The sequence below is a fragment of the Gobio gobio genome (assembly GCF_949357685.1).
Source record: "Gobio gobio genome assembly, chromosome: 22".
Classification (NCBI taxonomy): domain Eukaryota; kingdom Metazoa; phylum Chordata; class Actinopteri; order Cypriniformes; family Gobionidae; genus Gobio; species Gobio gobio.
In genome coordinates, this window is record NC_137118.1 from 39,963,735 (window position 1) to 40,035,823 (window position 72,089).

A 72,089-nucleotide genomic window follows, 5' to 3' on the forward strand; every position below is an offset into this window, starting at 1 on the left:
TATATATATATATAGCATTTATAAATGTTAGTTAATTTAAGTAAATTGATATAATAAGATATATATTATTATTAATATTATTGAAATATTAATATATATTTAATATATATAAAATATATATTTAATATATATAAAATATATATTATTAAAATAGTTTACATTTTATATTTAAATAAAATAAATACACTATATATATATATATATATATATATATATATATATATATATATATATATATATATATATATATATATATATATATATATATATATATATATATATATATATATATAGCATTTAGAAATGTAAGTTAATTAACTTAATATATCTTGATGCAAAATGTAGAGTGTAATAAAGTGGCGCCCTTATGAATGATAGACAGTCACTATTCTTAAAAGAAAAACACATCATCAGACACCTTATCTCAGAAACTTGGTTTCAAAGTCTGCAATGCCTTTATAAGGCCAACTCAACTGAAACTAGCTTCTGCTGCTGCCGCTGCTGCATGTGTGGGAACAGTCTCCGGTTACGTATGTAACCTAGGTTCCCCGGAGAACAGGGAACGAGACGCTGCGTCAGCTTGACGCTACAGGGGAACGCCTCCAGCGTGACAGGTGTCTGAACTACTATCGAATCACGGCAATCCTATTGATGTCATCAAGGTGCGACCAGGAAGTATATAAGGGCGCCTCACAAACATGACACCGCTTCTTCGTCTGAAGGGACTGTTTGTCAGGCAGGCCCTGAGGCATGGCAAAGCGACGCAGCGTCTCGTTCCCTGTTCTCAGGGAACCTAGGTTACATACGTAACCGGAGACATTCCCTTGCGAAAGGGAACTCGCGCTGCGTCAGCTTGACGCTACGGGGAACGAAATACCAACGCCGCCATGCCGAGGGGAGTGCATGCCCACTGGCAGTGACAACTGTCAGGACACGCAAATTCAAAAGAAATGCCTGAACCACTCCCCCTCTGGTCACACAAGGCTGTCAGTGACAGCATTCTCTACGGTCATAGCCCAAGCTATAAGCCTTGTCAGGAACCTTAGTGCGGCTGCACGAGGTCCTATTCAGGCTGCTCAAAGGCCTGGATCCAACCCATTCAAAGGAAGGGGGCTCCTTTAAGGGAATGTGGCTAGGGGGCCCTAGGGCGCCCCAGCCAGCCACTAACGCCGCCAAGGAGGCCTAGCTTGGTGCCTTTTTCAACGGGCACTTCGGCCGGGCCATCCTTGTCTGTTCGAGAACAGAGCCTCTGGATACTTGCCTTCTGAAGAGGCATCCAGTCCAAGGGACTGCAGAATGGCAGTGTCCTCCTCAGACCGGATCTCAGAGACGGGAATCCCGGAGAGCAGCACTCAGCATAGCGCTTTCTACCCTTGCCAGCGAGGGGAGTTAATCTGCTCGATCCTAGGATCTACTGAGCTATTATCAAGTAGAAACACTCAGGAGGCCAGACTGGCCTATAAGCTGATCTAATTGGGAGGCCTCGCGAGGGGCCTACGACCATCTGATCAGGCCCAGGCAGCTTCGGGCTCACAGATGACCCTCGAAGAGAGGGGAGCTTAAAAAGGGGCTGCCCGGTAGGTAAGCCAGGTTGTAGGCCAAATTCCCTCCCATGGGAACCAAGTAGCAGAAGCGACCTCATTTGCGCTAGGGTAAGACCATCCTCAGATGCTGCCAAATAAGGGGCAGATCCCACTAGCTGTCAGCATATGCCAGTAAACAGTTCTTGAACTGAGAACCCAACCCCTCAGGGAGGCCTAGTGAGGCCTATTACATCATAGCAGTACATGCCAAATGCTCGAGAAACCAAACTCGGAAACTCGGCTGAAGGGAGGCCTCGTGAGGCCTACTACCTGATAGCAGTCGAAGCCCACTGTCAAAGTAGCTGGAAAACAGAAGCTCGTCTCCTCAGGGAGGCCTGGAGAGGCCTACTACCTAATAGCAGGCCATGCTAGCTGCCCGAGCATCCTGACTCGGGAACTCCCCCTCAGGGAGACCTAGTGAGGCCTATCGCCCGGTAACGAGCTCACAGTGAGGCTGAGTGAGGCCTACCACCTGCCAACAGTCCATGCTAGTCCACATGACTGAAACCTTGGGACGTGCCATCAGGGGAGGCCCGGCTTGAGGCCTGCTACCCATGGCAAACCTTCAGGGAGGCCTGGTGAGGCCTACTACCTGGCACTCCCACATGCCTGCTGCCAGAGGCATCCTGGTCCCGGGGCTCACCCCTAGGGACGGTCAGGAACTCACATCCAGGGGAGGCCTGGTGAGGCCTACTACCTGGTAATCCCACATGTCTGCTGCCAGAGGCATCCTGGTCCCGGGGCTCACCCCTAGGGACCGTCAGGAACTCACATCCAGGGGAGGCCTGGTGAGGCCTACTACCCGGTGACGAGCCACAGGGAGGCCTGGAAGGGGCCTGCTGCCTGCTCGCAATCCACGCTGACTGTCACGGTCGACTGGCGACTGGCGACTGGCGACCGCGGAGCCCATCTTCAGGGAGGCCTGTCGGGGCCTACTACCTTACAGCAGACCAGCGGGGACGGCTTCCTGTTGTGGCAGGCATGAAAAACTGGCTGCTATAACTCCTGGACTGACAGCGGCTTCTCTGCTGGCTGACAAAATAACAAAGAAAGGTTATTAGTTGGTAATTCTGCTACTTGAGGCTACTCTGCACAATCGAGGCAGTGTCGCATTGTCGCTAAAGTTTATCATTTGCATTTATTTTTAAGTCTTGCCAGTGTTCAAACCGCTCAGCACTCGCGCGCACGGTCTGGAGAGACACACACACACAGGCCATCTCACAAAAACCTTGCGAGTACAAATTGCGGAATTATCGTAAATACGAGTTTCCGAGGTAAAAATTGCACATGAACGCCCCCACATTCTGAAACTTGAATGCAATGAGCTTGTAATCACGACTTCAGAAGTCGGAATTATCCAATTTCCGATAGCACGTGAAGGCAGCATAAATTACCATCTTGACGAGTATGCACGTAAACCCTGTCGAGACTCGCGAGTGAACGTTTGTGCAACTGCATGTAACCTATCCGTGTTCGCTCTTAAAGTGACAGCTGTCGAATAAACTGCTGCTGTCTCTGAGTTTCTCTTTGTCTTGTGTTGTTTGATGAACCTTTATGACACTCACTGCTCTTGAATGACTAACTTTTGCAACCTTAAGTGTAAGGATTAAACTAATTTAATTTATTCAGCGAAAACCAATATTAATTTACATTTGATTTCTTATTAAATGTCTTTAGTATTTCTTACCTCAATACTAATGTTAGACCTACCTGAAAAATTGTTTCTAAAAACAAAAATGCACTGCATGATCAAATATTTAGGTGAGATAATTATATACATTTATTATATACATTTATTTGGGAAAGATGGCCTAGAGTAGTCTTAAGTTATCTCATTTTCTAAAATAAACACTTGGTGGTTCTTCAAGATCTTGACTCCGTTAATTTAGAGTTAGTTTCATTTCTAAAAATGGTGCAAACTCTGCAAGATTATAGATAAAAGATTGCCATTCCCCTGCCATTCTGTGATCGGCAGTGATCGGCAATCGGCAGATCATGATCTTGGTGATCGGTAATCGGTGATCGGCCCCAAAAATGCTGATCGGAGCATCTCTAGTTATTTGTACTGGTTCTACCAAGTTAAATACTTTCTGGTAATACTGAAGTCTTTTGTGGTGTGTGGTTAAGGTGCCACTACTTGCATGTAGTGTGGCCTGCATAGGACTTTGCTCATACACACGTTTCCCTAGATTTTGTAATGCCTCATCAGGCACACCATATTCCTGGAGACCCACTGAAAACCTATCCATAGTAAACTCATGCTGCATATCCTGAATTACTCTCATTTCACTTGCAATCTCTGAGACTGTAGATGCAGGGACAAGATACTTTGCCTGTAAGCCAAGGAAAAAAAGAGTTTTCATCTGTTAACTGTTGGCACTAGTAGTTCTTTTCACACACAAAAAAATCTATTTAATAGAAGTACCAAAAAAAAAAGAAAAGAAAAAAAAAAGAGGTACCAGTATAAAGGAGGTGCACAGGTTGGTAAGCAAGGCTCTGGGGCTTTTAGGGAGTCATCTGTCAGCACTGGTAGTAATTAATCTGAAAAAGAAAAGTGCATACACAATGTAAGTTTAACGTGCGTTAGTTTGACGTTTCCATTCACATAATGTTACTCTACAACAGCGGCGCAACGCTGACACACAGACACCGTCCTCGTCTCATACACAACTGTCTGTCTGTTGTTGCTGTTGTAAAGATTTGCGGTTGGTCTTTTTTAAAATAAGACACGTGGCAAATTATTGCTGAAGTGGAATAAATTTATAGAATTAGCCTAAATTATGTAAAAGTTATTGAAGTTTAAGTTTATTGTTATGAAAATATAATAAAATATTTTTCTTTTATTAAAAAATATATAGATTAATATAGGTTTCAGACAAAAAATTACAGAAAGTCAAAGCCGTAACGTACTTCTATGACATTTCAAACTTACCTTTTACACGCAAAGTGGAGCTGGAGATGAAGCTTTTGCTCGTTCACAGCCAGCTTGTTCACATACAGAGGAGACGCAGTGTTTTTTTTGTTTTTTTTAAAACCGCAGTCATCTCGCGCTCCAAATAAAAATACTGACAATTGTTCCTTAAATTAACCGACCAACTGTCACAAAGAATAGAGATGCGGGACATGACCAAATAAGTGATGATAATTTGCTCTGACCTATTAACGTTACTAACAACTCGCACAAACCTGATCATCTTCTGAGAAAAAAAACCTCTTAAATCTCCCTAATCAAGCGCTGGTTAATAACAGCAGCTCACAAACGTTAATAAGTTAGCTAACGTTAAAGTTAGCAATAGCCAACGGAAATTCAAAATGGTAGGCTTTTGTTGTATATGGGGAATGTTATCTCTGTCATACTAGAATTGTCCCCTAGGTGGCAATAGGGGTTCAACAGTTAAAACGGGATGTGTAGAGCTATCTGAAGAAGAGTCTGTCGGCCTGTTATGCTCTGTGTTGTCTCATGCATGGAAGTAAATCTATCTGATGCACGCTACCTTGCTGTCCGTCTTCTTTGTATAAGTATTCAGGATACTACATTTGGCGACGAGGATGCTGGTGAGCCCGGAAGAGAACAAAGAGAGAGAACAGTAAGAAGCTTGAGAGTGCAAGTACGCGGAAACTCGGTGGGTGTCGGAGGACGAGGAAGCTAACGCTAACCAAGACGTCGAGATGGCTACGGCAATGGTAAGAACACTTACTGCTTTTGACAGTCAGTCCCAAACATGGGAGGAATACGTCGAAGTGTTGGGACATTTTTTCGTTGCCAATGGGATCGTGGATGAGGAGAAAAAGAGGGCAATATTGTTAAGTTCTGTGGGTAGTCGGACATACAGTTTAATGAGAAACTTATTGAGCCCGAACAAGCCTGGTGAACAATCATATAAGGATTTGACTGACCTGCTGCAGTCACATTATAACCCGATGCCCAGTGAAATAGTCCAAAGATTTAAATTCAATTCAAGGACTAGAGCAGCGAATTAAACTGATTGCAAATAGGGATGTGCGTGATCTGCAACTGAAAACATTGGAGGGTACTGTGAGTACAACTACACCACAAATGTTAGTGCATAATGTGGAGTCAAACCAGAGAGGGCCTGGGAAGGCAACAACATTAACCTGTTGTAGGTGCGGGGGTGAACATATGGCAAGAGACTGTCGGTTTGTCAATGAAAAGTGCCATGGCTGTGGTAAAAGGGGACATTTGAAGAGAGTGTGCCAATCCTCGCCTTTCCTAGACCAGCGTCTTAAGGGGGGAGGAAGAAACAAGAAGTCTGTAGGAAGTTTCAGAAACGATAAAAAGCAGTGGCCGCATCACATAAGGGAATGTCCGGAGAATGTCACTAGTGATGAAGAGGTATTTACAATATACAATTTAACAGAGCCAAAGATAACGAAATTAGACCCCATTACTGCACAGCTTACCATAAATAAGAACATGGTTGAGTTCGAAGTGGATACTGGTTGTAGTGTGACAATTCTGTCAAAGGCTGAATATGCTAAGTTATGGGCCGCAGGGGGTGCACGAGAGTTGCAGGACTGCTCAATGACGTTGAAAACCTATACAGGCGAAAAAGTACCAACATTAGGAGCGGCAGATGTTACAGTAAAATATAAAGGCCAAGTCAAACAGCTACCAGTAGTGGTCGTAGCGGGGCTAGGGCCAAATCTGTTAGGCCGGGCATGGATAAAGGAGCTGGGCATGAGCTGTGTTCGTATCAATAAGAAGAGGTAGGAGCAGCAAGAATTGACATTGCAGTATGTGCTAAGGCAGCATGAAGAGGTTTTCAAGGAGGAACTGGGCACATGGAGAGGGCCACCAGCGAAAATTTACGTTAAAGAAGGTGTAGCTCCCAAGTTTTATAAACCCAGGCCAGTGCCCTATGCGATGAGGAAGAAGGTGGAGATGGAGTAAGGAAGACTCATGAACCAGGGAATTATAGAGCCAGTGAAATTCTCTGAGTGGGCAGCACCGATTGTGCCGGTGTTAAAAGCTGATAATTCTGTGTGCATTTGTGGAGACTACAAGCTTACTGTCAACCAGGTGTCGAAGCTCGAGCAGTATCCAATACCGAAACTGGATGACTTGTTTGAGAAGTTGTCAAGTGGTGAAAAGTTCAGTAAACTAGACCTGAGCCATGCGTATCAGCAAGTAATACTTGATGAGACATCCAAGCAATACGTCACTATTAATACGCACCAGGGTCTGTTCCAGGTGAATCATCTGCCATTTGGGGTTTCCTCCAGTCCAGCCATATTCCAACGGTTGATGGAGAGTCTGGTGGGCGGCATCCCGAACGTGGCTGTTTATTTGGATGACATTTTGCTGACGGGCCAGAGTGACCAAGCTCACCTTACAACGCTGAACCAGGTGTTAACGCAGCTGCAGGAAGCTGGTCTTCGCTTAAAGCGTAGCAAATTTGTGTTCCTGGAGCAGGAAGCAGAGTTCCTAGGTTATAAGGTGGATGCTTCTAAACTTCATCCTTTGCCACACAAGGTCCGGGCCATACAAGACGCACCAGCACCGACCAATGTCACAGAACTGAGAGCGTACCTAGGTCTGCTGAACCATTACAATAGGTTCCTGCCACACCTGTCAACGTTGGTAGCCCCTTTGCATGAATTGTTAAGGAAGGAAACCACCTGGAAATGGGAGGTAGAGCAGGAGAAAGCTTTTAAGTAGTCTAAGCGACTCATGCAGTCATCGGATGTGTTAGTGCATTATGACAGCCAAAAAGATCTGATCCTGTCCTGTGATGCTTCTCCTTATGGAGTGGGTGTGGTGTTGTCGCATCGCATGCCAAATGGACAGGAGAGACCGATCAGCTTCATGTCGAGAACATTAACGTCACCTGAATCGAACTACTCACAATTGGACAAAGAAGGTCTGGCGGTGATATTTGGCATTTAGCGTTTTCATAAATATTTATATGGACGAAGATTTGTCATTTGCACTGATCATAAACCGTTACTGTCTCTCTTCAGTGAGATGAAGGCTGTGCCTCAAATGGCTTCCCCTCGTATACAGCGGTGGGCCGTAACCCTGAGAGCGTATGAGTACGAGATGGTTTACAAGCCGGGGAAATATCATAGCAATGCTGATGCGTTGAGTCCTCCCTCAGCAGGCTGTCCAGAGAGGACAGGAGGACCGAGTGCTGATGAGGGAGAATGTGACCCTCGTCTCGGCAGCTGAAATGAATAGATGGACCAGCCGAGATCCTGTGTTGTCCAGAGTGACGCAGTTAGTCCAACATGATTGGCCGGCCCAAGACCGGAACCCAGCTTTTCAACCATATGCTGTTAGGAAAACAGAGTTAAGTGTGCAAGATGGGTGTCTACTGTGGGGCTCACACATAGTGGTGCCGCCACCAGGGCGGGATGCTTTGATACAGCAACTACATCATGGTCACATCGGCATCACTAGAATGAAGGCATTAGCACAAAGCTATTTCTGGTGGTCAAAGTTAGATGCCGACATCGAAGCTGTTGTTAAAAGATGTATCGTATGCCAAGAACACCGTAATTCACCAGCTCCAGCACCACTTCATCCCTGGGAGTGGCCGAGCAGACCATGGCAAAGGTTACACATTGACTATGCGGGGCCTTTTATGGGACACCTGTTTTTGGTCCTGATGGACGCTCATTCTAAATGGATGGATGTGTACCCTGTGTCAACCTCAACTTCAGCCATTACGATTGAATGTCTAAGGAAGAGTTTTAGCAATCAAGGAATTCCAGAAACACTTGTGTCCGATAATGGCTCATGTTTTGTGAGTGCAGAATTTAAAGATTTCATGCAGAAAAATGGAATCGAACACATTACTTCTGCTCCTTATCATGCCTCCTCCAATGGTTGTGCTGAGCGCGCAGTCCAGACATTCAAGTCAATGATGAAGAAGGCGAGTGATGGAAGCCTGAGCACTAAAGTGTCACGAGTGCTGTTTAGTTACCGCATTACACCCCAGTCCACCACTGGGCTGTCGCCTGCTGAAATGTTACAAGGCAGGAAGTTAAGATCGACCTTAGACCTAATTCATCCGGACCGTAGAAGGGAGGTGGAACGGAAACAGAGCATTCAAAAGAAACATCATGACAAGCAAGGTTCAGGGAGAAGTTTCCAGGAGGGAGACGCCGTGATTACAAGGAATTTCAGTCATGGACCTAAGTGGATCCCTGGGTTCATTACCAAGATAACAGGTCCTGTCTCCTACAAGGTCATGCTGGGAGATGGAAACATTGTGCGCAGGCACGTCGACCAAATCTTGTCAAGTTCGGAGGACAAGGACTTAGGGGAACCAGAGATCATGGAACTTATGGCACCATGGAACCAGCCGTTGCCTGAATCGCCAGCTACAGCTTTTGTAGCGTCAGAGAGTTCCATGCCGGAGGAAGGCTGTGTTGTTCCAGAAGCAGACATTGAGGGGGTGGCAAGGCCTGTTGCAGAACAGGCCAATCCATCAGTGCTGAACATTCAACCTCCAGGTACTCAAATGCAGTCACAATCTTCGACTGCAGTGGTACGAAGGTCATCGAGACCTGTGTCAAAGCCACATTATTTAAAGGACTATGAGTGTTAAAAAAAAAGAAGAAAAAAAAAGTATATTTTTCACAAGAAATGTATGTTGTTGAGAGAGTTGTTCCAGGATGAAGGCAAGAGCTTAAGGGGGGAAGAATGTTGTATATGGGGAATGTTATCTCTGTCATACTAGAATTGTCCCCTAGGTGGCAATAGGGGTTCAACAGTTAAAACGGGATGTGTAGAGCTAGCTGAAGAAGAGTCTGTCGGCCTGTTAAGGCCAATTTATACTTCTGTGTCGAGTGTACGCCGTAGTGTACGCCGTAGGCTACGTGCGTAGCCGACGCTGTCGTGAGCATTTATACTTCTGCACTGTTGTCTGCGTCAATGTGCAATTACACATGCAGACGCTAGTAGGCAGTGTCCTCGGGCATGTTGGTGTAATCAAGAGAACAGCCGAAGAAGAAGCAGCTTGTTGTGTAGAATCTTGTACATTCATGTCGGAATATCAGCAGCAGTGAGAGAGCGGCTTTTCTTGCAGCTTGAGTTGTTGCATCTAATACAAATTAAGCATCTCTAGTTGATTAGTAAAGTTAAATAAGGCGATCTGGCGCTGGAATGTGTTTGTGAAATCATGCGGAGCTCGTGGCCGCTGTTTTCAGCAGCGGTGGCTCGAGCAATCGATTGCTGTTGCGGAGACTTCATTCACGAAATATACCCTAATGTGTCCCTGTTCTTGATATAAAATTACTGATTAAAATCTTTGGTTTTAATGAGAAAATAAATAAATTATACTCAGCGGATCTATGTATTTATTTACTACCATAAAGAATCGCTGGACTGCAAAATATTGTGTTATTGCAGACGTAAGGAACTATCATCCAATTTCTGGACACACACTCCTATCGCAGATTTTTTATTTATTTATTGACCTGAGGGAAGGGTTCTGGCAGACCAATCACAGCGCTTGCGGTCCGCGTAGAATTGACGCGTTGTTACATTTTTGGAGAGGTGCGCGTCAGGGTACGGCGTATCCAACGCGTCTATGCATAGGGTACGCCGTACCCTCTGTGTGCACTCGACGCAGAAGTATAAATTGGCCTTTATGCTCTGTGTTGTCTCATGCATGGAAGTAAATCTATCTGATGCACGCTACCTTACCACGCTATAGCTGTAGTATCCTGAATACTCATACAAAGAAGACGGACATTCTTTGTATGAGTATTCAGGATACTACAGCTATACACACCATGAACCCAGACAATATAACATTTAAAACTACTGCAAATAAAACAGTCACTTGAATAGCGTACATTTTTCCAAAAATAAATTACTTACTGCTGAAAAGGCAGACCATTGTTGAAAATTCTTTTTTGACGTTCTGCTTAAAACGTCTGTCACTGGCCGCAGCAGTTGGCAGTTGCAGCAGAGATCAAGTCCCATAATGCAATTCGAAACGTAAACAAACAGAAATACACCCGTAAATGACGTTCTATGGACAATTTCTGTAAAAATATACAGTAATACAACTTTTAATAAACAGATATTTCTTAGAGTGTAGGCAAGGTGTTGCAGGGAAAATATATATTTTTAAACAAATATAATATGTGTGTGTATCTACAGTGTATATATATAATGTAATTTCAATTTACTTAAATGTGATTTATATATATACAGTATATATTGTGTATTTATTTTATTTAAATATAAAATGTAAATATTAAATATTTTAATAATATATATTTTATATATATATTAAATATATATTAATAGTTTAATAATATTAATAATCATATATATCTTATTATATTTACTTAAATTAACAGCTTATACACTCTAAAAAAAAATTCAACTATGGACAAACCCAGCCGTTGGGTTACATTTTTTTATTACATTTTTAACCCAACGGTTGGGTTTGTCCATATTTTACCCAAACAACCCAGCATTTTTAGTGTATAAGCATTTTAAATATTGTGTGTATTTATATTAAATATAAAATGTAAAATACTTTATATATATATTAGGGATGCCACAATTCTCAATATAATATTGAACCGTTAGGTACGGCATTCACGGTTCAATACGCGCTTGTGAATTGCGTTTTTTCCGGTTTCGCATTTAATTAATTATTTTTCTACAAATTCTATCATTTGCCTCCTTCCCAATATACTGAACAACGCGACATACATTCACATCACACGTTAGTGGTGGAGTTATACTCACGGAACACTATAGTTATTCACAATCACGAAAGTTCATTGCATGTGTTTTAAAGCCTTGCCGGTTTCATCCGCGTGCGCGGTTTTAAACATGCGCTTTTCAGAGCGCATGCACTAAAAGCCTGTCAAACACGTGATTACTGGACTAAGTAGTCTTACTGCGCTAATACTGTCAAATACACACAAGGTTAACATAAACACAGTCGGTTATGTCTAAAGTGAAAGTAAAATCGCAATCGTGTCTGTATATCAGATGCACGCAGGTCTTAAAGCAGCACTAGGTAACTTTTCAACCTTTATAATATATTTTCAAACCTCTTGTGATGATACATCGACTTACAATAGGTTGAATGACACGTCTGCCATAGCCTGACGGTGTCTGTATCGTTTTTAATCGTACTTTTAAACTTCGGGTTTCGGGTAGTAACCCGAGAAAAAAAAGAACTACAAAATTCGACTGCTTTACGGCATTACGTCACTTCCACCACCTTTCACTTCCTTAAATTCGGACGTGCGAGCCAAACTATCATTTGTTTGCCGAATGTTATAGACATGGCCGAAGCAGCACAGAAAAATAAAAAAGCAAAGGTTTTGTCAGAGGAAAGCAAAAAGAGGAAACGAGAAAGTGATCGGATTAAAGGCAGGACGAGGATCAACATTGGGCCAGCGTTTGCTCGTTGGCGTGAGCTGGAGGAGGAGGGGCTACATTCTTGCAAGTAAATACATATGATAAGACGTACAAAATCATATTTTAGGATACCTAACATGTCTGTGATATTGGTTTATTTGTCTTGCCTCAAGCTATAATGCAAATCGATTTTTCAAATTTGCAGATTCATCTAGGGTAGCTTGATATTATAATATTGACGATATATGGTTATTACCTACCACTCAAACATTGAACTGAAGTATCATATAGATTTTGTAAAACGGTAACCAATAGACTAGGCTACTATAATGACGCTGGCTTGTAAACGTGAGCATCGCGATCATTTGGCGTTTGAAAAAAATAAAACCCATGAAATAATATTCATATGACATGCTGAAACATATGCCACTGTACCTGAGATGAAGACATTTCACACGCGACGCAAGCAGAACACCTGCATGTGAATTCCTGCAGCGTTCAGGGCTATCATGGTTGTCATGTCAACAAATGCACGTGCGATGCATCCCCTGATGTAGGATGACCGAGTTTACGACAGTAGTAGAGGACAATACTGTTTCCCAACTGTAGGGGGACCCCGAGAGCAAACACTACCTAGTGCTGCTTTAAATTGACAACAGGGCAGTGAACACGCGGTCCTTAAAGGGACAGTTCACCTATAAAATGATGTCATTATTTACTCACTCTAATATTGTTTCAAACCTGTATTCATTTCTCGATGACAGAATTTTCATTTTTGAGTGAAATATCCCTTTAATGTTAATACAACAACAAAATACAGAGAAAATCACTCACTGCTCTTGACTGAAAACTAATACAGTAGCTAAGAATCAGTGTATATTTTAAAGTGAAGTCTATGTAGTGTTTTATTTTTACATTCATTCGTTTAATTTCATTCTTAAATGCTACAGCTGAGTTGCCAGTGTAAATCTTTATATATATTTATTTTATATTATCCAATACACTAGGAATGTGCACAAGGGTTTTTTTTAAGTAAAGTTTTAAGTTTAAGTAAGGTTTTTCAATTCTTTTAAGTAAAATAAAGAAAGAGTATTGCAATAAAAAAATAGTCTTTTTTCTCTTTAACCTCTTGCTGTTCCTGTCACCTAAGAATAGAATAACAAAAAATGTATGTGACAAGCCATCAGAACCGAACCGAACCAAAAACCGTGGTTAAAAACCGAGGTATGTATTGAACTGTGGACTAACTGTATTGTTGCATCCCTAATATATATATATATATATATATATATATATATATATATATATATATATATATATATATATATATATATATATATATATATATATATATATATATATATAATATATTACACACACATGCAATATGAATTATAAATTTAACTAAATTGAACTGGAAAAACTGTAAATATTGATAGTCCCACATATAGATTATGGCACTCTGGATTATGACATTTGATGGTTCCAAGAAATCTAGTAGACAACAATAAGAATGTAAATCAAAGATAAAACTTACTAACATCACTGGCTGTCACAGTCCAATCCAGCCACACAATAGACAGCCAGCAAAACTTCCCACACAGCTGTCATGAATTTTTGAAAACAATCTGCAAAGATACATTAGCAACTTGCACACCAGTCGCCAGAAATTATATGTAGATGACTCAAATGTAAATTTATTTTCACAAATACATACACCACAGCTCATTTCAGCAGGGGGCTTAATGGAACCAAATGTAGAGAAGCAGTTTTATTGTCAAAGACGTGCTCGTACATGCCTAGCTCCACTTCTCTGCACTCACATGGTCACACACACACTCACTGATATCATTTAGAAGCGAAATTAAAGCGCACAAGCCTTCTAATGACAGCACAAAAATAATAAAAAATCTTATCAGGAGGCATTAATCAGTGCACAAGTAATTTACATAATTGCCCATTCTCTTCTTTACACACACACAAAAAAAAACACTGGGAGAGGTTCTGATAGCCCAGAGCATCAGACTGCAGACACAACGGCCATTACTTTCAATCAGAATCCATCAAATTAAGCAATAACAGAGACCTTATCCAGGAAATCCATGTCATTCATTAGTCAAAATCTGAAAACAACCAAAAACAGACAAGTCAAGACCATGCTTTTAATGTAAACAGAGGGTGTTCGGATTCAATTTTAAAGCTAGATAAAGCCATACATCTTGCTGTGCATTTCCTCTCACCCCAGAGAATGAAGCCTCTCTTGGGTTTTAAGTGCTCTGGTGCTTTCCCAGAGGTGAAGCTCTCTGAAACACAGCTCTGCGATCTCACGATGCAGCGGAGCCAGAGGTGTCTCCAAGAAAGAGCCACATTGTCTTTGAAAGTACACTGGAAAGGTCACATCCAACACCCTGGAGGCCAGCGAGTTTCCAGAAAGAGACACAATCGCGAGAGTTCCTCATGTTTGATGCGGCACCTCTGCTGATAAAGCGCAAAAACCAATGGAATGCGTGCCGATGCTGATATAAAAGTCATATTTCACCCCAAAATAAAAAGAAACTGGAAGTTATGCGTTCGCTTAAACACAAAATCATTCTTAACGGTCCTGCATTTTTGCATCGTGACATTTTGACAACTAAAACGACAAATTAATAATATTCCATATGCTCTCTTTCCAAAACCCTTCCATCCAAAGACATTTATAAAGGCAATTATGAACATGCAAATTGATTTACACAAAAAAAGGATTTCTGATATGCTAGTTTATCTGACCAGAAAACAAGAGGATTGCTGTTTGCAGAAGCTAGATCTATTACAGATTTAATGAAATGCAGAAAGTAATTTCATTACAGCTTCTTAAATTTAAATGTGTCTGTGTGGTATAATAAGACTTGCACATAAGAAATACAATAATTTCTTATTTAAAAAAAAAAAAGTTCTTGTTGAAAAAAAAAAGTAATTAGGAAAAAAAGTAAAACTTTCAGTAAACACAGGATTTGGCCAGATTTTTTTTTATGTCACATTGCTAGAAATCTATAGGCGAAATAGTTGGGGTGAAATATGACCTGGACTATTTTTGTGTCTTCACCTTTAGAGGAAACATCAAATAACACTTCACTTGATAAAACTGCTTTTCAGGGGTGTTCGCTTTCAGAAAGAACAGTCCTTACACTTTTTACACAGAATCTTTTTGAAGGCTTTACGGAAGTCCCTGTTAAAGATGGTGTAGATGAGCGGGTTCAGGGCACTGTTGCAGTAGCCGATCCAGAAGAAAAACTTAAAAAGTGCATCCGGGAGTTTACAAGCTATTGGACAAATGGCCTGCAAGCTGTAGGAAAAGAAGAACGGGAACCAGCAGATGACAAAAACCCCAATGACGACCGCGAGGACGAAGGTGAACCGCTTCTCGCGGACGATCATGGCTTTCCTCCTGGTGTTCGGAGTTCCTGCTGGTTTCACGTTGGAACAGGCCAGCTGGCTACCCTTAGACGTAGCGACGACGTTCTGGTACGCCTGGGTTGGTGAGGAAGTCTGGTGGCCGGGCTCCAGCGCCCCCGCATTGGAGGTCGTCCCGTTGGCATTATGTCCTCCTAGTACCTCGACGTCCGAGCCAGAGCTTGAGCTGTCCTCGTTTTTGTCCTTGCGCTTCCTCGAGCGTTTCATCTGCTGCCGACTTTCTATTGGAGGCTGAGGGTGGTTTACGGCAGCCAGATTGGGAACATTCGCAGGGTCAACACATCCCTGGCCTTTGCCGCTCTGCACCGCCCCTCCCGACGGGACGCCGCATGCGCCGTCTTTTCTTGGCTCTCCTGGAGGACATCGAGTGTGCTTCTTGGCAATCTGATAGATGCGTACGTACACCAGGATCATGATGAGGCACGGGGCAAAGAATGACCCGATGGAGGAGTACAGGATGTACCAAACATCGTCGTTGAGTTTGCACTGTGGGCCGTCCCCATCCTTCAGATCCTGGGTCTTATTCATGGAGACCAGTGGGGGGAAAGAGATGACGGCGGAAAAGAGCCACACCACCAAAATGGCGCCCTTGATCTTGCCAGGGGTGCGCTGGGTGGCGTACTGCACCGGCCGGGAGATGGACAGGTAGCGGTCCAGGCTGATGGCGCACAGGTGCATGATGGAAGACGTGCAGAAGAGCACATCCAGCGCCAAGATGATCTCGCACCAAAACGATTCGAAGTACCAGTAGCCCATCAGCTCATTGGCCAGGGAGAACGGGATGATCAAGGTGGCCACCAGGATGTCTGCCGCGGCCAGGGACACCAGGAAAAGGTTCTGAGGTCCACGCAAAGAGCGGCTCGTCAGGACAGCGATGATCACCAGGATGTTCCCAAAGATGGTGAAGAGCATGATGAGCGTCATTGCGGTGGCAAACACGACTGTGGCTTCAGGGGAATAAGTGGAATTGGAATTTGCGCTGAGATTTTGAGATGTCATATTTAAGTTCCAGTCTAGACAGAGAAGTGCAAAGTAGTCTTTGATGTAGACTTGTCTCTTAGCGTAATCCTTCCAAAAACGTTCTTTCTTTTAGAAAATTGTCGAAGGTGAAATGTATCTTTATATCAAAGAACGACATCCTCCAGGTACTTCCTTTGGCAAATCTCAAGAGAAAAAAAACTATTCAAAATACCGCATTTGCACTCAAAGGGGGGCGTGCAGTCTGTCTGCTTAAAAAATAAATAAGCAAATTTACTCTTTTTGCAGAGGCAAAAATTATTAAAGTAAAGCAAATATGAATAACTACAAAAAATAGTCATTGTTCATACAAAAAGCGGCTTTAACTTACCACAGAATAAGCCAAACAGCTTTTAGACACGGTAAGTCACCCAAACTATACAAAAGTCTCGTGTAGTGATATGATTTTAGTCCAAAAATGAGGCAGCGCGCGCTTGGAGATGCGCTCGGGCACTAGCGCGTCAACACAAAACACATTTTTTCCAGGCAGTAAAAGCTAGGCAACTGAATTTGCAAAATGCAGAAACATAAAACGGATTCAAACATGGTAGTTCCGTGGGGTTATATTTGTCCGAACAGCTCTGAAAGTCTCCCGATGCGTGAAAAGGCTCACCATCTCCAAACGCGCGCACCAGGCAAGGCACAACTACAGTTCCTCAAATACCAAACATTATTAAGAGGATCTTTGGATAAACATTTCCATGTCAGAGACAAATTCATGAAGGAACGCCCGTCATTAAGGTTTTAATTAATTGTTTTTAATGTTTTAAAAACAGACGGTCTCGGTATCAGCGAAATAAAAAAGGAAACCATTCCATTAATTTCTCTATTTTCCTAGACGTGTCATAGAACTTTGCGCATCGGTCACCGGAATGAACTGACCTGAGTCTGACTGAGCGCGCGCCTCTCTGTGTCCCCCGCCATGACGCCAGGCAGATAACCTCGTCGTGACGTCACGTCAGAGAATTACTCCTCCTCAGAACTAACGTACAGCTTTACAATTTATAATCCAATCATATTTCTCACATTGATAAGATAAAGTGTCTCCAAATGAAACCGCTTTTACATAAGAAACACAATGTCGGGGGGAACGTGTTTATCAGTTCAACTTATTTCTTGACAACGCGTGAAAAGCGCGAGCGCAACGTCCAAACACATCATCGAGCAAATTAACATAGGAAAAAAACAATGGAAAAGAAGCAGAGAACATGTGTTCTGTGAGAACGTCCCCTAAAGAGTCATTTGTGACTTGTGCCAGGCTTTTCTGGAACTTTATTCCCCCTGCTTTTACTTACAGTTTACTTTATAGGGCTAAATCACCCAAAAATGGAAATAATATCATTTATTACTCACCCTCATGCCGTTCCACATATCTTAATTTGTGTTCCGAAGATGAACGGAGGTCTTACAGGTGTGGAACGGCATGAGGGTGAGTAATAAATGACATTTCCATTTTTGGGTGAACTAACCCTTTATATTTATGCAAATTAAACAAATAAGATTTGTGGATTAGGCCTATTTCATGTCACCATAATAGGGCATCAACTCGCTCGGGAGCACTTGCTTTTTGAAAACTTGCTTTCTTTACAAGGCCTTAATCAAAGATTAGGAAGAATGCAATTTACTAGAATCACCACGGCTGATTTTACCAAATAAGACGAGATCACATGAACTATATTCATCTCTCCAGACACGGAAGGGGATTGTGATTAGTATGATGGTGAAATTAACTCATTTAAGAACACAAAGAAAAACACCACAGTGCAATGTGCTATAGAATTGGGGTTAATTAAATGGTCTGTACAATTGTGCCTCATATTTTTTGGGCAACATTCACCTGATTCTTCTACTAAAAAGAGACAGAGCAAAGATAAAAAAAGTGAACAGTGACTACCACCTACTGGACAAAACTTAAATGACATTAAAGAGATAGTTCACTCTAAAATTAAAATTCTGTCATTATTTACCCTCAAATTGCTTCAACCCTGTATGAATTTCCTCTGTTGAACACAAGATATTTTGAAGAATGTTGGTAAGCAGACAGATGACAGTAGCCATTGGCTTCTGTTATGCTCAGTTTACTCACTCTTATTTCTTAGGGTGACCAAACGTCCTGTTTTCCCAGGACATGTCCTGTTTTCAAGTCCTGTCTCAAGATGCATGTTGACTAAATTCAAGCATTAATGAGAACACAGTGTCTTCACTTTTATCTTTTTACACATTCATTTCCCACAAATAAGTTAATGAGGAAATGAAAAACAAAATAAAACAGCAACAACAGACTAGCATGTTGACTATTTGAACATACATTTTGCTCTCCTTTCTTTCTGGCCAGCAAATTTCTCAATGACTCTGATTAAAGTCAGTCATCTCAGTAGTGTCATGACGTTTGCATTGTTCAGTTAGATATTTGAGGTCTCTTACCCCCGTTGTTGTCCACAAAACTTCAGTACCAACACTTTGAAATAAAAGACAGGGAAAGCAATAAAGGGCATTGCTAACAACACATCCAGCCAGCCACCTACGTTTCTCATAACAAGCGTGTGAAGCTCCGAGTGCAGCTGCCCAGTCACTGGCCTGCTGCTGGATTTTTAAATCGCGTTGGTTCGGTTCGGGATCTTCCAACAAACGCCTTGTGAAAGAATTTGGTTTAACTGCTGCCATCTCTACGAAACTGATCATCCTAGCAAGGTTTTGGCGGAGTCGGAGTGACTGTGTCGCCCACGCACTTTCGTTTTAGTGGCCAAGAGCGGAAAGTTGAATGACAGGTGACGAGAACCAATCAGATTGGATAAAATAACACACATCCAATTCTGATTCGCCAGGGACGCAGCGACCTGCGTCTGGAGGAGGATCTTTAAGAATCAATTAGAGACCAGCTTCAGGTCACATGCTGCCCGTAGATTTTTAGACTCAGATAGACATCCATTTGTCCAGCGTCACTCGCCCATGAAACATATTGAAGAACATATAAAATAGTTAACCCATCAAAGCCAGTTTTTATTAAATGCTGAGGCTCTTACTAACAGCCAGCACATCTTATGAGTAAACTATTTTATTTTTATTTCACTTTTATATCATTTTTGTATACATGTACATTTCTGGAATTTTGATGGGGGCGGCGCCCCAGCGCCCTCTATTGATCAGCTGCCAATGCTTGAAGGAGAGTAAATTATGATTTTCATTTTTGGGTGAACTATCCCTTTAAATACATGACTGTTTCCCCAAACATTCTTACATATTCGGGTCTTTAGCGACCCGGATCTATATCTAACATGGATAGATCTATACCTGCCGCAATAATATAAAACTCTCCTGATATTAGAGTAACAATTACAGAAGAATAAAATAAAGTATATTTTGTTACCTTTTGGAGCTTGGAAGGGTTCAGTCTGAGCAGATGTTTTATACCATCATCACTGTCCTCGTCAGAACTCATTTCCCAGTACAATCTGCATCTGGATCATATCTCACGCATATTCTCAAAACTCATTTTCAACGTCTTCAAAATCAATATTTTGATCACTGACAGCTTCCTTCACCAGATCCATCATCAAGTGACAGTGACTAATATTTGATGTTTTCAGTACAGCAGAAAATCGCTGAATCATTTCAAGTTTTGCAGATTATATTGTTTCGTTTTCAGTCGGACGTAACTTTGAGTGAAACTTCAACATGGTGTATCAGACATTGCCACCTTGTGGAATAAAGGTGAAATGCACTCATTTCTTCATTATAGATCCATTTATTATTGTACAGAAAAAAAAGAAAAAAAAAGTACAATCTTACACACCTCGGGTCGTTAGCGACCCTATACAACTTCGACAAAAAAACTAGTGGAAAAACAGGCATCCAATTATAATTGTATTATTATTTTCTTGTCATATTGTTTAAAATGGATTGATTGAGGTATACTAAGAAGGTTGATGTCTAAATTTTAAAAAAAAATGAATGAGGAGGAGGGTTGTGAATGACGTCTCAGGTCGCTAAAGTCCCGAGGTATGCATTTAAGGGTTAAGAACTAGCATTGTGGGCTGGAGGACCAGTTTTAAATCAGACAACAGATTGTTTTTCAAAACTTTATTTGTCCTCTTAAACTCAGAATTCTTCTGTGCTCAACAAATGACCATTCAAGACAGTCAAACAGAGCAGTTGGAAGCATCATGGTTGTTTCGCTTGGAACTTTTCTCTCTTGTCTGAAATGGAGAAAGGTGATTAATTCATGAAGAGCAGCACCAGCTCTCAATGTCAAAACCACAGTACAAAAAAAAAAAAACTAAAATCAAATCAATAACCACATCATGCTTTTAGAGTTACAGCTATCAATCCAGTTCACTTCCTCTCCTTAGCAAATCAGTGATTGAAAAGTCACAATTTCTAGGTCTACATTCATGTTTCCTCATTCATAATGCATATCCTGCATTATTATCCATATATTTCTGGGCGTATGGTAAATGCACAAACTAAGACGGACCACAGTGGTACAGCTTCCGGAGTCTTTGCACATCCAGGTCACTCAGGTGAGTCCTCTGGCCGATCTTTACCCCACTGGCTTTGGACTGAATTGTAGGTTTTCCATTGTGAGAGAAATAATTGCTGCAAAACAGAATACTTATGAAATGTTTCATCATACATATGACTTCACACACCCACATAGCATTCAACCGATTTCAGGGTTACGTGTCGACTGGAACACCTACTTTCCATAATGCAAGATTGATTCCAGGTCATACTTGAGGCCGAGGGTGTCCCCGTCTTGCTTCACAAAATTGTGCCTCTTTACTGTAAAATAAAACAGTCAGTACAACTAATAACCGATGCATCAATTACATATGAATACTAACAACTTAAATACATTTAAAAAAAATAAAATAATTTACAATTTATTTAAAAAAAAAAAAAAAAAAAATATATATATATATATAAATATATATATATATATATATCTTATCGTGAAATTAATCATACTCCACTTCTCATTAAACATTCATTTTGTCATAATTTGCTGTATCCAAAGTAAACAATCAGATTGAAGGGTGATTCTCACTAAACTGTATTTTCTGCAAGCTTCAAGGATCATTGAAGACTCCTAAATTACATCAAATAACCAAATATAAGGAGTCCATATACTTCAATTATATAATACATTTAAAAAAAAAAAAAAATACAGAATTCAGTGTATAGTTTGTGTACAGAGCAACAACGAGATTGCTTTCATTTTTAGACGTCAAGCTGCAATACCGAACAGGACCACACAGAGACGCCAAAAAACCCTCCCAAATCAACCGCATTGACTGAATAAACCTATGATTACTAATCACAACAACGTACATGTGACAAATCCAACATTATCCTTCCTGAGTGTGCGTGGAAACAACGCGAATGTCTACTGTGTGTCTGTACATGAATGCAGCGTGAGATCAGTGATCGAGAGCGCGCACACGGTTTGTTGCATCAGACACTCACGCGCTTGAACACAAACAAGCTGCTTCTTCTTCGGCTTTGCCTTGATACTGTGGGTTACACCAGAGCCATAGAAAAAGAGAGTTGTGACACTTTGATCTCGCCGCCACATGGTTCATGGAGCTCTCAATAGTTACAAACAACTCCGCGCTGTCAATCTGTTTGAATAGGATTAAGCAGGACAGACAGCAGTTTCACTATATTTGCAGCAATTTCTGGCAAATATTAACACAATATGTGCATCAACTTCGACTAGGCTTTACAGTAGCATTTTATTCTGGAGATAAAGAAGAGATAACGTAATGTTTTTTTTGAGTGATCTGGTTATTTTATTTGGGTCATGCGAGTGCATGATTTTACAGCGTTGAGTGTTGTAGCCTATCACGGGCATTTCTGTTGAAAATAATGGACGGTCATATGTTTAATTTACCAGGAATGAGAATCCATAATCAATTAAAACAAGTTTTATACAGTTTCTAAACGCTGAATGAATTTTGGTGCAAGTTTACGTTTTACACGAATCTTCCCATTATCTACAAATCCTCTCATCATAAACAAAGCACAGAGACGATTTAAATAAAGATTTATTGTAAAGTTTAGTCAGAAGTATTTGTTTTTCATGAGTGTGATTTTCCCAACAATTGCCTATATATTTAACACTTCGGTACAAATAAAGTAACAAAAATAGATATTTTAATGTTATAGTGATTTGATGATCTATAAAAATTCATAAAAAATAAAAAAAAAAGGCTAATGAGCCAATAAGTGTTCCTCTTCCGCCATCTACTGGTTAGTGGTAATTTCTTTTATAATTTGAATGTTGTTAACATCCGAATGTTATTTTATGTCTCACATAAGCACACGCAAAAGGTAAATATAAATTAAGGATTCTAGCATATACAGAATTTAACCCAAGAAGTTTTAAATAGAGTTTAAAAAAAAACAGGGCAACCAATTTAATTCAACACTTTTTATCCAGGCGTTATACGTTATTCCTTGAATGGGCGGACTTCATAGAAACGCTTTCGACAGAAAGACCTCAGAGAGACTAAAACCTGTTGAAATATGACCGATAGCATCTGGATATAGTAGCAGTTGCAGTGTTGCTCACGTTATCTAACTGCAGTAAGAGTCGAACAATCTATTATAACAATAAACATTAACTGTAACGCGATTCATAAAATACCACTTCTATTAATATTCCTGCGAGGTCAACTAATGCCATAATATCTCAAAATATGCAGTAATTTCATCAATTTGCCAGCGAGTGTGCTTGAGATACACTGAAATAGATGGGGTTCAATGCTGGAACTATTGGTTGTTTGGCACTATTGGTCGCTCCATGACACGCTTTACTTCCGCATTCCTCAGTTCCTATGGAAGTCTATGGGAGTGTCGTAACGGTTTTTCAACAGCTCTGGGTAACACCATCAACATGCCGGTGGAAACTGCCTACTAGTGGTAATTGCACATTGACGTGGACAACAACGCAGAAGTATAAATGAAAACCAACGCGTAACTTGCGGCGTAGAGGATACGGCGTAGGTCCGACGCAGAAGTATAAATCAGCCTTTACTGTACGACTCCGGTACGTCACCAAAATTGTGCTCTTCAGAAAAAAAAAAACACTACGACAGAGCTTGTTTTAAAGCAAAGCACACACTGGAACGAACAATTGACTAAAAGCGCAATGCGAGTCTCTATTAAGTCTGATGTGATCAGCCTGGCCTTTGTGCATTAGCGCTGTTTTGGACTGTTTGAATGAATTCAATTACTGGATCACTGAACACTTTCCCAGAGTTTAACGGCTTAAAATGGCCTGATCACAAACAGAGAAGCAGAATCGGGTTAAAGAGTTAGAATAGAAATTTCATCCTACCAGGGTTACAGGTGCTGTAGATGCTTAGTGTGATTGTAATAAAATCCAGACTTCTAACATCATCTAACGGAGTGACGAAAATTACATTAATGACGCAGCTTCATGTAGCCTACTTCTGTCATTTATTTACGTTAAATTTGAACGCGTTGAGGACTTTAAATTTAAATTCAATGCATGCGAAAACGTTGACAGCCCTTGACAGAGGTCTGTAATTTTTATCATAGGTACTCTTCAACTGAGAGTGATGGAATCGAAAACAAAAATCACATTGTATGATTTAAATAATTAATTTGCATTTTATTGCATGACATAAGTATTTAATCACCTACCAATCAGTAAGAATTCCGGCTCACAGACCGGTTAGTTTTTCTTTAAGAAGCCCTCCTGTTCTCCACTCATTACCTGTAATAACTGCACCCGTTTGAACTCGTTACCTCTATAAAAAACTGGGATGGGCTACAGGACAATAGGCAAGCAGCTTGGTGGACAAGGCAACAACTGTTGCTGCAATTATTAGAAAATGGAAGAAATTCAAGACGTCATGGTCAATCTCCCTCGGTCTGGGGCACCATGCAATACCTCACCTCGTGGGGCATCAATGATCATGAGGAAGGTGAGGGATCAGCCCAGAACTACACGACAGGACCTGGTCAATGATATGAAGAGAGCTGGGACCACAGTCTCAAAGAAAACCATTAGTAACACTACGCCATCATGGATTAAAATCCTGCAAAGCACGCAAGGTCCCTCTGCTCAAGCAAGCGCATGTCCGGGCCCGTCTGAAGTTTGCCAATGACCATCTGGATGATCCAGAGGAGGAATGGGAGACGGTCATGTGGTCTGATGAGACAAAAATGGAGCTTTTTGGTCTAAACTCCACTCGCCGTGTTTGGAGGAAGAAGGATGAGAACAACCCCAAGAACTCCATCCCAACCGTGAAGCATGGAGGTGGAAACATCATTCTTTGGGGATGCTTTACTGCAAAGGGGACAGGACGACTGCACCGTACTGAGGGAAGGGGCCATGTATTGTGAGATCTTGGCCAACAACCTCCTTCCCTCAGTAAGAGCATTGAAGGTGGGTCGTGGCTAGGGCTGAACGATTAATTGCATTTGCGATAATATCGCGATATGATAAAACACGATTTCCTAACCGCAAAGGCTGCGATTAGTCTCGTCACGTGACACGCGAGAGTAAAGTCTGCAGAAGAAGCAACTTGGCACGTTACACATAGATGCCTGGCCTAAAAGGGAAAAAAACTGTTTGTGTTTGATCTATCTAATATTGTGTTGTTCATACTATAGGCTACAATAGAGGTGGGAGAAAATATTCTCTCTCCAATGATTCTGGATCGATTCTGAGCTTAGATTTTAACTGCAGGTGCGCAGTGGCGCTGTGTGTTTTAGAAACAGCCGTATTCTGATTGCTTCCATTATCTCTCTCTTTCTCTCACACACACACACAATCACACACGAACCATAAAATAATATTTCATAACGTCCGGAACGGTTGACGGCGCGAATCGCAATGACATGCACAGGCTTCTTTGCACAGGATATGCGCTGTGAGAAACTTTGCTTGATGTCACGCTTGCAGTGTGTTCTCGCCCGCCGGTATTTTCCTTACAAATGCTCAACGAAGGCTTCATTCATGTCGTTAGGAATGAAGTGTGCTTGTATATTAAAAAATAAGTAACTCATTGACAGAAGGCTTTCCATTTCAAATGCTCACGCGGCGTTTTGTGAAGAGTGCTCGCGAGCACGCGTCTGTGTGAGTCTCAAAATGCTTTTATGACGCAAAATTAATGTAAACACCGTCAGTAATGTCTTAATGATTTAAACAGACAGGGCAAAAACATTTTATATTTCAAAAGAGATCTGTGCATTAGTGTGAACGCAGGTCTCCCGCTGTCTATGATGTCATGATTAATAATCAAACAACAGTAAAGCTGAGAAAGAGAAAAATCAGTTCAGACACTCTTAAATACTGAAAGCACTCTTTGGTCATTGCTTGTAATATTTTTTTTGTTCCTCTTTATGATTTACTAGCTTATGTTTTCCAGCTATTAGTTTATATATTTAAAATTATTATGCAATTGTTTTAATTAAAAGGTTATAATGTCCTAGTTATTTTAAAAGGCTTATAATTACATATATCATAAAAAAACATTTTAAGTTTTTAATAAATTAATAAGATTAATTAATTAGGAAAAAGTTCAAGAATTGTTTTGGAATCGGATCGTGACTCTCGGAATCGGATCGTGAGGTACCAATTAAAGATTTCCACCATTACTATACAATGATGTATTGTTGAATAATACAGAAGATAAAGAGTTTAAAAAATAATCGCATATTAAATCGCAATATTGGTTAAAAAAAAAAAAAAGTAATTAGATTTTTTCCCAAAATCGTTCAGCCCTAGTCGTGGCTGGGTCTTCCAGCAGGACAACGACCCAAAACACACAGCCAGGGCAACTAAGGAGTGTAAGAAGCATCTCAAGGTCCTGGAGTGGCCTAGCCAGTCTCCAGACCTGAACCCAATAGAAAATCTTTGGAGGGAGCTGAAAGTCCGTATTGCCCAGCGACAGCCCCGCAACCTGAAGGATCTGGAGAAGGTCTGTATGGAGGAGTGGGCCAAAATCCCTGCTGCAGTGTGTGCAAACCTGGTCAAGAACTACAGGAAACGTATGATCTCTGTAATAGCAAACAAAGGTTTCTGTACCAAATATTAAGTTCTGCTTTTCTGATGTATCAAATACTTATGTCATGCAATAAAATGCAAATTAATTACTTAAAAAAAAAAAAAAAACACACAATGTGATTTTCTGGATTTTTGTTTTAGATTCCGTCACTGTTGAAGTGTACCAGACTTCTACATGCTTTGTAAGTGGGCAAACCTGCAAAATCGTCAGTGTATCAAATACTTGTTCTCCCCACTGCATTTAAACCATCAAGTTCCCATTTGGATTTCAGTTTATCTAGTAGAATATTATTTTCGAGGAATCTACTTGGTACTTTGACCCTTTTAGGATTCCAAATTATAAAATGAATTCAATAAGCAATCCTAATGGATTTTTTGGGATAGCACTAAAATGCTGAATGTATGTAATAGTATGCATACCAGGGGAAATGTTCTCATAAATTACAGTGATATGATCATCACGGTCATAACGGGACTGCTCGTGGTACAAGCCGAGTGAATGAAGGACCTCGTGGCAGAGGTTCCCAACCGTACAGCGCGGCCCAACCACAACAGACTGCTCGCCCCCTACACAGCCGACGAAAGACGCACACCTTTAGAAACAGAAAATAGCCATTTATTTGCACAAGAGTCGGCACTAGAACAGACTTTTTAAATACCAGACTGAAATCTAGGGGGAAAGTGTCCTGACAAAGACATTGAGTAAAAAAAAAAGGGGGGGGGGGCTAAAATCTGTGACTCACCCCTTGCCAGGCTCAAAGTGCAAGTAGTCAGTTTCAGTAGCATGCTCACTGAACCTGATGCAGGTCTTCTCAGAGATCATTTTAAAGGCTTTATGAATGTCTTCAATCTTGTTGACTGAAGGCCATGAACCACAAACAGATACAGAAAATAAACATTCCTTTGAATACCACTACACCTTCATCTGATATTACAAAAACAAAACAAAAAAAAGAATGCTTTTCGTCCAGCAAACTTCCTAACGTGTCAATTTTTGTACGAAAATAAAAGAGATTCAACGACGGAGACATAAACTGAACAAATTTCTCATTCATTTGACAAACTGAAATGGAATAAGTCCCTGAACGGAGCGGGGGTCAATATCAAAAGTAGCCATCAGGAAATAGCGGTCAGTGTCTGGTGTGACCAACAGCTGCTTTAAAGGGATAGTTCACCCAAAAATTAATTCTGTCATTTATTCACCCTCAAGTTGTTCCAAATCTGTATAAAATGCCTTTGTTCTGCTGAACACAAAGGAATATTTGGAAGAACTTTTGCAACCAAGCGGATCTCGGCCCCCATCGACTACCATAGTATGTTTTTCGTACTGTGGTAGTCAATAGGGGTCGAGACCTGCATTTTTGGGGGTGAACTGTCCCTTTAAATGCTACAGTGCATCTCATTTTCATGGACCGAGCCAGATTTGCCAGCTCTTGCTGTTAGATGTTACTTCACTTCTCAAGTCACTTTTATGTCCCAAGTTATTGGAAGTGTGACTCATTAATTCAGTTAACTGCCTGTAAACTGAGTGTCTTAAGGACTGTTCCACAGGTGCAATGTGCAATAATTGTTAAAGGTTACTTTAAGAAGCATTGTTTAAACACTTTGAATATAAAAGATCTGGAAAGCTTATTTGGATTTTACAAAATTATCTTTAAAATACAGAATCTTGAAAAAGGGATGTTTCTTTTTGTTGCCGAGTTTTGATCTAACCTTTGAAATTATACTACCAGAGGATACAAAAGGTATAATATTCTGCAGACAATATACCAAACAAGACAACTCACCAAGAACCGGATCAATTTCATAAGGCACTGACAAATTTCCATCCACCTTGCCCCACAGTTGCTTCACTGCGTTCCTGTCACTCTAAAGAAAAGACAGAGTGTGAACGGTTCTCAGGACAGGACTTTTATATAAACATCAGGTCAGGGCAGACTGTCACGTGTGTTTAAAGCGAGACACAACAGGTAACTAATAGACATCACCATACTTCCCGTTGATTAAATCACAGTACGTTATGACAATCCAGTCCCAATTTTTGTAATAGTTTACCACTACACATCAGCTCAGCACCCACTCCGTCTATGTTTAGGTCCAAATTTATAACTTATTCATTCTTTCCGGGGTTTTTTTATGTGTTTGTGACTATGAGAACGGTCTTATCATTGTTTGTATTTAGTAGGGGTGTAGCAATATATTATATTATGTCACAATATATCGAAATAAACTGCAACTGAACAGGTTTGGAACAACATGAGGATGAGTAAATGATGACAGAATGTTCATTTTGGGGTAAACCATCCCTTTAAATGACTCCTAGTCCCTTGTGAACAACATTATGAACATAAAGGTATAGTTTGAACTTACAGGTAATAAGATATCCCCCTCCAGTACAGCATAGTCGTCCTCAAAATCTGTTAAAGACATTGACAGCTCATATCTGTGGTCATTTCTTCATATGTCGCTAACTCAGTTAGCTGGATTTGAGTGTTGACGATTTGGCATGATCTTGGATTGTTTGGTTCTTTGACGCTCATCCTGGACTTAAACCTGCTTGTGAGCAGCTTCTTATTTCATGTGAACAGGATTAGATTGCATCTTTTTAAGCAGCGTTGATACTTAATTTTCTCCCAACCACTACTACGTTATTACAAGAGTTCCTTACTGAACCAGGGGCAATAATAATTTTAAATAAAAACAATTTAAAAATGTATTTGAAAATAATATTATAATGCTGTATAATACTATAGACACAGTCACTTGGTTCAGATATTTATTTTTGATTGAATAATTACTTTATACTTACACACATGCAGCAACATCAGTGTGAGCCGTGCATTAATTTGAGTGGTGATGGATATTATGGGATGGCTTGATGCAGCACAAGAGATGCAGAGAACTTGATCTTGACCCTTAAGAAACTTAAATTAATGGTGTCACGTAACAAATCTGCTTCAAATTGAATTACATGAATTGCTAATTTGAACATTGAAATAAAAATGTAAAGGGATTTACAAATACTATAAAATCGTGAATATAAATAATTGGGAATCATGTTTAAAAAAAAAAAAAAAAAAGTAAAAAAAGGGCACATTTCATTTATCTATTATAACTTATGTTGTTTTGGTCGCATGGCTGTTTTCTTATAAAGGTCCAGAAATGCGTTTTTGGTTTTTTATGTGTCAAGTTATGCCAGGTGGCTTTTTTAATTATATGATGTTATTACATTGCTGTCTTGCTGCCAGCCAATCGCTGCATTGCTGATTGTGGTTTCGAGTATCGTTACATCTGCCCTCTTCAGGGAACACAAGAACGTGCAGTAATCTCAGATAACTTAATCCAGATATTTTAATCAAATCCGCAAAAAAACCCAGTAGTCCGTTCTTCGTACCTCGCTTAATACATCTGAGATTATTTGACATATCCCAGATCTTTTAATCGTGATAACTGATGTCTGGCTAATTTAGTTTTTCAAACAAATTTGCAGATTGGATTAAATCTGTGCAGCGTGAATGAACGAATTAAGTATTTAAACACCACTGGCGCTTTAAAATGGGAAGGAGACCGAAAGAAACTCAGAGTTTACCAAAGAAAACCTGCTCCAGACCAGGTTAGGTTCACAGAGTAAGTTACCATGGTAATTGACTGAGTATAAGTTACCTCTCTTTCAGAAACAGGCTTGACTTACCCTGCTTTCTCGGGTTTGACAGACCTTCTATTCTGATACCGAAAACCCAGAGTTTCTCTCATTTCAGGGCTAACATACTCAGAGTTTCACTTAACCTCCTTTCTGAAACAGGCCCCAGGATGAGCGTTGAAGAACCAAACGATCCAAGATCATGCCAAATCATCAACAATCAAATCCAGCGACTTACAAAGAACGATCATGGATCATGCTGTTGTCTTACCCAGCACTGTTTCACTTGGTCTTGTCTTATGAGGATGTCTCTTCGTCCTTAATATGTTAATACGTCCTGTGGATAAAATATGTCACAAACATTGAGATACAATTATTTATACAAAAAAATAAATTCTCATAATAATAATAATAATTTACCCTCATCATACTGGATATCAGTGTCTCTCCTCTGTGTATCCACAGGACCTCCATGCACTTATAAACACAAATAACATATATATATATATATATATATATAACACAGCTTTATCAACCTACATGCTATAACCATAAGCAAACTGAATATTTAATGAATTCCTTGTGGGATTTGTGGAAAATAACGAACCTCCACAAAACCATGCAACCAGTAAAAATGACCACAGCATTTCAAACAGCCACTAACCCTTGTGGGGAGGGAACATAGTATGAAACGACTAGGCAAACGTGTCTTTAAAACACGTCTGAGGCTCTTGATTGACAATTAATTCAATGAACTTCAGTGACGCCCGTTCATAATGACTAGCGGAACCAATAACGCTCACGTTGTAGTTTCATCCCGGACGCTTTTATTGGTGGGACACAGTAATAATATACACGTGAGCGGTGTTTTGTTGTTGACAGCTGATATTGGAAAATCATCTTGTCCGGTAAGCGTGTACAATTAATTAATTAGTTTTATTTATTTTATTACAATATAAATATATACACACCAGGCAGGAATATTTTATAATGCTTTATCTGCCGGAAAATGCTCTACTGTTGTAAAACAACAGGGTTATTTTACAGTATACATTCATTTTGATATTCACGCTATTCTGAGGCATTTAAGTTACATCTTAAATATCCCCTAACCATGTTAACAATAGCTTCTGACAAAGTACCATAGTAATTGCAGTTAATGTTAATGTAAACCGTATTCGTTTCGGTTTTAAGATTTAACTTATGTTATTATAATATATGTAACTTGCATATCTAGTATGGTAATACTAATTTACTAATAAATACAAAGCACTTTTATTTTATTGCCATGGCAATTCTATAGTACGTAGGAGCATGTTGGAAAAAGTTGTGTGCTGTGCTGAAAATCCTTTTCGTTTGGTGTTCCTCTCTAAAATGCTTGTAAATTTGCATTATGCTATGTTATCACCAAATATTGGATTCAATCTTTTTGTCATGTCACCTTTATTTATATAATGTATCATACAACACAGATTGTTTCAAATCAGCAGTCAAATCAATTGAATATTAAAGTGATTATTCACCCGAAATTGTACACACCCTCATGTTGTTTCTAACCTGTTCTTTCTTCTGTTGAACACAAAGGAAGATATTTTGAAGAATGTTTGTAACCAGACAATTGACGGCACCCATTGACTTCCATTGTGTTTTTTCCTACTATGGAAGTCAATGGGTGCCATGAGGTGTCTGGGTAACAAAATTCCTCAAAATATCTTCTTCTTCTGTGTGACAATTTAAAATTTTGGGCAAACTATCCCTTTAATTTGGCGATAACATAGCATAACAAGACAACCAAAAAACACAAAAACTGTTATATTCGTTGGGAAGTTGTACAGCCTTATGTAAGTTTTAGTCCAATTCAATAACATTTAACTAGCATTTTTGGGGAAAAGAAAGTCCTCTCAGGGTCAAAATGCCCAGAACACAACATTAGGGTTAGCATCTGATCATGAACATAATATTCTCTCATTCTAACAGAACTCAAAATGACGAGATGGGCCCGAGCGAACAACGTCCATAAAAACAAAGCAGCAGATGCCACACCATGGAAGCAGCTGAAGGCGAGTGGGAAAGCTGGAGAATCCGGAACAAGCGGCGGTGGTCGACACATCCAGCGTGGAGCAGGTGTAATGAAGCCCAACCCGAAAAACAAGACACGAGAGCATGACAGTGATGACGTGAATGGGTTTATGGAGTATTTAAAGCAGACCGGTCAGGCGCTACAGAAAAAGACACCCGGGGACCGGGACCTGAGAGAAGAAGTGGCAACGGCGCTGAAGAAAGACAAACGACGAGAGGACAGACGGATAAAGAGGCAAAACGTTAAAAAGGATAATATGGTGAGGATTTGAATGCATGTAACATGATTGTGGATGAGACTTTATATGAAATAATCGCATATATGGAAGCTTGTTTCCTCCAAGGATTTAAAAAAGGCTAATAAATAGTAGTTAGATGCAACAATTTATACTTCTAAATAGTGGCATATACTATTTGCACCTCAGTGTTGTTGTACATTACACAGCATGCAATAATAATAAACAGTGTAACTGATTATACTCACATAATTTATTAAATGGATGCCACCATATTGGGCCAATAAATCCCTCCCTAACCCTAAACGCTTTATTATTAAACACCTGTTAGACACTTTATATCCATTTTTATTGAAAATAAATACCTTTTTGATCTGATATGTGATGAGAAAAGGAAGTAGAGCGAGTTTTTGTATCAAAACCTTCTGCCACGTGCCTTACACTATTGCTTCTGTTGATAATGCCGCGCCAATGCAGACGTCAGTGGGCAGAGTTAGTGTAAATAGCATCTGCCAACAAGTCGGGCTATTGGCATTTAGTGTAACTAGACACTCCAAAATAAAGGTAACTGCGACTTTTTATCTCACAATTCTGAGTTTATATCTACAGAGGCCGCCCGCACATGACATGCGGACAAAACTATATATATATATATATATATATATATATATATATATATATATATATATATATATATATATATATATATATATATATATATATATATATATATATATATATATATATATATCGTGGCCACAAATTAAGAATTTGTTCCATCGTTTTTGTTCATTATGAATTAGTTCCTTAGATTTACTAAATTGTGGCCACGTTGTACTAATTCTTTCCCACATTTTGATTTAACTAAGGGTAGGTTTACACGACAGGTTTTTTTTGTGTACAGACGGCAACGTTGTTAAAATGATCCCCGTTCACAGAGATCTGCAAAACAGTTAAATTATGCTGTTGTTGTGTCAATGTCACTTTGTGAAGAAACACTACGTGCCTATAGACTAAACACGTAATGCGCATGCGCAAGGTGTCAGTTTTCACAAATTCATATTTTTGTAGTTTAAATGGAGATGATAACTAGCCTGACGTCGTCATACTCAATTCTAGTCAGAATTTGAGTCTGATACTGCTCCGTTGGGCTGTGATTATGGGGCGTGTTTCAACTGAACCAGGAAAGACCTCAATTGGCTTGACCTACAACCAATCAGAGCAACGGAGCGACGCATAACGTTAGTTGTTAAATGTCAACAGAACTCAACTGCACTGTGTTGCCAGGTCCGCAGGGTTGTTTTCCATGTCCGCGGGTTGAAGCGACCCCAATTGACCTATCGGTAAGCCCCTCCCCTCGAACGCAGATGAGCCAATAGCAGTTGAGTATCAGTCGCGCTGAGACCGGAACTCGGACATCTTTAGATGTCAGCGCCATAGAGAAACATTGGAAAATCCGAAGCTCTCATCGGTTTGATGGTGTTTATGCTACAAAAATGCTAAAATGTCGTGCCTGAGGTACTTTAACACTGATTCCAGGGATCCTGAGAGGATTTTCTGTTTGTCATACTCTCGTTAAGTTACGATTAAAGTCCCTGCTAACATACAAACCGTAATAACTAACTGTTCTCACGTCATGTAACACTGTAGGTCAAAAACACGAAGGTCTACATTTCAGTCTCCATATTAAACTGGTTATATGTAAATTAATTTAATTTTAGATATGTTTAAGGTCTACATTATCTGTCCTACTAAGGAGGACTCCTATTTTGATGGGTATTATAGTCTACGGTTAGTGAAAGGAAGAGCTCGCACGCAGTTTATCGGAGTTGTTTTGCAGATACAAAGTTTACCAGTTATTAACTGCACCCTCAAAGTCATAAGCTCTCTGTATATGTTTGTTTACTGTGAGTTTTATGAGTGTTTTTGTGTAGTTTGCTGTGTATGTTAATGCAACGGAGAGAGATAGTTTGTGAATGAGACGTTAATGCGCACTTCTTATGCTTGTTTCTTCAGCTCTTACGCTGATTTTTTTGGAGTGAAAAAGGACATAAAAAACTTGATTAAACCATCAGTAAAGTTTGCCCATCATTCGGACGGGATATACGCTACAATCTGTGTCCAAAAACATATTGGGATAAGGTTTTCACACTGACAGCTGTCATTGTAAGATATAGCAACTCCGTTTGTTTGTCCGAGTTAGCAACAGTAACTAAGGGGGGTGGCGCTTACCGATAGGTCAATTATGTGATATACAGACCCAGGAATGCGAATTTTAAAGGCAGCCCTGCCAAAATAACACATATTTTACCCCCCAAATGCTATTTTTTTCCGGAGAACGGAAATTAAATTACTGTTTATCATCTGTCCATCATCGTCTAAAGCCTGCCCTGATAATTTGATTGGTCCGAACAGTTTCTGTTCGGGCATAATTACTCCTCTACGGATCAAGTCCAGACCGAACTGCCCGAGCTCAAATGTTGTGGGCGGGGCTAAGTTCGGCTGGCATCCAGGCTAGACGATAACAGTATCATTTTCAAAAACTTGTACTTTGAAACCGGTTTTCAAAAGTTTGCATTTTCAGGCCCCCAAAACGCCAATACAAATGAACAATCCAAAAACGTAAAAAGTAGGGCTGTGCCTGTAAACGTGACAACCGCAAGCTTTGTTTTCCATTTTTACTTGAAAACCGTGTCGGGGTGAATTATGTGGCCACGATTTAGAAAAAAAAACAAGGGAATGAATGATGTTCTGCGCACAATCTACTTAAAACGAACAAATTGTTAATTTGTGGCATATGCTTTTTTTTTTTTCAAAAGTGTGGTTATTTTAATTATTATTTTGTGGCTTATTATATTCCTGTAATTATTAGAAAAAGAGAGTTGCAAGATAAAATGTCTTAATTACCTTTTTATTCTGTGGCAGAAACAAACTTTTATGCTTATGCTCTTACATTTTCGATCTAGGTTTGCTTCAACTGCAGGAAGCCTGGTCACGGGCTCGCCGACTGCCCGGAAGCAGATAACGATGAAGAGATGGGCCGTGGAATTTGTTATCGCTGTGGTTCCACTGAACATGAGATCCAGAGGTGTCGTGCTAAAGTGGATCCTGCCATGGGTACGAGTTGAACAAGATGTCTGGACACCTGAAATTTATGAAAATATCAAACCTATGCTATGATTGATCATATTAATGTTGCTGTTTTGTAGGTAATTACCCATATGCCAAGTGTTTTATTTGTGGTCAGACGGGTCATCTGTCCAAAGCCTGTCCTGACAACCCAAAAGGACTGTATGCTGCAGGTCAGTGATTTACCCGTTTAACCCTATAAAGCCTAATGTATCATACGGGTATATATATTAGGGCTGGGTATTGACACAAACTTCACAATTCGATTTCGATTCAATATTGATTTTTTGGGATATCAGGTAGCCTACAATACATGACAAATTTTCTCAAGAAAAACACATTTTGTAAACTATGGGAGTCAGTTGTGGCCTACTATGATATATTAGGTAGAAATTTACTGATTTGTATACAAACGCTAAAATTACACAATTGTGTTTTTTTTATCATAATAAAGTTATAATATTAACTTTAAAATTACATAATCATATTTCTACTCCAATTCTTTTTTAAATATAAACATTTAAATGGTGGCTGTCATAAAAACTTGCCAGATTTATTCAAACATGCATAAAAAAAATTATAATGAATATGTAATAGGGTGCCTATATTTAACAAAACGCTCCACTATAGAGTGACTAGCGAGTTTATGGACACTGGAAATGGTTTTTCTGAGGTAAATGTGACGTTACATTACAAGCTGTTTTAATGACGCCTTTCCGCACTTGAAACACTGATTGAGTGATTCTAACATGATACGGATTTCGGTAAGTTGTACTGTACCTTATTAACACTTTCAGATGCTCATTCATGTTTATTTCGCGCTGTAACTGGTATTAAAGCGGAGAAGATCAGTTCATGTGCCGCTTCTCTTGAGCTACACCAGAGCGATCTCACGCCACAGCGCCATAACGGTATTTATGTTTTAAGATTTCACAATAAAATGGACTAATTTGAAATCTCAGACTTTGTTTCATATCAGTAGTAACAAAGCACAAATATGATTGCGATTTATTAAATGGGAGGCACGCTACAATGTCCCGTTCATTCAACTGAAAACAGGATGACTAATCGATTCTTGGGATTTAAGAATAACTTAGATTTTAGTGATATTTCAAGATGAACACTTACTGGGCTGAAGCAACTTGGGTTTACTGTATTTTAAAAAAAACATGTAAAATATAAGCGCAAATAGATGCTGTTTACACCAAGTGTTACTAGCAACTAGATTCTATTTACACTAAGTGAAAATAACATATTTTCTTAGCGAAAGATATTTACACTAAGTGCAAATAGCTGTAGACACTATTTACTAAGTGAAATGGCATACTAAGTTGATATATTCTATTTACATCATATAAAAGTAGCAGTTCTTTGCAATATGTGTAAATAGTAATTACATGTAATTTATACTTTATTTTGACAGATGCATACTATTTGCACCTCAGTATTGTTGCACATTAACAGGATGCAATAATAACAGGGCCTCATTCATGAAACACGAACAGAGAATTTGTGTGTAAATCGTTCGTAAAGTCGTTCTGACGTAAATTTTCGGATTAACGAAAATGTTCGTATTTTCAAAATGTTAGTTGGTAGTACGAAGAAATTTACACCTGCTCCCTACCACGTGTAAATGGTGCGTAAAACATTTGAACGTTCTGTGTTCTAATTTAGGCAAACTGATGACATTGCATTTTGATGCACTATGTAGCATAATATTTCAAGAGTTGATTTGCCCCGTCTTTTTATTTTATTTTAACTGTTCAACATTGGGTAATAGGCAGCGCTCGTCACTGTCACTTTTTACCAGGCCATCCAATCACAGTTTTGGAGGGGCGGGGCAAAAACTACACCGACCAATCATCCCACTTGTACACTGACTGAACAACAATAATGGAGAAGTTTAATACTGCATTTTTTATATTCAGTAATATTCTTCAAAATGAGATGCTAGTAACACATTACTGCCATGGATATTCTGTATCATATTCATAGCAATCAAAGTATCTCAGCTGGAAAAACGCTGCCCTTGCAAAGTGCTCTCAAGCGCAACCAGCTGGCCGTTTTCAGAAGAGCGCCAGCCGTTTTTTAGCTGGCTAAAAATGCTTTGATGGACACATGATAAATTAATATTTATTGCTAGGCATATGGCCAATTAGTCTCTTTAGCATTTATGCAAAATACTAGAGCCAAACATGAGAAAGAAGTCCAGAAGATTCCACAGTGTTCCTGGCCCCGTCATTTGCAGTTGTAACTCATGGGCGGGGATTATGCTAATTGTGAATGAGGTTGCACGTGCTTCCAATTTACGAATGTTTAGAATTCATTAATATACACACGTTTAACTATCGAATCGGTGGTATACGAAACGCTTGTGAATCTGGAGGAGAGTTTTCATAAAGGTCCATTTTACGTGCAAATTACTCCGAATTTGCTCATGTATTTACGAACGTTTCATGAATGAGGCCCATAGAGTGGGAAGATTATATTTATTAAAATTATTAAATGGATGCCGCTTTAATGGGACAATAAAAGCCCTCCCTACACCTAACCCTACCCAATAAATGCTTTTATTATTATTTAACATTTTGTTAGGCACTTTATTTCCACAATTTTATTGAAAGTAAATGCATTTCTGGTGCGATTTGTGATGAGAAAAGAGATGTGAAAAAACTCTGCAAAAGGCGGATTCGAACCCATGTCAATCGCGGCAAAATCAAGATCTATTAGCCATACGTTTTACTGATTGCGCCACTGAAGATCTGAGGAGTTCTTGTAAATCTTGTTTGGCCCAATCAGGCATTGTTAGGCGGAGCTAGTGCGAATAGCGTGCCTTGTTGGCAAGTGCTATTTGCACTTGGTGTGAATAGACACTCCGTATAAAATATGAGTATTAAAATATCAGGCTTTTGATGAATGTTTATTTGTTCATCTGGCAATCATCATTGTATCCCATTGCATTATATGTTTTCCCCCCACAATAAAAATACAGAGCTTTGATCATAAAACTAAGCATTTAAATATCATCTTACTAAGACGCATGATGCATCTAAGACTAAGATGCATTTTATCAAAGTATCTGCTATCCTGTTCTAAAACTCTCATTAACATTACAAGCTATTAGAATGTCATCTTACTTTTTGGCCATATAAATACCAACATCTGCACCAAATTGCATACAGTTTGGGCCTTTGACTAAAACTGATGTTTATTTCCTCCTTCAGTTTAAGCTGCATATTCTACTATATCATATATATGAGGCATAAAATCTGATGTATCGAATATGATGCATCAACAAAAAACACACATGCAAACTTTTAATATTGTGACTAAAGCGTCAATATACTGTTCCATTTCAAAAGATTATATTTTTTCGGACTTATTTCATATTTCTGATAAGCTTCATCGTTAACCATTGTGGTGTTTATGTTCCTGTAGGCGGCTGCTGTCGTGTCTGTGGCTCAGTGGAACACTTTCAGAAAGATTGTCCTGAACACCAGAGCTCAAGTGAGTCGCAATGTGACCACATCCACTGGAATATTTGTATTGTTTAATTGTAACTAGAAACTTTTTCTTTTTTTTTTTTGCAGCTAATTCCGTCACTCTCGGCCGGCTGTCCAATAGGATCAGCGCTGACCACGAGGATGTACATGTGCCTGTGAAGAAAGTCCAACCCAAAAAAGACAAGGTGGTGGTGTTCTGATCCACAGCTTTTGGAACCGCTAGAGTCTTCACCACACAAAAATGACTCTGCCCCTTTTGAGTCCATTTACTTGCTGTTAGAGAGCCCCTTGATGAAACTGCCTGAGACTTGTGGATATCACAAGTGCCTGATCTAAAGATTATGGATCGTGTGTTTTAATGCTAAAGAAAGATTGAGAGAATTTGAAAATGAAAAGCAGCATTTATTTACAAGACACTTCTGTACAAACATACTCCATAAAAGTGGGATATTAAGTGTGTTTTCTGTGATGGTATATTATATTTATAGGAACCATTGTATGCTTTTGTGTTCTGTCGCAAAGCTTTTGCATTGGAATCATTTTCAGAATGACTTTTTCCCTAGCTGATGAATAAGAACATCCACAGCCAATCAGACTTTAAAGAGTTTGTGCATTCAAATTGGCAAAACTGCATCACACACTTATAATGAACAGAACATTATCATCCGTTGGTGTGGATGTTAATATAGTTATCTTTAAAGTGTTCTTTATGGTTATCGATCTTGGTGTGAATGGGCCTTTAAAACAATATGCAATGCTTTAATTCAGGGGTTTTCAAACTGGGGTCCTCCAGAAGGTTTCATTTCTAAATGTTTCTCTCCTTTCTTGCCGTATACATACTTTCTAGAATTGTATATTTGCTTTGTATCTTTCTAGTAAGTTTTTCTCACTATAGTCACATTTATCTTGCTCACTGGGGTTGTAAGGCAGTATTCTTAATGCAGTGTGTATGCTGCACATACATTTATTGTGAAAGTTGCTTATACAAATAATTTTTCATTGAAAAAGTTCTTCAGGTTTATAAATCCAACATTATGTAGAACAGTGTTATTATAGTATAGCCAATTTAAGTTGGGAAAAAATATGTTGTATTTATAATGCCATACTTACTATTTATCTAATGGTTTAAATGTTTTTTTTTTAACATAAAAATAGATGTATTTTAGGAAGGGGGTCCCTCATAAAGGTTCATCATATTTGGGGGTCCTTGGCATCATAAAGTTTGAAAACCTCTGCTTTAATTGACACATTTTTAAATTGCTTAAAGGGATGGTTCATCCAAAAATTATGTTATTGATTACCCTCACTTCGTTCCAAACCCGTAAGACTTTTGTTCATTTTCGGAACATAAATGAAGATTTTTTTTTTAATGAAATCTGAGCATTTTTTGACCCTCCGTTGACAGTCTACGCAACTACCACTTGTGACGTGAAAGATAGTGAAGACATCATTAAAGTAATCCATGTGACTCCAGCAATTTAACCTCAATTTTATGACCGTTTTGTTATTGCAAAAAATAAATAAAATTCTATGTATACATATATATATATATACACACTGCAGTTCAAAAGTTCTGTAATCTGTAAGATTATTTTGAAAGAAGTATCTTTTGCTCACCCAGGCTGCATTTATTTAACCAAAAATACAGTACAAATTTTTATATTGTGAGAAATTATTAAAATTTAAAGTAATTGTATTCTGTTTAAATTTATTTCTGTGATCAAAGCTGAATTGTCAGTGTCACATGATCTTTCAGAAATCATTCTAATATGATGATTTGCTGCTCAAGAAAAATTTCTGATTATTATCAATGTTAAAATGTCATTCTCAGGATTCTTTGGTGAATAGAAAGCTAAAAAGAACATTTATCTGAAGCTTTTGTAACATTATACAATATATTCATCTTTGATCACAGTGATAAATTACGTTACAATATATTACAATTAAAAAACGTTTTCTGTGAATATTTCACAATATTTCAGTTTACACTGTATTTTTGATAAAAAATATTGAGCAGAAGAGATGTTAAAACAAAAAAATCTATATATATTATATAATAATAATTATATATATATAATTTATATATAATTTACTGCTTAATTTACAAAAAATGTATCTGTTGGAGCACGTTGGAGATTAATATTTTGTTGTGGAAAGTGGAAAGCACTCGTATCGCTTCATAAAATTGAGGTTGAACTGCTGGAGTCACATGGATTACTTTAATGATGTCTTTACTATCTTTCTAGGGCTTTAAAGTTGTATAGCTGTCATGGTCCATGGAGGGTCAGAAATCGCTCAGATTTCATCAAAAATATCTTCATTTATGTTCTGAAGATGAACAAAATTCTTACGCGTTTGGAACGACATTATGGTGAGTTATTAATGGCAGCATTTAAATTTTTGGGTGAACTATACCTTTAGTCGTTATCATTACCTTCAATTTAAAAAAATATATATTTATATATTGTCCTACAACCACAATGTTGCGCATCAGAACTCTGTGGTAAGCACATCTCTCTCCAGAAAGGAAATGCAGGACATTGCCGTCTCTTCCATAGATTTGGACCAGCCCGCTAAGTTTCCCTCCACATAGGGCAGCACTCCAGACGTCACCTGGTTGTAGTACGACACCTAGAAGGGCAGCCAGAAATGTTCAGATTCAGCAAGGAAGTGTTTTATTGTTTTTACTGGGTTTCAGATGTTATAGTTGGTACCTTGCAGGTTAAAAAGCCAATTTCGTGAATGAGGAATCCTGCACATTTAGCCTCGCTCCGAATGGAGTTCTCCTCAGGTGGAACTGTTGCCACGGTGACGGACCGGAGCGCTATGACATATGGGTCTCTGCGAAAACAAAAACACAGTTTGAGCGTTACATTAAAGATGTGTTCATGTTATGTTAGTAGTGGAATCATACCCATTTTTGCAGGGTTGCCTTTTAGACAACAGGAACACGAAATCCCGGCTTTTGCCTCCATTAACTGTGGCGCATTTAATGTGATAAATGGTTTCCTCCTCGTCTGCTTTCTCCACCTCTTCACTGCTCCTGAAGGAAGTACAGAAGGATGCAGATGATAAGAAACACAATCGTATATGTCATTGCAGAACTTTTAACAAAGATAGAGGGATACAGATCACCTACATATAATTTTTGTCCCACTGTGGCCGTAACTGCAGGTCGGCGAGCAGCGAGAAAGCATGAAAAGCCGTCGTTTTGACCTCCATCTCAACTTTTAAACACAACATATCTGCTTCCTCGTGCACATAAACTCCTAACTGCAAAACCACAGTTTTTTAAGCACTGTAGATATGTTCTAGGCATATTTAGGTGCATCAACGATAATAATACTCTTTTACATTTATATAGCACTTAAAAGAAACATAGTGATGACCTTATCGTTGATGTTACTGGCCTCCCAGCCCCGTTTTCCAGCTAAGACTGTGAGAGCTGCCACGTTGTTATACCCCAAATACACCTGCAGAGGGCAGAGATGTGGCGCGATGTTACAGAAGGTTATAATGACAATGGGTTTGTTTGGAATTCGCATTATGTAGTATGCAGTATGTAAACTGTGTTAAAGAAGCTTTCTTACTTCATACACACAACAATGTGACCAATTAAAACACATTGGTTGCATCTGAAGTCACACACTCTCGGAGTAGGTACTTCTTTTGAGTAAGTGATTACTTCGGGACAACTAAAAAGTATGTTCCATATACACTGCCCAGCCAACAAAAAGTCACTGTTTGGATTTAAATCGGCAAATGCTTAAGAGTCAATGATTGGATCATGATTTTTTGTTTCTAGCATGTCATATGTTTGGTAACAGTTCTTCTAACCCTAATTGATGGAGTGTGTAGCCTTTCATTTCTTAAACAGCCATGTAATAAGACACATCATGGCCATATTCCAGGATGACAATGTCAAGATTCATCAGGCTCAAATTGTGAAAGAATGGTTGGGGAAAAACAAAACAAAAATTGATGCACCTCTTGATGGCAATAAATGCTTTCCATCAAGAGGAGCATCAATTTTTTGGTCAAGATCTTGTATTGACAATGCAAGAGTCCAGCACTCTGTAAAGTTTCCTCCAGCACATCCCAAAGACTTACAATGACTTTAAGGTCTGGACTCAGAGGTGCCGATTCATGTGTGAAAATGATTCTTCATGATTCCCAACCATTCTTTCACAGTTTGAGCTTGATGAATCTTGACATTGTCATCCTGGAATATGGCCATGACTAATTAATTGGAAATTATATCAATCATTATTTTTAGTCTTTTTCTTGACTTATTTATTTGATCAGACTTCCAAAAGTAATATTTTACACACAACTGACCACTGAATTTAACTTGTAGCACACTAGTGTTTTAAACATTTATCAATGCAATATCATTTACAAAACCGCAACATTATTGAATAAAAATTATATATTTTGAAATAAGCAGTATTCTTTTATTATGTTTTATTCAGTATGTATCCAATGACTGTTTTAAACTGATTTAGTTTGTCTCCTACCTGATTACTTCTGTCCCAAGGCACAGAAATTGGTCCCTCATCTCTTGAGTACAAAATGTGTTTTCTGGGGAAATAAATTTGGTATGTTTTCTAAACAATTTGGCATGATTAAAAAAATAAAATAAAAAATAAAATCTGTACAAAAGGTACCTGGCCATGCGTATTCTCTTCCTGACAATAGCACCAAGGAATCGTCTTTCTCCATCCTGAAAAAAATAAATGATATGATTTATGTGCCAGTCAGGGTCAGAGCTATAAATACAGTATATACACTATATTGCCAAAAGTTTTGGGACGCCTGCCTTTACATACACATGAACTTTAATGACATCCCACTCTTAATCCGTAGGGTTTAATATGGAGTTGGATAACCATTTGCAGCTATAACAGCTTCAACTCTTCTGGGTCGGGTTTCCACAAGGTTTAGGAGTGTGTTTATTGGAATTTTTGACCATTCTTCTAGAAGCGCATTTGTGAGGTCAGGCACTGATGTTGGACGAGAAGGCCTGGCTCACAGTCTCCGCTCTAATTCATCCCAAAGGTGTTCTATCAGGTTGAGCTCAGGACTCTGTGCAGGCCAGTCAAGTTCCTCCACACCAAACTCGTTCATCCATGTCTTTATGGACCTTACTTTGTGCGCTGGTGTGCAGTCATGTACGAACAGGAAGGGGACGTCCCCAAACTGTTTCCACAAAGTTGGGAGCATGAAATTGTCCAAAATGTCTTGGTATGCTGAAGCATTAAGAGTTCCTTTCACTGGAACTAAGGGGCCAAGCCCAACCCCTGAAAAACAACCCCACACCATAATCCCCCCTCCACCAAACTTTACACTTGGCACAATGCAGTCAGGCAAGTACCGTTCTCCTGCCAACCACCAAACCCAGACATGTCCGTCAGATTGACAGACAGAGAAGCGTGATTGGTCACTCCAGAGAACACTTCTCCACTGCTCTAGGGTCCAGTGGCGGTGTGCGTTACACCACTGCATCCGACACTTTCCATTGCACTTGGTGATGTAAGGCTTGGATGCAGCTGCTCGGCCATGGAAACCCATTCCATGAAGCTCTCTACACACTGTTCTTGAGCTAATCTGAAGGCCACACAAAGTTAGGAGGTCTGTAGCTATTGACTCTGCTGATAGTTGGCGACTTCTGCGCACCTCAGCATGCGCTGACCCTGCTCTGTGATTTTATGTTGACTGCCACTTTGTGGCTGAGTTGCTGTTGTTCCCAATTGATTCCATTTTGTTATAATACCACTAACAGTTGACTGTGGAATATTTAGTAGTGAGGAAATTTCACGAATGGACTTACTGCACAGGGGGCAACCAATCACGGTACTTGAATTCTCTGAGCTCCTGAGAGCGACTCATTCTTTCACAAATGTTTTGTAGAAGCGTCTGCATGCCTAGGTGCTTGATTTTATACACCTGTGGCCATGGAAGTGTCTGGAACCCTTGAATTCAATGATTTGGAGGGGTGTCCCAATACTTTTGGCAAGTATAAGTATGTGTAAGTGTACTATCGTGTTGTTGAATGTGTAGATAACTCACAAGAGTTGTGTAGGTGACATCAGGAAACGTCTGTTGCTCACCATCACGTTCTGGGATGTAATAAATCATAGAGGCGCTGTTGATGTGTCTTGGTGTCCCCTCATTCCACTCCTCACAGTTATACGCCTCCACCCGAACACCCACCTCCACACTAATGCGCAGAATAGGAGAACAATGTATTTAAAATATACCTCAGTTTATTATATGTTTTTATTAAAGCCGATATGAAGTCAAAATGGACCCTATTATTGTGAGGAGTGTGCAGTGATGTAATGTGGCAACTACCAAATATGTCTCATTGCAAATGCATGTTGTCTTTTAAGGCATAGTTCACCTAAAAATGAAAATTCTATGTTGTTCCAAAGTTTCTTTCATGTTGACACAAAATGAACACAAAAGATGATGTTTTAAAGAATGTTGGTAATCAAACAGTTGACAGTAGCCATTGACTTCCATAGTATTTTCTTTCCTACTATGGAATTTAATGGTCAACTGACTGGTTACCAACATTCTTCAAAATATCTTCTTTTGTGTTCAACAGATGAAAGAAACTCATACAGGTTTGGAACAACACGAAGGTGAGTAAATGATGACACATTTTTCATTTGTGGGTGAACCTTTAACAGTACAGTCATTTTGTTCAAGATTGCACTTCTACAGCAGTCAGGTTTACTGTACCTGGTCTGAAAGGCATTATTGACCATGGCTTTAAACACCAGTCTGTCGCCGACACTGGATGGGCCTCGGAAGCGGAACATGTCCACAGCTCCAAGAGAGGGATAGCAGCCACACAAACGACTAGAAAAACAAAAACACACATATTATATGAAATACACATACATTAGTCCCAGTAAAGAATTACACTACCCATAATCCCAAGGAGCAATCCCAATATCCCACCATGAAGAGATGATGCTTCATGCAGCGATGCACAGACCGATCAGTGGCTGACTTGAAGCAGTGCATGCCGGTTAGAAATTTTGTCCGACTTGAAGCAGCACCAACGCCACGTGACTGTGACGTATGTCAACAAAGTGCCGCGAGAGCAATGGGCTTTTCAAGAGCAGCCGGTGTCATGAGAAATCGTGTCCTACTGTGAAATAGTGTCCGCTTAGGACCCCAGAGCAATTCTATTGACTGAAAGAACTTTTAATGGGTAATCTGTTCAGAGCCTGATTACAATTCTTACAAAATCATGTTTTGATTTTTGTCGTTTAAATTGTGTTAAAATAGTCTTTAACGTCTTGCAAAGCATATGTTTCATATACTAGTATATAACCGAAGATATAAGTTGTGAAATCAAGCATATCTCGTTCTTAATGTTTTTTTAGTTAGCGTACGTTCTAGCATAGCATACAGCTACCCGATTAGCTTAGTTTATACACCACAGTTGCACGTACCCTACATTTTAAAAGCCACGCTTTCATGTTTACAATAAAAAAAAAAAATCCTGTTCTGTATATTAGTGTTTTTTTATCCTTTATTATTTACATTATAGGTACATTACTATGTTATGATTTTGCATTGGTATTATTACTTAGTTTATCAACTGAAATAATTTACAATATGTTAGGCATGTTATTGCTCCCACTTTGATCAGGCATTACCACGTTGGGTCCTAAGCGGACACTATTTCACAGGAAGACACGATTTCTCATGACACTGGCTGGTGCATTTTGCGCAGCTTCTCCAGAGCGGCTGCACGAGCTCTGTTGACAACACAGCTGTTCCATGATTGGCCGGATTCATTGCATGACAGCGAACACGTGTGTTACGTGTTTATTAGCTCCACTAATGCTCACAAATCAGTTTTTTATAACGGTAAAACCTCTTTTCATGTAGTCGCGATGTTATATTGTCATGTTTATTAAAAAAAAAAACAGATTAAAAAAAACTTAGATACTTTATTGATAGTGTAGGCTTATATGTTGAACTTTATTCTTGTACACACGCTGTATTAAGCAATATCTGTGTATCGACATTTATTTCACTTCAGCTGTGATAAAGTATGCAAACACAGCACGAGCGTCACTGCGGGAAGCAGAAAGTGTCCGACTTTACGTCTCCGTTTGCAGCTCCGTTTTCTACTCTCGCCGATCGGTTCTCTAGAAGACAATACGGAAGTGACTTAAACTGCAATTCATCGACTGGCCGCTAGGGACAGACTCCAGAAAGGAGCAGAATCTCATTGAGCCCCATGTTAAAATGCCCAACTTTACAGCAGAAAAAAACATGCCTGGTACAAATTGTGGTTTTGTTTTTTTATATCAAGCCATAAAGTTCTGCATAATTAGGGGCGTGGTCACTTGAGTGACAGGTGGATTACCACTGCTGTCACTACTAGCCGTTTGTCTGCTGTCTGTTAGCTCGACCCACTCCACCTGTTAGCTCCTCTTTGCCCATTTTATCCGGTGACGCGCTGTCAAGATGGCAACGGCCGCACTTTAGGCTTCAGAAACGCTCTTCAGAAACCTATGGGTTACGTCACGGACACTACATCCATTTTTTTTTTTTACAGTCTGTGGTTGCATCCAGCTTTCCAGAAAGCAAGGTTAATTTACTGTCACCTTGAACTCTCAGTTGATTAACCCAAACCTTGCTTACTCGAGGTATGCTGGTTCCAAAAACGGGTCCGGGAGTAAGTTCAGCCAACTCAGAGTATGTTCCCGGTTAACACACAAGACATTCTCAACAAAGCGACAAATCGATGATTAACCATGGAGACAGATGCTAAGAAAAAGTGTGCCATTCTACTTCCTCTTCTTCTTTTGTTTAATGGTGGTTATGCAATCATCTTTTCGTTTAATAAGTAATCTTAAAAAAATTATATTGTCTGTTTGATGCTAGTTAATTGAATGCAGATCCATGTGTGAGATGACAATAAAATAAATAATACATATTTTTTAATTAGTGGTGGGCAATGGGCATAGATTCATATTTTTAATCTAGATTAATCTCACTGTAATCTTGGAATTAATCTAGATTAATCTAGATTAAAATGGCTCATTTGAATTCTGCCGAAGGCATTCAGAATATGTGTGCTCGTAAGTGATCGTTTGTCTTTTTGTAGTTTGAATAATAAATAACTTCTGACCCTTTAAGACCTGACACACGCACGGATCCTAAACACTGTTCCAGTGAGGACCTGGTTACGACTATGTTTACGTTAAAACTCACCAAGATTGGCATTGGGACATTTTTGAGTGTATTTGACCATTAATAAGCTGGAAAAAAGAGCTCTTTTTTGCACTTGTATGTCAGAGGCAGCTTTATTACGGTATATGTGCGTGCGCTTCAGATGCGAGAGCGAAATCTGCGGGAATTAGTAGAATTAACCTTATGTGCAATCCTGCACGAAATTCAGACCGGTCACACCAACACTAACACGCTGTCATGAGGAAAAATCCAGCAGAACCCGCGTTCGCCGTGTTCAGAGGGTTAACCGGACTGAATGAGAGGAGGCGGGTGCGTGTCAACTCGCTGTAGAAAATGAGTATCGGTTCGTTTCAGATATTTCAGTATCAATACATATCGAAATATCGATATTTTTGACAACAATAGTAGGCATGCACACAGGTTCGAAGTTTTACTGTCTATGGTTCTCTCGCCCCCTACAGTGCAATTCGGCTAGGTATACATCCGCGCTAAAATATCAAGGTGAAAGTCATCATAGCTTGCGTAGTATAGACCCAGCTCCCAAAGTCTCACGTTAACGCAGCACGTTAACGCCAATAACGGCCCACCACTAATTTTAAATAAATTTACATTTAAACTTATTTTTTTTACTTATTCTAATTCTTTAGAATTCATTTATAATATTGTATATTATATAACGAAAACAAATTTGGTTATATTAATAACTACATTAGTTATATTACACACATCTGAATACCTCGTAAGCAAACTAACCCTGGAACATAACCTGCTCTGGAGCAGAGAGTGAGTTGCCATGGTTACTTACATACTCTGAAAGTTACCTCCGTTTTTGGAGCCGAAAGTTGAGGTTATCTGCTAACTTACTCTTAAACATACCCGGGTATGTCACATAACCTGCTTTCTGGAATACCCCCCTGTTGCTTTTACCACAGCAAAGTAAAATCAAAATCAACTCTGCAGGGTCCGCCCACTCCCATGAAGCACTGTGATGTCAGAGTCAGTCTTACACTCTCAAACTACTTCAATATTTGTATACATTATGGTCAAAAGTTTGGAATAATTAAGATTTTTTAAAAATGTTAAAGTCTCTTATGCACACCAAGGCTCCATTTCTTTAAAAATACAGTAAAAACAGCAATATTGTGAAATATTATTACAATTTAAATTAGTTTTCGACTAGAATATATTTTCAAATGAAACATCATTACTCCAGTGTTCAGTGTCACATGATCCTTCAGTAATCATTCTAATACTGGATTTTACTGTTGGCTATGACTTGATGATGTCATCTATGATGCTTCATGCATAATTTGTCTTTTTTTTAAATTTGACAAATCTCAGAGCTGTTTGGTTTGGCTCATGGCTTAGAATAATTAATATAAGACATTTTTCATCCCTATGAAATGTGAAAAATGCTTCCTGAACCTGCCGGTCACTGTTGCGCTATGATAACACCCATGAACGTGCAAGAATACCTGGCTGCTACTGTAGCCACATTCTCCATCCAGGCCATGATCTGTCCTCCAAAAGTGTTTCCATGGTGATTGGCGTGTGGCGGAAGGACCAGCTCGATGCTCTCAACCCGCGTGAGCTCGATCGACACCACGGGTGTGACGGGTTTCCTGCTACACAGTCCTGAAATGCCAACATATGCTGTTTAGCATGCAGTTCATCAGCAGCAACTTTTTGGATTGACATGCACAGTGACTAGTCTCATATCTGTCCTCTGGCTGACTCTTTCAAGGGATTCCTTCCACTGGAGAGTGCATTTGGGAGGGGATTTTAATATCAAATGTTCCACTGGTTGTTCTTTCAGAATTTATTACCACACCACCTATGACGTGTGTTTCCACGACACATGGTGAAGTCATTAGGAGTTCAGTCCCCTCAAGTAACCTAAGGGTGTGACATAATGGCTCATAGGTTACATTCACACTGCAAGCCTTACCCTGGGTTTCACAGACAAGGCTTAAGATAGTCCCAGACTAAAATGCATGTTTGAGCAGTTTTAACTGAAAGCATCTTGCACTGGCATGTCATAAATATGTCAGTGCCATTGTTTTGTCTCAAGCACACCAGTTATGTTTTTTTTCTTCTAAGGCACGTTTATAAAAGCCACTTAATTGTCCTAACTGAAGTAAGGCCTTATTCTGGCTTAATCCACAGAATCATAAAAACTCAAAGGTCTTCACGGCAAACCTTTAAAATAAAAGTTCTGTTTAACTTGAAGAAATTGTGAAATATATTACTATTGTAATATAGTAATTGTAATATAGACAGTAGAATGTACGTCTCAATGTAATAATATTACTAACACTATTAATAATAACACTAAATTATTATTTTATTTTTTAAATATATAAATCACAATTAGATATAAAAAATATATTTATTAAAAAAGTAAAGCTCTGCTGTGCAGCACTTTGTTTGACAAAAAAAGTTTAATTTCACAATTATGATTAAAAGATAATGCCATCATTTGATTGCACAAACATTAAAATACACAACACAGAATTTCTGAGGAAAAAAAAAGATTTCATAGAAATTTTTATTTTATTTTTTATATCATGTCACATTATATGCCTGCTCGTACCAAGGACGATAACTATAACGATAAAGATATAGTTCTAAAAATCGTCCTAAATAGGCTAATATATCCTGAGAATTGTGAAATATCAACTCGCAATTGCAAGTAGAATTGCGAGAGAAAAAACTGAATTGCGAGGAAAAATGTCAGAATTGCGAGAAAAAACAACAACCCAGAATTATGAGGAAAACATTCAGAATTGCGAGGGAAAAAAGTCAGAATTAGAGGGAAAAAATCTGAATTGTGAGAAAAAAAATTCTTATGGAATTAATATAAAATCTGAATTAATATAAAAATTGTTTTTATGAATTTAATTAATTAGACATGCTCTTTGATTATTACAATTTAATTTACCCATTAAAATTGAGTCCAAAAACATTTTCACTGAAAAAAAAATGAATGAAAATGAAAATTCGGTGTGAAAAAAAATAAATAATGGAATTTGGGGAAAAAAAATTAAACGGATTTCATAGGGCCCTAGATATATCTCCACTGTCACACGGAGGTAAACACTGAAAGAGTCATTTTCTCATACAGCTTTCCCTCAAGTTCATATTTCATATTTCAAGTTCGATATTTAGCAAGTGTGAATTGCACAAAAAAAAATTCACATGAAATAAGTTTTTTTTCCAAATCCGTTTTGAGCTACATTCATAAACGCATTTCTGAAAATCTTTTTTTTTGGGGGGGGGGTTTGGGCCACTTTTGCCTGCAGTCTGCAGTAGATCACTGGATTCAGCAAACTTACCAGCCATGACCCTTCACTACTGCGCCACACCATCTCAGATCCTCATAAATATACTGAAGTATGGCAAAGCTCAAGTAAAGCACTAACCCTTGTCTTGAAGGTTGTAATAGTCCTTCATGAGGTTCTTGAAGGCCGCTTCATTGTAGAGACGGAGCCGTCGCCTCTCTGAAGCCAGTGAATGTTCCAGCGTTTCCTCTATGGAGCCCTGAACGTCCAAGGGTCTCAGAGACACCTACAAAATCATGAATGAATATTTAGGAACAATTATATTTTAAATATATAAAAAAGTCAAAGCATGAGAGAAAATATTTGTTTCAAAGCACATGTATTATGACTTTCTTTTTAGTTTCTGATCAAATGTTCCAGTCTTGAGTCATTTGACATCATGTGTTGCTGCTCTTTAGCTGGGTTTTGATAAGAAATTTCAAACTAAAAGTAATAAATCAAATGCAAAGAGTTTTCTTGCTATTTTAAAGCAATATTCTACAGTGTCTGCAGCTACTGTTGCACATGACAATGAAAAATATACAAAATGGCCAATATTCATAGTAATAATAAGCCATAAGTATTATGTAAATCATACTGATGCTAAAAATGTTAAATTTTACAACTGTATTTTTGATCATTAGTTTATTAATTTAGCTAAGCTGACTAATTAGTATTTATTTAATCAAACGTGAAGCATTTACAATAAAACACACAAAGTGTGTTTACATGTTTTCATAATTTACCTTGTTTATAACAAAAAACACAGTTAGGCCTACAGTATAGTTTTTTTGCTCACCAAGGCTGCATTTATTTGATCAAACAGAGTAAAACAGTAATATTGTGAAATATTATTACATTTCAAAATAACTGCTTTCTATTTTAACATACTTTAGAATGTAATTTATTCCTGTGATCAAAGCTGAATCTTCAGCATCATTCCTCCTGTCTAAAATGCTGATTGGATGCTCAAGAAATATTTCTTATTATTATCAATGTTGAAAATGGTTGTGCTGCTTAATATTTTAGTGGAAACACTTTTTAATTTAAATCTTACTGATCCCAATCTTTTGATCGGTAGTGGAAAACTTAGATTTGAGTGGGTTTAATAGGGTAATTTGCACTAAATTCTCGGGTGCACCCTTTGCAGAGCCATTTCCTCACCTTGTGTGTTCCTGTCGGTTTAGCGACGAACGTGGAGAAGGCCACACAAACCCTCTTCGTCACCCCGCTGAGCACATCCTGTACGGTTACATAGATGCCCACCTGATAAAACAGTGGCCTGATCAGACACTGGGATGCATTATAGCTATCTTGTTAATATTTAATACTGTGTAAATGTGTTTCATCTTGTTTTACCTCCATACTCGTGCTGAAAGCCCTGTTAACTCTGGCTTTTATATTGATAACCTGCCCAACCCTGAAATACAGATATGATATGATATGATATGATATGATATGATATGATATGATATGATATGATAAGAGATAAACATACCACATAACACGATACTCCTGGAACAAAATTGTCTAACCCTAAACCTATGACCTTAAAGGCCCATTCACACCAAGGATGTTAAGCATAAAGATACTAAAAATGGGTAAAAATACAAAAGAGTCCACACCACGACTATAACAATAACGGCACAGAGAAACGATATCGTAGGAATCACTTTAACAGCGATTTTTTCCCCCCAAATGAAAACACTGACAGCCAATCAGAATCCACCCTGCATTAAAGAGCTGGAGCATTTAAAGGGACAAACGACAAAACTGTAGCGTGCGCTTATAATAAACAGAACGATATATGTTGGTGTGTGGTAATATAGTTATCTTTATGATTAGTTATCGGTCCTGGTGTGAACAGGCATTAAACCCATCTCTAAAATCTGATTGGTGTTGTTTCAGGACCAACAATGATAAGTAAATTAAGCGATAGGCTAAGGGACACGTTACCTCACGGTCTCTTCAAACTGGATATCATCCATGGAAGCCGTTACACACGCCATTCCTGCATGTCTTTCAGCTTAAAAGAATCAATGAAGACAGGTTTATAACATATGAACCCTCAAAGATGGGTACACACGTTGTTATTACATTGTTCAACTTTGCTTGTCACCGGTATTTATATTTCATGTGTCTAACTGGAGCAGAAACAGGAAGGAGATGAAGAGGATCGTGTAAATCATTCATGCGTGTCTTCCTCAAGCCCTCTTTTCTTCCGACAGTGGCGGACACAAATGGATTCACGCAAGATTTGAGGGTGAAAGGTGTATGGATGGTAGTTACCTTCCTTGTTTATAGTCCAAAGTTGACTGCTTATCTCAGCCTACTCTTGACGGCTTGATAACACACTAGGGTGTTTTGGAAAAAGGACATTTTTACTGCTTTGGCAGGTCAGTCAAGAGCTTTGCAGTTATTGTTTTTGCAATCCCTGTGTGACATTAAAGGGTTAGTTCACCCAAATATGAAAATTAGCCCATGATTTACTCACCTTCAAGTCATCCTAAGTGTATACGGAGTTAAAAAATGTCCTGGCTCTTCAAAGCTTTATAATGGCAGTGAATGGTTGTCTCGTTTATGAAGTCCATAAAAGTGCATCTATCCATCATATAACTGCTCCATACGGCTCCAGTGGGTTAATAAAGGCCTTCTGAAGCAAAGTGGTGCATTTGTGTAAGAAAAATTTCCATATTTAAAAATATAGACTAAAATAACTAGCTTCCGGCGGTCAGCGGTAGGCTACATGGGTCGATGGATGGATGCACTTTCATAGACTTCAAAAATGACACAAACATTCACTGCCATTATAAAGCTTTGAAGAGCCAGGACATTTTTTAAATTACTTTTTTTTATTCGTTTGAAAGAAGAATGTCATATATACCTAGGATGACTTGGGTGAGCAAATCAAGGGAATAATTTTCATTTTTGGGTGAACTAACCCTTTTAGACAATTTTATCCAAATGGATGTATATTTAATTAAGTAATTTAGAATGTATTATTTAATATTTTTATGTTTAGTATGTAGAGGATGATGATTATTAAAGGAAATTAATGGAATAATTTGTTAATTTAGTTGTTGTTGACAACTTTACCTAAGACATATATGTCAGTGGAGTAAACATATCATTTTTAATGATTATATTCTGAAAGAGGGGTCATTAATGTCACTATTGATTCCTGTGGTTTAACCTGATTTTATATATAAAAGCTATACAAAAAAATTAAATATTTAATGTAAATGTATGTTAATATTCCACAATTTAGAATAATTGAATAAAGATAATAAATATTTAATGGGTTATTTTACTATTTAATAATTTAGAATAATTTATTAATTATATCAAAATATTTTAATTATATAATCAATTATTTTTATATTTAATTAGAATAATATTAATACATATTTGAATTGTTTAAATTGATTGAATAATAATAAATAAATAAATATAATACTCAGAAATAGATAAATCTGAATTCTACTATATCATTCTAGGAAGGCGTATATTTTTAATTTAACTGATGTCATGATGACAACAAAATATACATTCAGACCGAATAATTCCACAGGTAATGAAGATGCTTGAAATATTAAATATAAACTGAAATATAAAAAATACCAAATTAATGAAAACACCACCAACATCTTGCCACAGTCTTCTGTCCCAGTTCTGAAAGGGGCATGGTCTGACTTTTTACTTCAAATGAAAAACAATATTTGTATACAAATCGAAAAGAATTAAAACAGATCATTATTATTCAATGACATTAGATCATTTAACTGAAAATCTTTTACTGTCAAGATGAAAACTCACGATTATATAAGAGCATAACCATTCAATAAATGTGTGTAAGGGAATCAAGCAAGCCGCTTTCTGCATGGTTACCACCAACCCTGAACTCATCTCCAGTCCCACAGTCCCGCTCACCTGCCAGACAGGCGATAGTGTCCATCCACTTCAGCAGCTGTCCTGCACCCAGTTCTCCCTGGTGGTTGGCATGGCAGGGCAGAATGGACTGGCACATCTGCACCTTTACCGGTCCGGACCCATTCCTCCTTCCTTTCTCATGGGATTCGTCCGTGTCTAACACTCTTCTTGACCAGTTCTGATCCATGAAGTCTTGTTCAGAAACGTGGGGTGTTGAAATGATGGGAGGTTAATCTGTTCCTGGGCTCTTATCAAGGCCCACGGCAGGTGACCTCAACTCTAGCCAACTTGGACGTTCTGTGGGACCATGTGATGTGCACCAAACGGCCGAGCTGAATACCTGAGCTACTACAAGCTGCAGGACAGCATGTCTCTGCACACAATCACACCTTCCCTGCAGTTCCTTTTATGACACATGGATTGTGATGTTGTGATGTAATCACCATGTGTGTGTTTTATTAACTTGTGAGAGCCATAAAGTGTGGATTGACATAATATGGCTGTTGCACTTTCTGTTACACCAAAACAGCGGGGAAGACACCTTTATTTATTGAATTATGTTTATATATATATATATATATATATATATATATATATATATATATATATATATATAATATATAAAGAGAGAGAGAGAGAGAGAGAGAGAGAGAGACTGACCGTTTCTGTGCACAGAAAGAATTTGTCTGTTCTAGTCCCTTTCAAAGGAAATTCTGTTCTCTCGGCGGCCTTATTTGCAGCTTCTGGGAAGCTATTTTGGGCATCCAAGACCAAGTCCTAACTATTTGAGCGGAGAAATCCTGAAATCTCAAAAACTGCTTGCCGAACTCACAATTAAACAACTAATCGTATTTAATCATATAATATCTAAATCAGCAACAAAATCTGACTTGAACTATCCCATAAATGTTGTTTCTTATGCTCAAATAGCCTTAAAAGGCGTATTTTTCAGGCCAAACGAGCCGGTGAGCATGTGCAGTCCTAAGCACAAGTCCCAGGTTTCTATGGGAGCCGGAGCTTCTAACAGCAGCTGCAATGACTTCTTCCCGGCAGTCAAAGCGGCATTACGTCGTGAAAGTGCTGACTCAGAGGAAGACAGTGAGGGTTTAGGGGGCCATTTGGGACAGGGCCTACCAATGCTGCATTCCAGTGCTGCGTTCCACTCCAGTTTTAGACACGCACTTGCAAACTTCCCTAAGCACTTCCCCTCGGGGGAATCCCCGCCGCCATTTTGAAGTGCGTTCCACTTCGTGAAGTGGACAAGGGAAGTTTATATGGACAGATCCTTGCTCCCTCGATTTTGACCGAGGGAGCGTATCTACTTCATATGTATTCAGGCAGCTTCATATACCACAATGCAACACGTTTGTGACGTCACCGCATATCGCGTTTAATTTACCCCAGCACAAACAACTCTATGATATTTTTATTATTTTTAAAAACATTTAAAACAACCCAAATACACCTATATACATGGAGAATGTTGCATTAAACAATTTCGTAAAGGAAATAAATAAATAATAAATAAACTCTATAGTGGATTCGAAGTGATCAAGGGCTTAAGATGCTCCAGTTCAGTCCATTGCAAAGGTTCCTCCAGTAGTGAGCACTCGTTGGGAAGGGGAAGTGCGTAGGGAAGTTCACAAGTGCGTGTCTAAAAGTGGAGTGGAATGCAGCACTAGAAGGTGGGAAGTATTCCGCCATATTGCGCTTTGCAATATGCGTTTCTCTCATTCATAACTAATAGGCGTGAACCGTGGTGCAGGTATGACGTCACTTTGTAGGCCAACTGGCAGTTAGCATCACGCTGGTTCCCTCGAGAAAAACCCAATAGGATTTTCCGTAGGCTTTTGGATTATCGCTAAAAACAAGCTCTGTGATCAAAAAAAGTTTATGATACATGCACGTTTAGTCCATAAAGATAATTTTCACTGATGAACACAACTTTTATGAATTTTGATGTCTAAATGTAGTAGCCAGAAGTAAAAAGCTAAAGGTAGGCTATAAACGGACTACACCACGGTCGCTCAACTTCAACGTCATCATCACTGAGCTTACGACAACTCTTTCAGTTTTATCTAAAAACATTTTGCCTGAAAGTTTGAGTTAGAATAGTTTATAGGAGCACATTTATAAACATAACGTTGCTGTAAAAGCGGACTGAGCTTACCTGTTTACCGTGATGACGTTTAATCTCCTCGACAGCCTCTGTGGTCCCATTTAGCCACTTGTTAGCAACCGCCTTTTTCAAGACACTTAACAGGTTCAAAAAATCACAAGTGGGATAATACGGACGTATTTTATGTCGTATAATAAAATGTGAAAGTGTCTTGAGCTTGTGTTCACCACAGACCTTATTCCATTCAAAAAACCCATTGACTTCGGGACGAGGGAACCGGAAGTGCTAAAATGCTAACTCGCTTCCGTGTTTTGGCCTACAAAGTGATGTCATACTTGGCTCTACCCCTGCGGTGTTGTTTAAGGTAGGCAGGATTTGTATTTCCTGTGGCTGTCTTGGCTCTTTTATTGTATATGACAGTGTAAACAGCTCAATAACCGTTTTATTTGAAGGCTAGGTTTATGTCCATAGCGTTTTGTCCAGACGGATCCGGTGTTAGCAGCCTGAAACCGGTATTTTTTTAAACTGGGTCCCAGAGTGCACAAATCTGAAACCGACACCCTTGCGTTTTCGTGTGTACAGCCAATCCGTATATTTTGTGAAACGGTGATGTCATCACACCACGTCCCGCACGGGAAAGACTAGAAAGGGATACAGCTACGGCCACTGGGCATGCGCACATCAATATTGTGTCATTTAATTACTGTATTTGCATTAGTGTAAGCGCAAGTTTAGGGTTGGGGTAGGTGTAGGCGTTAATAAAACACAATCTGGTAAGTAGCAAATGTATTTATTTTTACTTTATCCTGAGATTTTGCCTCACTTCCTACCATTGCTGTACGCCTTCTAGCCACAACTCCGTTTTTAGTGTATTTCTGTGGCAGAATTACAGCGCCACACACTGGCCTGGCATGTATAATACATCATTTTGAGTCAGTTTCAGTGGTTTCGTGTGTACGCAGATATTTCTTGAGACGAGGAAAAAAAAAAAGATTGGATAGGGAAAACTCTGGCTTCCTGTGGATGTGGCCTTGAGAAACCCCCCACCTAAAACATCTACCTGTGTCAAAATGAGCCGAAGCCCTAACATTTAAATTACTAGATTTTATCAATATTTTTCACATTCTTTCAACTTATATTCAAAATAACACACTTTCATAATTTAATTCAGCTCAAAATATTTTACATTGGATATCTTTGCAGACCTCTTGTGGGGAAAAAAAATGATATAACATGATTTTTCATGACTCCTGCCACTAGAAGGCGTTATAGCTCTATATGGAGCAAATGAGCTGTTCCGCTGGGTCCTAAAGTCAGTTCTTTCAGTATGCATTCAGATACACATGTATTCCACGCATTCCATTCATTCCTAAGGGGGGAAGGGATTCCCTGAGGGAAGAATTTGTTACTTTTTTCAATTTCAACCACAAAACTCCTCAAATTCAGTCTTTTTTTGTGTGTGTGTATTCGTGGTTCAAGTGCGACAAAAATACTAGGGTCTTGGACCACTCCAATGAACACTCAATTTTTAAAAATGAGTTTCGGGTCAAAATGACCCGAGGGAAGGATGAGTAAAGGTAGGGTAGGTAATTTATTAATACTCTATTACTCTAGGTAAAACTATATTCACATCCTGATAGCAATCACTACTAGAAGTGATCTAAATATCAAAACATGTACAGTTGTGCTCAATATTATTTATACCTATGGTAAATATAACCAAAGAAGGCTGTGAAAATATATCTGTGCTGTTAATCCTTTTGATCTTTTGTTTTAAATATTTATAAAAATCTAACCTTTCATTGGAGAATACGAATTTTAAATTGGTAATAATACACATTGCTCACAATTAATCATACCCTTTTATTCAATACATTTTGCAACCTCCTTTTACCAAAATAATAGCTCTGAGTCTTCTCCTATAATGCCTGATGAGTTTGGAGAACACCTGACAAGAGATCAGAGATCATTCCTCCACACAGAATCTCTCCAGATCTTTCAGATCCATGTTGGTGCTTCTTCTCTTCAGTTCAGCTCACTCATTCTCAATAGGGTTCAGGTCAGGGACTGGGATGGTCATGGCAGAAGCTTGGTTTTGTGCTCAGTGACTATTATTTTTTGTGTAACTTTTTGCGCTCTATCGGTTAATAAACAGAACTGCATGCGTCTTGCAGAAGAACATTGCAGCCGGAGCTACTTCTCTCTGTGTATGTGTATGGCGAGTCACGCAGGGACTGTGCTCCTCCACAGCGGTTCCTACCAGACCGGTCTGAAATAGTCCCAATATAAACACGCATTATAAGTGTACCATAATGATTCAGGGTAAGACAAAAGCACGGTTTGGAAATGGAAAATGGATTCATGTTGTACATTCTCATTATATAATTTTTGTAAATCTTGAACACAAAAAAAGGTTACGGACAGCAGCTTAAATGTTCGTTTTGGATCGTTGTCCCAAAAAGCTCTTTTTTTTTCATCTGACCATAGAACGTTTGGAAAGTAACTGGCACTACTGGAACTTGACCTGGTTCTGTGGTCAGATGGAAACAAAAGAGTTTTTGTCAGCGAACACTCAAGATGGGTTTGGTGCACACAGGGATAAAAAAGTACCCCATTTACCATCTTTAATGTTGTGGGCCTATTTTTCTTCCAGAGATCCTGGACATCTTGTTCAGACACATGGCGTCATGGATTCTAGCAAATACCAGCAGATAAAAAATTAAAACCTGACTTTCCCAAGAAAACATCAAAATCAACAAATAGATGCGTCCCTGAACACAAAACTAAGCTTCTGCCATGGCCATCCCAGTCCCCTGACCTGAACCCTATTGAGAATGAGTGAGCTGAACTGAAGAGAAGAAGCACAAACATGAATCTGAAGGATCTGGAGAGATTCTGTGTGGAGGAATGATCTCTGATCTCTGATCAGGTGTTCTCCGAACTCATCAGGCATTATAGGAGAAGACTCAGAGCTGTTATCTCGGCAAAAGGAGGCTGCAAAAAGTATTGAATAAAAAGGGTATGATTAATTGTGAGCAATGTGTATTACAGAAAAACATTTATTTCATAATGAGATTTCCCCCCATTTAAAATTCTTAGATTTTAGGTTAGATTTTAATTTTATTTTAATAAAATATCAAAAGGATTACCGCAGATTTATTTTCACAGCCTTCTTTGGTCATATTTACCAAGGGTATGAATAATTTTGAGCATTCAGCAATCGCCTACCCGACCGTTAACACATACAATCCCACACAAAACACAAACCAACAAAATGATCTGACAGTCTGTTAAACAGCAATGAGAAGCTTTATATCAGTATAGTATATACAAAACTTCTCTGTGTATTTACAAAAGTCAACACAAGGTAGAAAATGAACACTTCACAAAATCCAAAATTAAACATCAAATAAGTCAAAATGAAAATACACTTATGATAGGGTCTCTCTTGTCATCAGGCAAAAATCTGGGGCAAAAAAAGGGCAAATGTCATTACAAATAAACAAGAAAACACCTCAGATATTGTACAGTATTGTTTTAAATAATTCACAGAGACACAGATTAATCAGATCCCCAAGCTATAAAAAAATTCACATATATATATTTTAGAAATTTCGCAATAATAATAATAATTCCACTTGAAGAAAAAAAAAAAAGCAAAGCAAATCACAGTTTCTCCGGGTGACACAACAACGGCTGTATAAATAAGTTGATTATTAGAATGACAGATGCACGGAATTATAATTCCCATCCATGTGCCCTTCCTCTGAATGGACCAGTTTCCTTTTTCCATTAAATCGTCCTTGCTTCCCGTATTCACATGCAAAGATTTTCACAAAGAAAACGTTGTAATATAAGAGCAGTAAACTGTGTATGTCACATGATTAGGAGGATTCTCAAAACATGTTCGAAATATTCCCCGGCGACTGCGATCTTGTGGAGTTGCTCAGTTCACTTCCGGAGGGCGTCCCCCAATTAAGATGTCGAAATGGCGCACCATGGATTTTTTTTTTTAAGTGTACGTATGGAATGGCTGTTCTTCGTAGGCATCGTCCTGAAAAATAAATCTCCTGTATATACAGACAAAACTCTGTGTGTTGATCAGATTGGACTGCATTTGAAGAGCACAGATGTCTGAAGGCCGAATGCAGTACGAAATGATAAATTACAGACGTCAACACATTTCCATTAGCCACAACTCAACCTGTTTCAATAAAGTACGAATCAGACTCTCTCTTGTCGATGACACAAAAACGATTATGAATCAATTACAGTGCGTGCTTGCTGGGAAATTGATTTTTATCATTGCGATTCTGCACAAGGTCATTTTACCAACTCGACCCCCGTTGCATCTCAAGTGTTTCCTGTCGATTTACATCATATTTAAAGAAAATATGATTTGTTTCTGTCGAAAACACAGTTCAAGTCCATAGTCTTTCTCTCAAGCTCGTACAAGGATCAATATACGTCCTTTCATACACACATGCACATGTAACTTTGAATGTACACCCACATATATACACAAAGATATACGTAAATATAGACAGGTTGTTGGTTCGCCATTCTCGTCCCAACGTGGTTCAGCGTTGTCCCTCGGTGTGACGCGGCCGAGGAGGTGAAAGAATGATCTTTGAAAACAAAAGAAACGAAGGAAGGAGAGAGAAAGGAGAGGCTTGGACCCATATTCTTCAGAGCAGAAGAGGGCTGGCTACAGCGCGCTTGCACAAGTTCTGTGTCGTGTGGTGGAATCCACCTGGACTTCCAAATGAGGTCTTCACACACTCATGGTCATGTTTGGAGAATACTACAAGGACACAGAAGTTAAAAAAAGAGTTTTTGAGAACTTTAAAGAGGTCATACCATACACTTTTAGCATTATATTTTGAAGAGCTGCCCTTAAAGGATTGGTTCACTTCAAAATGAAAGTTTCCTGATATTTTTCTCACCCCCATCTCATCCAATATGTTCATGTCTTTCTTTCTTAAGTTGAAAAGAAATTACGTTTTTTGAGGAAAACATTCCAGGATTTTCTCCACACCACTGACTTCCATTGCAACCAAAATGGTGAAGGTCCAAATCAATGCAGTTTGCAAAGCGCTTCAGAGGCTCTGCGCGATCCCAGACGAGGAATGTGGTCTTATCTAGTGATGCACCGATCATGATTTTACATGGCCGATTCCGACTTTTTTCAAGAAAACTGGCCGATTCCGATACCGATTCCGTTTTTTTTTTTTTTTTTACACAATAAAATAATGAAAGTATACATGAACAAGATGTTTATTTGGTATTTAACAGGCTAAATTGGCTTTTGGCTAATGAAAACAAGTCCGCAATCTGAAATTAACAGGACCTTTAATTGGAAATGAAAAGGCTGAAAGGTGAAATTAAAGGCAACAACTGCATATTCTGCAATCCAAACAAAGATGTTACTTAAATCAGCATTTGTTTTTAAATTCAGTGTAAAGAAAAAAAGTCTTTACCAGTGAAATTCAATAAAACCAAAGTATATAGTTGTTCCAAAATGTTAAATCAAATAATGTTTAGTGCAATGAAAAAAACTAAGATGCTACAGCAGGTGCTTTTTAAATCAAATTAAGTCAATGTAATTTTAAGGTAAAATAAAAGTTAACTCTTTAGAATAATGGTCATTAGTTAACATTAGTTAATGTATTAACTAACTATGAGCAATACATTTGTTACTGTATTTGTTCATCTTTGTTAACGTTAGTTAATATAAATACAGCTGTTCACGGTTTGTTCATGTTAGTTCACAGTGCATTAACTAACGTTAACAATATTTTAATAATGCAGTTATCTCTCATTAGTAAATGTTGAAATTAACATTCACAAAGATGAATAAACGCTTAATAAGTGCAGTTCATTATTAGTTAATGTTAAGTAATGTAGTTAACTAATGTTAACTAATGACCATTATTCTAAAGTGTTACCAAATATAAATGATCATCCTATAGGCTACAGAACTGATAGTATTTCATTTCTAAAGTGCATGCATGTTCTTCTTTAGGCTACAAAAAGAAGTATTTCGGCTTTTCACAAGTTAGTCTGTTTCGTCCTCATCCGAGCCAACACGTGAGAAGCTGAGCTGAACAAACGCTCACTATCTGCGCTTGTGCAGGCGGAGAGGTAAGCTCACGCAACTTCAGCTCGCGCAGGAAAAGCGGCTCTTCATTGCCTTCAGCATCTCGTCTCTTCCCTCAGTTCTCCAGGTTCCGTTTGTAACACACAAGTGACATGTTCGCGAATGATTGCAATATAGGCATATGTGCACGCGGGCGCACTTCCGGATAAATCGGCAGTTTTTGGCTGGTCAACCGGTGCATCCCTAGTCTTATCTAGCCAAAACATCGGCCATTTTAAAATAAAAACATAAAAATGAATATACTTTTTAACCTAAGTGATTGCTCAATCACATCGAAAAGGCCACGCTAGACGTAGGCAGAAGCACCGCCCCCGTGTTTACAAAGTGCACATGCGAAGACTAATACAAACGGCCTTTAGCAAAAAAAAGGTAAAACAACGATGTTGGACGATTTTGAAGTTAAAGATGAAGTGTTTTTTGGTAAAGGGCATTTGTATTTGTCCTCACATGTTCGCTTGGGGCAGTACTTCCGCCTATGTCTAGTGTGACATTTTCGACATGATTGCACAATCACTGGCGTGCCGCAGAGCAGCGCAAGATGAGAAATTTAGGTTTTTTTTAAATGGCCGATCGTTTTGCTAGATAAGACCCTATTCATCGTCTGGGATCGCGCAGAGCGTCTGAAGCCCTTCGAAGCGTTTTGAAACTGCATTGTTTTGGACCTTCAACATTTTGGTTGTCATGGAAGTCTATGATAGGGAGAAAAATCCTGGAATGTTTTCCTCAAAAAACGTAATTTCTTTTCGACTGAAGAAAGTAAGACATGAACATCTTGGATGAGATGGGGGTGAGTAAAATATCAGGACATTTTAATTTTGAGTTGAGTCGTTGAGAAGCGGCTTGGTTGATAAATATTTCAATCGGCCTGTGACATAGATATATATATATACATATACATAGATGCCTCATTAGCGACTAGACTAGCTGCTAGTTGTGGTCAGAATTATTGGCTCAGAGCTCAGACTCAGAGCTGTCATCTTGGCAAAACTAGGTTGCAAAAAGTATTTAATAAAGAGGTGCCAATAATTATGGCCAACGTGTTTTGGAGAAAAACATTTATTTCATAATGAGATTCACTCCCCACATTTAATTATTTTACTTCAATCAAAGGTTCGATTTTTTTTAAAGATCAACAAATAAAAAATGCAGATGCATTTTTTTACAGCCATCTTTGATCATATTTACTAGGGGTGCCAATAATTCTGAGCACAACTGTACGTAAGCCGTCCGATCAAAGCCGGTCCGTGAACATTCCAGAGCAAGTTGATCTGCAACCGTAGTTAGACACGTGTATGAATATCTATATCTGCAATTGACTTCAGCAGATGATTTTGCTAAACTAACACAAAAGAAAACGAAGGCCTCAACTAACACAACATAAAAGTTAGCAAAAAAGTACCACAGAAAAAACCTGCAATATTGAGTTACATATAAAAACCCAACCCAACACATTCTCACCTGTGAAAGGTGATCCCATTTCTTCGGGAATTTAAATCTCGGTGGATTCACAACTAGAAGCTGCGTGATGTTTTAGCATCATTGATTCTTACTGTGAGTGACGAGACACTGACCATTCCAAGATGGTGTATCTACATATACATATCTATGGTCTGTGACAGATAGATAATTAAAACGGCTGGCCCATGTGGTCATTTAGTCGGGGAAAGCAAATCCATTACCATTCTTGACCTCTAACATGGCGTATCATTTGAGTCATGTAAGTAGTAGCCTAACATTTAGCCACTTTACATGGCCGCTCACTCTAACGTTAACCTAGATAAATGTGCACTAGCCGCATATCCAAGTGCAACTAGTTCACTTGTGAAATCTAGGATTTCTTTGGTTGGTGGCAGCCCTAATATTTTGACCATGTTTTTTTTACATTTTAGATTTTTGGACGAAACTTTGTTTTCACAGATGCAGAGCTACCTCGCAGCTTGAGCCACTGTAGTGGACATTATATTTTAGTGAATTTATCATACATGTCACAGTCTAGATGTCCTGTAAAGAGCACATTCGGGGCTTTGCAGAGATACCAAATGTTTGGAGGTTTCACCAGGACAACTTGGTCTTTAAAAACGGCTGACATTAATGTTTAGCACTCTTAAGGAAATATGATAATATTTTGTAATTATAATTTAAATCGGATTCATTTTCAAATGATTTGTTATAACTCAACATCTCAGGAAAATGTTAAGGGGGTTTCTAATCAAAATATGACTTTCTGTTACAGAACAGGGCATTGATTTCATAAATGTCCACTGTAGTGGACGCCAGGATTTAATGTTTATCAGGCATTAGCAAGTGAATAGGGAAAGAAATTACAGATCAATATTCCTGTGAAATATTAGATATTATTATGAAAATGTGGCAAATTATTACTCCCATTATTACTCTTCTTTTTTCATTACATGTTGCAACAAGAACACATTAATATGCAAATTAGATGCAGTGTATAGATACATTGTATTGAATGGAAAAATCCAAGTATGGTCATTTTACCCACATATTGCATAAAGTAAAATGGTATATCAATGCATTTTGTTATATCTTTCATAACATAGTTTAGAATCATCTTTAAACAAAGTTTGTTTAAAAAAATCCTAAAAACTAAAAATTGATTGGTGAATTAAACATAAATCCCATTGTTTTTGCCTATACATGCAATTTCATTTTTTAAACCTGAAAAAGTCCTGGTGTCAACTACAGAGGACATATCATAACATATGAATAAAATATAATTTTTCAAAAATATATTTTTTTTTCATTTGTTTCTTATGCTCTAAACAATGTAATGACATGAAAAAATACTAAATTCAAAACACTTTTTTCTGGGTCCCAGGAGAATATATGATAAAACATATTTAAGATCTTTAGCTATGTTTAACATTTTTTATGTTTATAAGGACATCAAGAGTATGTGATTTTGCGTACGAGTGGTTTCAGTTGTTCCTACATTTTTAATACATTTTAGAACTAATGGTATTGATAAATCATGATTTGTTGGTGAAAACGTGCGCACGCAGATTTCACACACAAATCTGTGCGGACGCATGCTTCGTGAATGAGACCCAGTGGCTCTTGTCGAAAGTTAAAACACAAATGCATTTGCAGACAAGGAAATGACATACGCTCTCGTTCTGGAAAGGGTTGAGGAAGTTTCCTCCCATCTCTCCGTCATCTCGGGGAGTTCCAGGCTGGTTGCTCATGCTTAGGTTACCAGGAGAGTTCTGTACAGATAGAGAGACGTTTTACTTTTCAGTTCAGTTTTGCAGACGGTCCAACTTATGCATAAATATATAGGGCTGTCAATTTTACAGTGTTTCGCACAATGTGAGAATCATGTAATTCATTTAATCAAATATTTGATCAATTGACAGCCTTAATTAAAACATGAAAATAACTCTCACCTTGGGCATACTGTCCATGTCAGCTGACCCTAAAGAAGTAAAAAATATAGATTTCAGATTTTAAAAATGTTATTGTAGATGTACGCAAAGGCAGTACTTTTCAAATTCATGATTCATCTTCAATGACCACTAGGGGGCATAAGCATGCAAGGCAAAAAATGACAACAAATCAGGAAAATCAAGCATGAAAGCTGCCATTTCACATTGAATTATGACATGCTTTGATACTCCTCAAGTAAAGTACACAGCACTCAAAGACGTCCAAGAGTACTATCTAAAGTGGTTGTTTGTGCAAGAGACTCTTTTACCTAATGATCCATTCATGTGATGCGGCTCCATTCCTGCCATGCCTCCCATTGGACCATCTCCCCCAGGACCAATAGGGAACTGTCCAACACACACACAAGGACACATAAACTATGATATTACAACAACTACAGAGCAGAAAGTCAGTCATTAAGTACATCATGAGCATATGGAAGTTGATATGAACTGAGATGCGTGTGTACAAATAATACATTTTGCCTGTTTCCTCCGGGCGGCACTGCGTTGATCAAGGTGTACATATTTTCTCCCGAGTTTGTCGAGTCTGTAGAGAAAGAGCCAAACACACTAGCTCATATTTCAGCTAATGCTCCACTGATGGTTGTAAAAAGTATTTGGACACTTTTGGTCCATAAAACTCACAGCAGTAAACACAATAAATAGAATACATGATGGTAAACTTAACATACATTCAACATTTATAATGCTGCTTACTAATTATATATTATATTATAGCACTATAACATATATTAAAATTAAATATATATGTATATAAATATTTTTTATATAATAATTTGTATATTAAAATTTTTAACAGCCAAAAACACTTTAAACATTTTATTGTTATATTATGCAAGGTTAAATAATATATCAAATTAATAAATATATTGATAAATATAAATATACACACAAATATTTTAATCACTTAAAAACATTAATATGAGAAATGCTATTGTTATAATAAAACAAAAAAACTAAATATATATATATATATTTAAACTACCTTAAACATTTTTACTGTTATAATTAAAAAATATATTTTAAATACAAATATAATAAATTAAATGATATACATGTATATAAATACTTTTTAAAAATCTTAAACACTAAGTTAAACATGAAAAATGTTATTGGTATTATATATCATTTTAAAAAACACCTCAAACACTTACAAATATTTAACTATAAAAAAAATGTACTGTTATAATTACAATAAAATAAAATAAAATAAATAAATAAATCCAATTATTTACATGTACAGTGAGGAAAATAAGTATTTGAACACCCTGCTATTTTGCTAGTTCTCCCACTTTGAAATCATGGAGGGTTTTGAAATTGTCATCGTAGGTGCATGTCCACTGTGAGAGACATAATCTAAAAAAAAAAAAATCCAGAAATCACAATGTATGATTTTTTAACTATTTATTTGTATGATACAGCTGCAAATAAGTATTTGAACACCTGAGAAAATCAATGTTAATATTTGGTACAGTAGCCTTTGTTTGCAATTACAGAGGTCAAACGTTTCCTGTAGTTTTTCACCAGGTTTGCACACACTGCAGGAGGGATTTTGGCCCACTCCTCCACACAGATCTTCTCTAGATCAGTCAGGTTTCTGGCCTGTCGCTGAGAAACAGAGTTTGAGCTCCCTCCAAAGATTCTCTATTGGGTTTAGGTCTGGAGACTGGCTAGGCCACGCCAGAACCTTGATATGCTTCTTACAGAGCCACTCCTTGGTTATCCTGGCTGTGTGCTTCGGGTCATTGTCATGTTGGAAGACCCAGCCTCGACCCATCTTCAATGCTCTAACTGAGGGAAGGAGGTTGTTCTCCAAAATCTCACAATACATGGCCTCAGTCATCCTCTCCTTAATACAGTGCAGTCGCCCTGTCCCATGTGCAGAAAAACACACCTAAAGCATGATGCTACCACCCCCATGCTTTACAGTAGGGATGGTGTTCTTGGGATGGTACTCATTATTCTTCTTCCTCCAAACACGCTTAGTGGAATTATGACCAAAAAGTTCTATTTTGGTCTCATCTGACCACATGACTTTCTCCCATGACTCCTCTGGATCATCCAAATGGTCATTGGCAAACTTAAGACGGGCCTGGAAATGTGCTGGTTTAAGCAGGGGAACCTTCCGTGCCATGCATGATTTCAAACCATGACGTCTTAGTGTATTACCAACAGTAACCTTGGAAATGGTGGTCCCAGCTCTTTTCAGGTCATTGACCAGCTCCTCCCGTGTAGCTCTGGGCTGATTTCTCACCTTTCTTAGGATCATTGAGTGAGATCTTGCATGGAGCCCCAGTCCGAGGGAGATTGACAGTCATGTTTAGCTTCTTCCATTTTCTAATGATTGCTCCAACAGTGGACGTTTTTTTCACCAAGCTGCTTGGCAATTTCCCCGTAACCCTTTCCAGCCTTGTGGAGGTGTACAATTTTGTCTCTAGTGTCTTTGGACAGCTCTTTGGTCTTGGCCATGTTAGTAGTTGGATTCTTACTGATTGTATGGGGTGGACAGGTGTCTTTATGCAGCTAACGACCTCAAACAGGTGCATCTAATTTAGGATAATAAATGGAGTGGAGGTGGACATTTTAAAGGCAGACTAACAGGTCTTTGAGGGTCAGAATTATAGCTGATAGACAGGTGTTAAAATACTTATTTGCAGCTGTATCATACAAATAAATAGTTAAAAAATCATACATTGTGATTTCTGGATTTTTTTTTTTTTTAGATTATGTCTCTCACAGTGGACATGCACCTACGAAGACAATTTCAGACCCCTCCATGATTTCTAAGTGGGAGAACTTGCAAAATAGCAGGGTGTTCAAATACTTATTTTCCTCACTGTATATCAAATTAAAATCATTAACACTCAAAAACGTAAAACAAAATATTTATAGTTATATTTCAAAACTGCAATGTTAAATAATTTATACAATTAATGAATACATAGATAAATATAAATAAAATACACATAACCATAAATACAAATCTTAAACACTGTAATTGTATTGTTATAATAATTTTTTTAAATTATTATTTTATTATTTTTTCCTGTCAATATATCCATGCATTATTAAGTTCAGCTATGCATCAAAAAACTGTGCAGTACTACCTGCAGGGCTAGGCATGATGGGAGTCCCTGGGGGCCCTCCTCCACCGGGTGGACCCTGAGAAAGAGAAAAGACAAATATTATTGTAAATCTCATGTAACACAGATTAATTAGCTACAATTGAATGCATGTGTGGCATATACATGTGTAAATGTGAGGATAGTCCTGTGTGTGTGTGTGTGTGTGTGGTGCATGACAGAGGCCTGAGGCCCTTGCTGTGGTCAGCACTGTGCATATCTGCTCTATCCTCCCTCTTCCCAAATCTAATTATCTCTCCTCCTCTCTGCTGACTCGGCTCTGCCTTCCCGAGCACCTCGTCTTGTCTGGCTGCTTTCAGTAAGCTACCACAGCTTCCCTTCCACAAATCATCTCAGCTGGGAGTTACTGACAGCGTTTTAACAGAATAACTTGTGTAAATGTCTTAAAACAACACGTTTAATCACACTGCGTATCTCAAATGTGTATCTGGCAGTGTCTAGTTGCTTGAAGGACTTTCACGTGAAGTTGGTGGATTTTTGGATGACTTTATACGAGCTACGTATGTTCCTCATTCATGCAAATATATAATATACACTGAACAAAATTAAAAACGCAACACTTTGGTTTTTGCCCCCTGTTTTTCATGAGCTGAAATCAAATATCTAAGACTTTTTCTATGTACACAAAAGGCCTGTTTCTCTCAAATATTGTTCACAAATCTGTCTAAATCGGTGTTAGTGAGCACTTCTCCTTTGCCGAGATAATCCATCCACCTGACAGGTGTGGCATATCAAGATGCTGATTAGACAGCATGATATTTTCTGAAACCGGGTCCAAGAGTGGATAAATCTGCCAATCCGTATATTTTGTAAAATTTATTTTCATCACACCACGTCCCGCACAGGAAAGACTAGAAGGGATACAGCTACGGGCACTGGGCATGCGCGCATCAATATTGCGTCATTTAATTACTGTATTTGCATTAGTGTAAGGGTAGGTTTAGGGTTGGGGTAGGTGTAGGCGTTAATAAAACACATCTGGTAAGTAGCAAATTTATTTATTGTTATTGTATTGTGAGATTTTGCCTCACTTCCCACCGTTGCTGTACCCCTTCTAGCCACAACTCTTCTTCTCCGTTTTTAGTGTATTTCTGTGGCAGAATTACAGCGCCACATACTGGCCTGGCATGTATAATACATCGTTTTGAGTGGGTTTCAGTGCTCTCGTGTGTATGCAGATATTTCTTGAAATGAGGGAAAAAAGATTTAAAATGTAAAAATATCTGCGGTATGTAAGCAGTATATGCAGTACAGTAGGTCTTAATATATAGGCAGTCTGTTTCATTAATGTTAATGAATGTGGCATCACAATTGTGGTATCATGGAAAAGAAAAGTTGAATATATATTTTTCCAATAGATATTTGGTTTTGACTTGGTTTGTGTCAAATATGGTGTTATTACCGGGGATTTTAAGGTGTGGTGGTTTTGTTTTGGAACCTTCAGAAAACTTTAACTCGATTTCTCTCTAAATTGATTTTGCTGACTCTATCGAATTCAAACAGGTGTAGCTCAGTCATTTTTTTTGTCCGATTGCTCATACATCGTTTTGAAGGGTTTTTTTTAACAGAGAATGGAAATAACAATACCTATTTTTTAAATGTGCTCATTGCGACTCATTTTGCCAGCACGGGTCACATATAATAACTTTAAACCTAATTTTTTTGTCCAATATTAAA

General features: G+C 38.5%; 5 protein-coding genes across 11 annotated transcripts in view; 1 reads left to right on the forward strand and 4 right to left on the reverse strand.

Moving 5' to 3' along the window:
• Positions 1-13,615: 13,615 nt before the first annotated feature.
• LOC307118826 (alpha-2B adrenergic receptor) lies at positions 13,616-17,323 on the reverse strand. Its single transcript, XM_079804643.1, has 2 exons — positions 16,745-17,323; positions 13,616-16,625 (listed from the first exon to the last, which is right to left on the reverse strand). The coding sequence occupies exon 2, from the start codon at positions 16,393-16,395 to the stop codon at positions 15,091-15,093; it is 1,305 nt and encodes a 434-aa protein (XP_079660769.1). The 5' UTR covers positions 16,396-16,625; positions 16,745-17,323; the 3' UTR covers positions 13,616-15,090.
• A 3,553-nt stretch (positions 17,324-20,876) lies between these two features.
• LOC307118425 (low choriolytic enzyme) lies at positions 20,877-28,885 on the reverse strand (the record flags this gene model as incomplete). Its single annotated transcript, XM_079804033.1, has 6 exons — positions 20,877-21,009; positions 21,114-21,195; positions 26,876-27,048; positions 27,199-27,313; positions 28,243-28,324; positions 28,826-28,885. 6 exons carry the CDS (start codon positions 28,883-28,885, stop codon positions 20,877-20,879), a joined length of 645 nt encoding a protein of 214 aa, XP_079660159.1.
• Positions 28,886-30,903: 2,018 nt separating this feature from the next.
• zcchc9 (zinc finger, CCHC domain containing 9) lies at positions 30,904-40,969 on the forward strand. Its single transcript, XM_079804145.1, has 6 exons — positions 30,904-31,003; positions 32,073-32,434; positions 35,377-35,527; positions 35,620-35,712; positions 38,978-39,046; positions 39,130-40,969. Exons 2-6 carry the CDS (start codon positions 32,081-32,083, stop codon positions 39,240-39,242), a joined length of 780 nt encoding a protein of 259 aa, XP_079660271.1. The 5' UTR covers positions 30,904-31,003; positions 32,073-32,080; the 3' UTR covers positions 39,243-40,969.
• Positions 40,970-41,084: 115 nt separating this feature from the next.
• acot12 (acyl-CoA thioesterase 12) lies at positions 41,085-55,705 on the reverse strand. Its single transcript, XM_079804140.1, has 15 exons — positions 55,518-55,705; positions 53,544-53,613; positions 52,947-53,007; positions 52,752-52,853; positions 51,690-51,834; positions 49,743-49,902; positions 45,790-45,909; positions 45,112-45,262; positions 43,710-43,765; positions 43,560-43,623; positions 42,432-42,515; positions 42,182-42,315; positions 41,957-42,085; positions 41,757-41,883; positions 41,085-41,673 (listed from the first exon to the last, which is right to left on the reverse strand). Exons 1-15 carry the CDS (start codon positions 55,702-55,704, stop codon positions 41,533-41,535), a joined length of 1,731 nt encoding a protein of 576 aa, XP_079660266.1. The 5' UTR covers position 55,705; the 3' UTR covers positions 41,085-41,532.
• Positions 55,706-60,725: 5,020 nt separating this feature from the next.
• Positions 60,726-72,089, reverse strand: part of ssbp2b (single stranded DNA binding protein 2b) — a 140,872-nt gene continuing 129,508 nt past the window's right edge. For 6 of the 7 annotated variants that reach the window (XM_079804340.1, XM_079804341.1, XM_079804339.1 and 3 more), the window contains 6 exons: positions 70,377-70,431; positions 67,725-67,795; positions 67,515-67,593; positions 67,207-67,235; positions 66,928-67,026; positions 60,918-62,440 (listed from right to left, as the gene is read on the reverse strand). In XM_079804340.1, the coding sequence (XP_079660466.1) occupies positions 62,411-62,440; positions 66,928-67,026; positions 67,207-67,235; positions 67,515-67,593; positions 67,725-67,795; positions 70,377-70,431 (363 nt within the window). In that variant the 3' untranslated portion in view covers positions 60,918-62,410. Of the gene's footprint in view, positions 62,441-66,927; positions 67,027-67,206; positions 67,236-67,514; positions 67,594-67,724; positions 67,796-70,376; positions 70,432-72,089 lie in introns of all 7 variants that reach the window. The other variant, XM_079804342.1, reaches the window with a different exon arrangement.

What these genes read in the sequence shown, in the direction of transcription:
- LOC307118826 (XM_079804643.1), bottom strand. Translation starts at nt 16,395, where the DNA reads ATGACATCTCAAAATCTCAGCGCAAATTCCAATTCCACTTATTCCCCT.
- zcchc9 (XM_079804145.1), top strand. Translation starts at nt 32,081, where the DNA reads ATGACGAGATGGGCCCGAGCGAACAACGTCCATAAAAACAAAGCAGCA. An exon ending in AAAAGGACTGTATGCTGCAG is followed by an intron (nt 35,713 to 38,977) that starts GTCAGTGATTTA and finishes ATGTTCCTGTAG; the next exon opens with GCGGCTGCTGTCGTGTCTGT. An exon ending in TCCTGAACACCAGAGCTCAA is followed by an intron (nt 39,047 to 39,129) that starts GTGAGTCGCAAT and finishes TTTTTTTTGCAG; the next exon opens with CTAATTCCGTCACTCTCGGC.
- acot12 (XM_079804140.1), bottom strand. Translation starts at nt 55,704, where the DNA reads ATGGATCAGAACTGGTCAAGAAGAGTGTTAGACACGGACGAATCCCAT. An exon ending in AGGCAACCCTGCAAAAATGG is followed by an intron (nt 41,884 to 41,956) that starts GTATGATTCCAC and finishes TTGTTTTCGCAG; the next exon opens with AGACCCATATGTCATAGCGC. An exon ending in TTGGCTTTTTAACCTGCAAG is followed by an intron (nt 41,674 to 41,756) that starts GTACCAACTATA and finishes CTGCCCTTCTAG; the next exon opens with GTGTCGTACTACAACCAGGT.